This window comes from Cygnus atratus, chromosome 1 (assembly GCF_013377495.2).
Source record: "Cygnus atratus isolate AKBS03 ecotype Queensland, Australia chromosome 1, CAtr_DNAZoo_HiC_assembly, whole genome shotgun sequence".
Classification (NCBI taxonomy): domain Eukaryota; kingdom Metazoa; phylum Chordata; class Aves; order Anseriformes; family Anatidae; genus Cygnus; species Cygnus atratus.
The window spans coordinates 132,773,212-132,845,300 of NC_066362.1; the positions used below are offsets into that span (position 1 = coordinate 132,773,212).

A 72,089-nucleotide genomic window follows, 5' to 3' on the forward strand; every position below is an offset into this window, starting at 1 on the left:
TCTTTCTTATAAAAGCAAGAGATCATAGGTAAGAAGAGGTCTTACCTCTAATAGAGTTGGACCTGCCTAGAAAAAAACATGTGGACCACCCAGGGTGTAACAAGAGACCAGTATGACCCTCTAATATAAGAGAGACTTGTCCTGTTCAGACTAGCTGAACCAGTTGCAATGGTCTCAACTAAAATTGTCCTCTGTGACCAAAAGAGAGACAATGTTATGTCTTGAAGGGCATTCAGACCCCCAAAGCTGTCTCACCATCTAACATTAATACTACTTGTGACTGGATATTGGACCTAACCTCTTCCAGTGACTTCTGACGCACCATGTACTCACTCAAGTACAAATGCCTTTGACATTCTCTAGCAATGGACTGCTAAATTAAGGCCCCAATTCAGTAAATATTTTTCTTTCACTCAATTTCATTGGCATTGAAAGGTATGTATTTTTTAAAGATTAATTTTCAGAACAATTAGTATAACTTTTTTCCCAATCAATTTTATTTATTTATTTATTTATTTATTTATTTTAAGTAGAACATATGTTGCTCAATAGCTGGACTGGAAATGGGAATATGTCTATTATTAATGCATAATATATGCTACTACTACAAACTGACTTACGTTAAGAAATTCCAAAGAATTCATTAAAATCCTTTAGAAATTTGTGTCCATGGTCTTCAGTGTAACTTTAAAGGGCAGCATGACACCCTTACCATTTGAGAAATCATCATCTGAAAAATGCCAGAAAGACAAAGACTTTCACCTTCATTACTAAAGAGCCATGGAAATTATACTTTTTGAGACCGAATGAGTTTTTTTTTTCAACCACTAGGCATCAAACATGGAATTGAGCAATATGTTTGGTTTCCCAAACCATCAAAGGACAGTATTCTCAAGAGTCACATAATCAAAAAATTGGTCCCTTCATGAAGCTAGAACAAAAAGATATTCCCTCTTAATCTGTGGATTCCATTGTCAATAGTCTTAAATTTTAACCTATGTCAAACAAAATTCCTAATTTTAACCTATCCCTAGAGGATTTTGGTGTTCTGTTTACTTGTTTAATTGCATGAAAAAGATCAATCAGAGAAGGAGATGGCAGAAATCCAGGCCTACATTCTTGCTATGAGAAGAATTCATTGTGGCCCCATCCTCTGACTGCAGCTATGATTCTTTTTCAGTCTAAACTTTGAATAACCTTCATTTAAGGATTAGTTAAATCTGATTTTGAATGCTGTTTCTTTTGTTGAAATATAATTTGAAATCACTACATTTTCTGAACAGACTACTGTCTGCCAAACTTCTTCATAAATCTTAATCTTTTAAATCTCTGTAAATGAATTTATTTGTAGAATGATTTATCCATAAAACAACATTCTATACTTACATGTTATAGGATTATGTTTTTTGTACAGTTCATATGCAATAAGTCATTAAATTTACTAAAAACTGTATACCTTGTCCTTATAAACTACTGGGCAAAGTAGCTCTGAAAATGCAGGTCTGTGAAGGAATGTAACATGAAAACTGCCGATGACAGAGTTGCACAATTTATACAGAAGTGCAAAGATTCTTTTTTATCCACGGGTTGAATATCGAAGTCTCTTGGCTTCTTCATCCAGTCTGAATATGTCAACAATCCTCTGCTACTGTTGTCTACATCTATCAAGCGTGTCACTAAATGAAGCCTTCCCAGAGGTTTATAAATATGTGAATGTGTTCCTCTTTATGTGCCTTTGCTGAGGGCTCACCATTTATGAGGACGTGAGTTTGATGGAAGTTGTCCGTTCCCCCCCTCCATGTGTACTCAGATCACATTCAGGATTATTACTGTTTGCTAAACTTGTGCTGAAAAAGCTTCTGAACTCATTGACAACAGATTTAGTGAAAGGAACTGAATTACAATCTTAGAGAATCAGAGATGGGAGAATCAGGCAGACCAGTAATCAAACTACCTCACTGATGTAACAGAATCAGCAGTACACATTTTAATACCACATAACATTTGCTATTCTGTTGTGAAATCCAATAAGTGGCTTTATTTGACGGAAAAAAATAGTACTGTTTAGCTTTGACATTTCTGCTGGAAAATGCAAACAAGTTATTGCCTGTATTTCCTTTGAAGAATCATAGAATCATAGAATCACTAGGGTTGGAAGAGACCTTCAAGATCATCTGGTCCAACCATCACCCTACCACCAATATCACCCACTAAACTATGTCCCTAAGCACCACATTCAACCTTTCCTTGAACACCCCCAGGGACAGGGACTCCACCACCTGTTCCAATGCCTGACTACTCTTTCTGAGAATAAATGTCTGCTAATTTCTAACCTAAACTTCCCCTGGCATAACTTGAGGTCATTCCCTCTGGTCCTATCACTAGTTATTTGTGAGAAGAGGCTGACATCCATCTTCCCACACCTTCCTTTCAGGTAGCTTGTAGAGAGCAAAACCTGAACAATCCTATAAGTAACATGTATCTAGGGATATGTAATATTATTTGTATAGTATTCCTCATCCGCACAGCATTAATTAGATATGCATAATATTAGGTGTGAAAAGTGTGCTTTTATTATGGTAAACAACAATAAGGAAATGAAGGTGAGCAATAACCTATAACAAAAAATACGAAACAAAGCACATTTGGTATGTGATTTCTAGTACAGGGTAGTGAATTATGTTTCTAAAAAGTAAAGATAGTTTTTCTTTTGCTGTTCCTTTATTTTTTTTCCGTGCTGCTTAATTTTTTATTGAAAGATAAATGAACAGATCTGTAAGTAACAATAAATGAACAGAAAACAGTAAACAAATCACAGCATCTATGTCCTTCAAGATTTGTGAGTTATCAAGCCATATGTATTTTCAGAGATTTTTTTTTTCCCTTTCAACATTACTGCACATCAAGTGTACTTTCTGCCTTTTAAATATAAATGCAAAGATGTGATAAATAAAGTTCAGGGGAAAGATAAAACACCACCTCTTAAGTTCACCATGGCTCAAATCTACAATTTGTATTATTGAAGAAAAAAAGAAAAAAAAAGATATGTTAGTTTTAGAATGAAGAAAAAAATCCTCAGAAATTCAATGAAGACCAACGGTAAAACTGTTGAATCATTCAGACCCATGGTATTTTCTCAATGAACCTGGAGGTCCATTTTCTCAGTGGACCTGGCAAAGATCAAATTCAGCAACATGAAGTTTAGAAGAGTGAACTTCCAGCTCTTAAAGAAATTAGTGGTTAAGATCCCATGGGAAACTGTCCTTAGGGACAGAGGAACAGATCAGAGCTGGCAACACTTTAAGGACACTTTCCTTAGAGTACAAGAGCTTTGCATCCCCATGTGTAAGAGTTCAAGCAGGAAATCAACATGGCTGAGCACGGACCTGCTGGTCAAACTGAGGTGTAAGAAGGAAATGCACAGGCAGTGGAAGCAGGGACATGTGGCCTGGGTAGAGTACAGGGACGCTATTTGGATGTGCAGGGATAGGATCAGGAAAGCCAAGGCACAGGTGGAACTGAGCTTGGCAAGAGATGCAAAGAACAACAAGAAGGGAATCTACAAGTACATTTGCCAGAAAAAAAAGGCCAAGGAGAGTGTATCCCCCCTCTGATAGTAGGGAAGGGAGAACTGCTAACAGCAGACATGGAGAAGGCTGAGGTACTCAGCAATTTCTTTGCCTCAGTCTTCACTGCCAGTCAGGCTCCCCACTTCTCTCAAGTCCCTGAACCTGTAGGCAGCGTCTGGGGGAGCAGAGTCCCTCCCACTGTAAGCAAAGAGCAGGTTCAAGACCACCTGCTGAAACTGAACAGCTACAAGCATACAGAGCCTAATGACATGCATCCTAGGGTCCTAAGGGAGTTGGCTGATGCAGTTGCCATGCCTCCCTCCATAATATTTGAAAAGCTCTGGCAGACAGTTGAAGCCCCTGGTGACTGGAAAAAGAGTGACTCCCATCAATCCCATTTTAAAAAGGGTAGAAAAGAAGATCTGGGGAACTAAAGATTAGTGAGCCTCACCTCTGTGCCTGGCAAGATCATGGAACAGATACTCCTGGAAGGAATGTCAAGGCACATGTAAGACGAAGATGAGATCCGAGACAGCCAGCATGGCTTCACCAAGGGCAAATCATGGCTGACCAATCACGTGGCCTTCTACAATAGAATGATGGCATCAGTTGACAAGGGAAGACCAAACAATGTCATTGACCTGGATGTCCGTAAGGCCTTTGACATGGTCCAACATGATACCCTGATCTCTAAATAGGAGAGAGATAAATTTGAAGAGTGGAGTATTAAGAGGATAAGGAATTGGCTGGACGGCCACACCCAGAGAGCTGTGGTCAATGGCTCTAGGTCCAGGTGGAAGTCGGTGATGAGTGGTGTCCCTCAGGGTCCATCCTGGGACCGGTGCTGTTCAATATCTTTAACAGTGATATAGATGATGGGATTGGGTGCACCCTCAGCAAGTTTGTGGACAACACCAAGCTGAGTGGTGCAGATGATACCAAAGAAGGAAGAGATGCCATTCAAAGGGACCTGGACAGGCTGGAGAAGTGGGCTCATGTGAACCACATGAGGTTCAAGAAGTCCAAGTGCAAGGTGCTTCACCTGGGTCGAGGCAATCCCAGACATGAGGACAAACTGGGATAAGAACTCCTTGAGAGCAGCCCTGCGGAGAAGGACTTGGCGGTTCTGTTGGACAAATGGCTCGACATGAGCCAGCAGTGTGTGCTTGCAGCCCATAAGGCCAACTGCATCCTGGGCTGCATCAAAAGAGGTGTGACCAGCAGGTCGAGGAAGGTGATTGTCCCCCTCTACTCTGGCCTCGTGAGTCCCCTCTGAATCCAGGTCTGCGGGCCCAGAACAAGAAAGATGTGGACCTGTTACGGTGGGTTCAGAGGACAGCCGTGAAGATGATCAGAGGACTGGAGCACCTTTCCTACAAAGAGAGACCTAGAGAGCTGAGGATGACCAGCCTGTAGAAGAAAAGGCTCTGAAGGTACCTCTTTGTTATATTAAAGGGGTATTAAAGGGCATTTATAAGAAACATGGAGAACGGCTTTTTACATTGGCAGATATTGATATGACAAGGGGGAATGGTTTTAAACTAGTAGAGGGGAGATTTAGATTAGATGTTAGGAGGAAATTCTTCACTCAGAGCATGGTAAGGCACTGGAAGAGGTTGCCCAGAGAAGCTGTGGATGCCCCATCTCTGGAGGTGTTGAAGGCCAGGTTGAATGGATCTTTGAACAACCTGATCTAGTGAAAGATGTCCCTGCCCATGACAGTGGGGTTTAAGCTAGATGATCTTTAAGGATCCCTTCCAACCCAAGCAATTCTATGATTCTATGACTATGATTCTATGATATTTGGCTCTATATCAAATAATCAGACATTCTGTAGCTAAGGACATTATGATTTTCTAATGTGAGCTTTCAGATTCCTCTTGCATTCAGTAATATAGGAAATAATTCTTAACTGTCTTGAGCCAATCATTTTCCTGATCTGTATGTCTTTTAAAATAGATGTCATCCTAGCTACTAGAATTTGAGGAAACTATTATGTAACTTACATTTGTAAGCAAACACTCTGTTGTTAACAGAATGCATATTTTCTATCTTCATTTTATTGTACTATTTTTGATATGCCTTTGTCAGCTTTCTGTTACAGAAGGGGAAGAGGCCTTCAAAATGATAAAAAATGGCAATGCTTCAGGAAAACATTACTTCAATTTATACTGTTCTATTTCATCACCATTGTCCAGAAAATTCTATGTTATGGTTCTTGTAACTTCTCCATGAACAAAGAAATAATTATCTTAGTCCCATAATACTTGTAAATAACTTCAAATTGTGGTAAATGTGGAAATTTACTTTAAGCCAAAACCTCAAGTATGAGTTCTTGAGATTCAACCTGAATGCCAGAGGCCTGACCTTTAACACTTCCTAGACCAAAAGGGAAACTGTAACAAATATCTGTCAAGAGGTGATGACTCTTCTCTCTGTCATCTTAAGAAACTTAGCAGTATCTGTGCCCTTCCAAGCAAAAGCATTATTACAACAACAACAAGTGATGTCCAGATGAAGCAAGCAAATCTTTAACTAATTAAGAATTAAGCTGTTTCATATTGCTCCTTATTTGGTTAGCTTTCATTTGGTGAATGCTATCAAGATCTTTCTCCTTCCTCAATTTTCTCATTTTGGAAATGGTACCTCAGAAATAGTCATAGAAAGCTACTTTGATCATCATAAAATTTACAAACATGAGACTTACCAGTTGTTCTTTTACGTATATAAAATACATCTGCTTTCAGTCTAGAGGGCTATTAAAGGAATATGGATGACTAAGTGAAGAGGCACTTACACACAGAAGTGCAGCCTTGCCTGAACAAACTGTTGAGGAAATCTGTAAGAAAGCTCCACAATTGGCTTAAAAACGTGGAAACTAAGTGAATTAAGAAATTTGTATGACTTATGTGCACATCTGAAATAGATAATGTCACTATATTAGTATGGATAATCTACTTTCCTTCTTGTGGGGGTTACATGAAGCTAGAGAGTAGTCTGCCACGTCTAACAGCAATGCAACATCAATGCCCGTTTTTTCTTTTCTTTTCTTTTCTTTTCTTTTCTTTTCTTTTCTTTTCTTTTCTTTTCTTTTCTTTTCTTTTCTTTTCTTTTCTTTTCTTTTCTTTTCTTTTCTTTTCTTTTCTTTTCTTTTTTCTTTTCTTTTCTTTTCTTTTCTTTTCTTTTCTTTTCTTTTCTTTTCTTTTCTTTTCTCTTTTCTTTTCTTTTCTTTTCTCTTTTCTTTTTTTCTTTTATCTTCTTTTTTCTTTTCTTTTCTTTTCTTTTCTCTTTTATCTTCTTTTCTTTTCTTTTCTTTTCTTTTCTTTTCTTTTCTTTTCTCTTTTCTTTTCTTTTCTTTTCTTTTCTTTTCTTTTCTTTTCTTTTCTTTTCTTTTTTCTTTTCTTTTCCTTTTCTTTTTTCTTTTCTCTTCTTTTCTTTTCTCTTTTCTCTTCTTTTCTTTTCTCTTTTCTTTTTCTTTTCTTTTCTTTTCTTTTCTTTTCTTTTCTTTTCTTTTCTTTTCTTTTCTTTTCTTCTTTTCTTTTCTTTTCTTTTCTCTTTTCTTTTCTTTTCTTTTCTTTTCTTTTCTTTTCTTTTCTTTTCTTTTCTTTTTTCTTTTCTTTTTCTTTTTTTCGTTTCATTTCTTTCTTTTCTTTTCTTTTCTTTTCTTTTCTTTTCTTTTCTTTTCTTTTCTTTTCTTTTCTTTTCCTTTCCTTTCCTTTCCTTTCCTTTCCTTTCCTTTCCTTTCCTTTCCTTTCCTTTCCTTTCCTTTCCTTTCCTTTCCTTTCCTTTCCTTTCCTTTCCTTTCCTTTCCTTTCCTTTCCTTTCCTTTCCTTTCCTTTCCTTTCTCTTCTCTTCTCTTCTCTTCTCTTCTCTTCTCTTCTCTTCTCTTCTCTTCTCTTCTCTTCTCTTCTCTTCTTGTCTTCTCCTCTTTTCTCTTCTTTTCTCTTCTTTTCTCTTTTCTTTTTTTATTTCCTAGAACAGAGTCAAAGAGAAGTAAAAACTGTTTTTGTTTGTTTGTTTGTTTTTTCTCTCTACAATGCTACACAAAGGGCTACTGAAGGTGCTGAAACACTAATGCAGGAAAAATATAATAAATTCTAATAGCCTTTCATTCAGTTTTGAAAAAGCTAGAGAACACACATGAACACAAAGATTAGTGCAATGTAGAAAATTTATCATAAGATGCAGAATATCAAGAACATGATGTCAAATATTTGCTTTAAGACTACAAAGAAACAGCCAGTAAATCAGTATTGTTTATAAGAAGTTTACTGATAAATCCTGGAAATAAAATGATCTCTCTTCAGCTAAGTCTCTAATCTATGATTATTGTATCTTCAAAGTAAGTCTTCCATTTTTCCTAGGCATAACTAGGTGCAAGCAAATTTGCAAAGAAGACTGACTTGATTTTGAATGAATAACAGTCTGTTATCATAAATCACATTGCATCTAAACAGTAGAAGTCATTATAATTTGACCGCTACTGGGAGAAGGGAATAAAGACCAAAACAAAACAAAAAAAAATTAGGAGTGAAAGTGATTAAAATACCAAAATAAACTGAAATTGCATGGCACTACTGACAGTTACAACTGTAGCTATAGTACTATAGTACTTTTAGAGCTTGGATAGCCTCTTGCTTTTTAGTGGTTAGTGAATCCATCTAATAATCTTTTTCCTCCAAGTGACAGCTTTCAAGTCTGGTCATCTTCCCTTTTTGCTGACAGCTGTAGCTTTTTTTGGCAGCTTCTAAGGAAAAAGATTTTCCATAAGTGAGAAGCAAAGAGAATGGTTCATATAGTATTGACAAACCAATCAAATGTGTAACAGGCCACTTGATCATCATATTCTGCTTGTATACATAATCATATGTACATATTTTGGTATCTCAAGAGCTCAGTTCCATAATTACCAATGTTTTTCCTTATTGGAGTCCATCCTTTATCTGTAATGTAAAAGTTATATCAACTGCTTTGCACTCATAGATTATAAACCTGTAAAATCCTACAACAATGTTTAATGAAATATATATTTAATTAATTATATCAAGAGTGACAAGTTATCCAACAGCACTGTCATATATGTGTATAACCTTACATGTTATATTCAATGGCTGGCCAGCTGAAATGCCATTTCTCATTTCCTCTCACTCTCTAGAAAATAGTAAAACATACAATAATAGCTATAAAAATTATAGTGAGATATTCATAATGTTAACAGACTAATTAGAATCACCAGATTAGTGAAGATGTTTGAAATACTGTTAGTGGATCATTTGCTAACTCTTTTTCTATACTACAGAAACTATGATTTTGTATTTACTTTCCATGTTAACACCATCATCTCAATCCTCTTTATGAATAACAGTAGGTGCCATACTGAAAGGTGTCCTTGAGAATATAATTTAAATCTTCCTTCTAATGTGGCTTCAAAAACAATTGAGAAAAAAAAAACATTAATGTTTTCAAAGCAAATACATTGCCACTTTGTGAAAAAGAAAGAAAGAGTCCATGCTTGACAGTCAAATGTCATAAAATGTTATTGGACAAGTTGATTACAAAAAAAAAAAAAAAAGTCTCTCTCCGGTGTTCATTGCTCCTTTTCTTTGTATTACAGTGCCCCCCGCAGGTGTAAAAGAGCCTCTGTTTCTCCATACCGTTTTCTTTAGCTCTTTGAGTGGAACACTTCATCAGTCAGAGAATGACAGGACTTCTGAAAACCCTGCTAATTGAACAGCTTCGTTTGAATCACAGAAGAGCTAGAAAACAGAAGAAAGAGTAGAAATAAAGTTAATCTATGCTGTAGTGAAAACTTTTGTCCTAGCCTAAATTCTGGAGGTCTTAAGGGTTTTAAACTGGAGGGGAATACGATCTGCATGTTGATATTGTTTTTCTTAAATGAAAAGAAGAGAAAAAGTACATGAAGTGTCTCAGGATAATATGTGTTGTGACCTACCTATCCCCACTCAGTAGAATATCACCAATGGAGTTTGGAGTTTTGTCCAAGTGTTTGGACAATGCTCTCAGACACCTGATCTGACTTATTTATTCATTTATTTAATGTGGTCCTTTGAGGATGCAAGAGCTGGACTTGATGATCCTGTGGGTCCCTTCCATCTCAGATATTCTATGATTCTATAATGTAGGTAAAGCAGGAACCTTGATCACTGACTTTATGTGATTACCATTACATTTCATCACATATTTTGACAAGTAATGTATGTAACCTCTTTGATAGTATTGAGATAGGGAGCTATAAAGCAGATGACTGAAAAGGCTGAGGAGGTGATGTGGACCATGGAAATCCAAATGAGGTCTTGAAGTCATTCAACAGCAGCTGTGCTGCCACGATTAGAGTGATTACTGGTCTATCCTAAATTGCACTGTTCAAAGTAGGTAAACTGTAGGAAAGTAGGCAAATTTGTGGAAATTGTTCACAAACGAGTAGCTTCATTATGGCAGCATGTCAAAAAATGGAGACAAAGCAAGGAGAATTCATGGGTTTTGATAAGTAACATTTGATTGTTAGTTATGTCACGTTTCCTACTTTGTTAAATTCTGGAAGGGTGCTAGGCAGGTGCTTCATAAAATAATTATAACATAATCACTCCAGAAAGGGCACAGCTCAGGCAGGAAGGGGTGGATACAATGATTTTGCTGTTTTTGTGGAATGTAGTCTCAATGTAGAGATACAAGAGAATCCACAGTACAAATTCATGAAGAGGCTTCCATCTCAGTCTGTAGGCATGATTCTTTGTCCACACCACTACCACAAGCTTGAAATACGATGGCTAAAAACTACTAAATTAATGCCTTTATACTGTTGGCTTCACATGAAGATGCTTCTATATAGTCACTAAATAAAATAGGCACTGTTAAGAGAATGGTAATTCAGCTGCAGCTGAAGCTGTCTGTATGTTATAGATTACAACAAAAAATAAGCAATGTTCCAAAATACTTTTGTATTTACAAGTACTCTGTGCTAACTTTAAATTGATTAGGTCTTCAGTGGACTTTGAAAGAGTTGAAGAGTGTATTCTAGCTCTCAGACTTTCATTGAAAACTTTTTCCTTCAATTATATAAATAGCTGTTCCAGTTTACTAATTAGTAGTGGCTGATCAAGATGGCCATTTTTATTTTATTTTTTTTTCCCAATAGACATATATTCCAGGTTTCGGAATTGATAATATGTTCATAAAATTAGGCCACATAAATTTGATTAAGGAAATGTCACTAAGCAGATTTAGCTCAACCTCAAATTTAGAGATCTAACCTTACGAAGTGAGGGTTTACAGTGGAGTAATGGTGGTAAATATATCTTCTGAGATACAGATACACATAAATGTATACATATATACATCTATGCACATATATATGGACCTGTTCTTCAGTTCTGAACTATATAATAACTGCACTAGGCTTTATCTCTATCTTGAAAATTAAAATGTCCATGTGGAATTTGATTCTTCTTAATGCTGCTAACAATGACAGACTCACTCAGGATGTATACTGTGGAAATAGAAGAGTATAGTTAAACTCTTTTAGTTTAAAACCATTCCCACTCATCATATCATCACCTGATTGAGAAAAGAATCACTCTCCATCTTTTTTATAAGTCCCCTTTAAGTACTGAAAAGCTGCAATGAGGTCACCCCGGAGCCTTCTCTTTAGGCTGAACATCCCCAACTCTCTCAGCCTTTCTTCCTGGGAGAGGTGCTCCAGCCCCTTGATCATCTTCATGGCCCTCCTCTGGAACCGCTCTAACAGATCAACATCCTTCTTGTGCTGGGGGCCCCAGACCTGGACACAGTACTTCAGGTGGGGCCTCACGAGGGCAGAGCACAGGGCCTCACTCTGCTGGCCACTCCTCTTTTCATGCAGCCCAGGATGCCGTTAGTCTTCTGGGCTGCAAGTGCGCACTGCTGGCTCATGGCGAGCTTTTCGTCCACCAGCTTCTAGCTTACTTAAGGACTCTTACACAAGAACACAAAACCACATAAAAAAAAAATATATATATATATATTAAAAAGTAAACAAATAAATTAATAGAATGAAAGGTAAAGGCTGGTCTATTATCCTTTCTGTTCAGTGATGAAGAGAGACATGAGATTAGCAAGCAAATATCCTTCCATAATCAGTTAATAAAAATGGACCAGAGGCTATGTTTGAGTTCAGCAACTATGCATTATTAACCACAGCACTAATATTTTGTCATAATACTGGAAGTCTTTGAAATTAAATCCTTTAAGGTACGTGTGGGTGAAAGTGAATCACCTTCCCTGTGCCTCACTGACAATATCCAGCTTAATTGTTGCCTGAGATAATAATCACTTTCAGATCATAAACACTTTCTTAAAATTCATAATGCTATAAATTAAACTCCAGTATAATTTGGTTGTATTTAGTTTTCAGAAGATTGTGACTGTGTTTCTTGAAGAACTGAAGCAAACAAAAGTAGTGACTTTTACTTTCATATGCTTGACTCATGGAGATTTGCTTCTCTGCTGGTGCATATAAAACACAACCCATATTTTCCTTTTCAGAGACAGACAAAAGCTGGGACTATATTCATATCTTAGGCTAACCTCTGCTTCTCATCTGGTAAACACATATGACATCAACGATGACATTTAATGCTCAGAGATGGGAGGGTAAGGTTACTCTGAAACAGCAAAGGTATCTAATACATTATCCAAGACAAGTTCTGTAAAGTTCTAATGCTTTTTCTGAAAATCATTATAAAAAGTTTCATTTGAATAAGGTGTATGTACTGTTTTCTTGCACACAAACAGCTCAAAGGTTGTGTTGTTCCATTAGTTGAGAGAAAAAAAGACACTTACCAACAGTTTTGAATCACAATAAACCTAAGGAAAAAAAAAAAAAGTAGCACTTGGTGTTCTCCTTCTCACAAATCTCCCTGGAGAAAACACCAGTATTTGTCTGAATTCATCCCGAAGGCATCTATCTGTCCTTTCTGACTGAAAGTGCTGAAAATTAATCAAACATTTAAAAAGGTGTTTCATTCTAGCTTTATTAATACTGAACATTGAGATTTGGCAGCTCAAAGATAGTTATTGGAGTAAGCAGGACTCTTGCTCTAGAATACTGGAATTTTGGACTGAGTTACTTTCTTAAGAGCTAGTAATCTAGTTCCATAATATCCTTTGCTTGGTTTAATTTAAATTTTGATCTATTTTTTATTCAAAACACTAAAGGAGAGGAAACTGGAACTTCAATAAAGGTTATATAGAGGTACAGCCTTTCAGAGCACCCAGAAAGATAGCGCTAAGGTCCTATTTTTTAAATAAAACAGCTACTACAGTCTAAGATCTAAGCTAGTACAGTCTTAGAAGTGCACCATACACAGATCACTATCTGACATCAAAAACTGAAATAACTGCTGTTATTTCTGGTGTTGGGTGGCATTCTTACTAAGGGGGTAATTTTTTCTTATTAAATGTTCGGAACTGAATCCAAATTCTGTTTTGCTTCACATATATATATTTATTTATTATTTATTTATTTTTATCTTGCAAAATGTACAGTCTCATGACCGTTTTCCAGTTCTAAATCATAGAAATTAGGCAGGCAGAGATCAGTTGCACAGAAAAGGGAAATATAATGGGAGGTATGCCAATCTGAAGTCAAATGCATTTATCCTGAGAATATTATAACTCAGACTGAACTATTTCAGCAAAAGGCTAAAGTTATAGAAATTTTCCTGGTTTGAGGATATTTGCACTTCACAATCTGAGCCATGCATATGTAAATTTCTTCATCTTGCACAACTCATAATTACAAGGTAATAATTATTTCCCCTTGGATTCATTTTATTTGAAAGCATAAAAATCTAGAAACTGACAAAATATTATCTATCAATCTTAATTTAAAATTCAATAAATCAGACTCTAAAGAATGATATGCAATATTATTTTGTAGTAAAAAGGCCTGAAGCAAAAAGTACTAAAATTATTTTTATTCAAAAAAAAAAAAAGTAATATACAAGAAGATTATTTCTGCTCTACATCACTACAAGAATGTTAGATTTTTGCTGAATTAACGTGAAGCTTTTGTAGCACAAGGTCTATATGGCCACATGGTGGATTTACAGCATTTTACTGTCTGACAGCTTACCCTCCAAAAACTCCCATTCACATGTGTATTATCTGAACATGGGCTGTCATAATTAAAGATTCCCTCATTTAAAAAGCTAATTGAAACAGAAATACTAACCAAGACAACTATGGAATTGTAACCAAACAGCAACTGAAAATTTAATTAGAGTTTCATCTAACTCCTAACAAAACATCAGTCAGTGTATTCACTGATTTGAACAGAGTGCCATCACAGTCTTTGTCCATGAAGTTTCCACCCAGGTTGAAACGGTGCAAGTGTTGCCTTCATTTCTTCTGCAGCATCAGGAGGAATGGGGTTACATCAGTCTGGTGATCAGCTGCTAGTGGGGTTCCACAGGGCTCCATTTTAGGGCCAGTTCTCTTCAATGTTTTCATAAATTACTTGGATGCTAGACTTGAATGCATACTAAGTAAGTTTCCAGATGATACTATATTAGGGGGAGCTGTTGACTCCCTCAAATGTAGAGGGACGCCTTGCAGAGAGATCATGACAAATTAAGAGGGCTGGACTATCACCAACCACATGAAATTTAACATAAGCAAGTGCTAGATTTTGCACCTGGGAAGGGGCAACCCTAGATACCCAGACTGGGGGACAAGAGGCTGGAGAGCAGTCCCAGAGAAAGGGATCTGGGGGTTCTGGTTGAGCAAATTGAACATAAGCCAGCAGCATGCCCTGGCAGCCAAAAGGGCCAACCATACCCTGGGGTGCATGAGACATGGCATTGCTATCTGATCAAGGGAAGGGTTTGTCCTGCTCTGCTCTGGTGCGGTCTCACTTTGAGTAGTGTGTGCAGTTTTGGGTGCCACGATACAAGAAGGACATGAAACTGTTAGAGAGCATCCAAAGTAGGACAACAAAGATGGTGAAGGTCTAGAGGGCAAGGAAGACATACAAGGAGTGGCTGAGGCCCCTTGGTTTGTTCAGCCCAGAGCAGAGCAGACTGAGGGGAGGCCTCATGGTGGCCTGCAGCTCCCTCATGAGGGGAGTGGAAGGGCAGGCACTGACTTCTCTCTGGTGACAATGACAGGACCCGAGGGAACGGCACGGAGCTGTGCCAGGAGAGAGGTGGGTGTTAGGAAAAGGAAAAGGAGGCTGGGTGTTAGGAAAAGGTTCTTCAGTGAGAGGGCGGTCAGGCACTGCAACAGGATCCCCAGGGAAGTGGTTGCAGCACTGAGCCTGGCAGAGCTCAAGAAGTGTTTGGACAATGCTTCTCAGACATAGAGTCTGATTTTTGGGTGGTCCTGCGAGGAGCCAGGAGTTAGACTACATGATCTTTGTGGATCCCTTCTAACTGGGGATACTCTATGATTCTAACCTTGTGCTTCAGTGAGGATGCAAGAGCAAAGAATTATTTTTGCCCTCCCATTCTTTAAAGTCAACTAGCACTCCTGAAAACATTGAACCCAATTAAATGTAACTGAGAATTTTTTGAAGCTTACACATTCGTGCAAAAGTTCAAAGACTGACCAATTATATAATTCCAAAGTTATGGTTTTATTATTTATAAAGAACTTTGGAACTTTAATAGAACTTTAAACTGCTCAAGGAAAAGAATGCCTCAAAAATTCTTCAATATGCATTTAAAGGCTGTGTACCTATTAAAATATCATAAAATGTACTGTTCCCTGACAGCTGTGTTGATTGATCAAGAGAAAATAAAAATAAAACTCCATTCTTCCTTAGATTCTATGAATTCCCATACAGTCAGACAGAAGCAGAAATAGCCTGTCTTCCAAGTTTAGGAGCTATGTATTCATCTATTCTCCAAATGAAAGAGGCATGTAAGCCAAAGTCTCTTTTAAAAACATGTGAAAATACATTCTTTTGGTCACATCCTCTAGCCACCATGTATAAGATGTTCATTAGGGATTCTAACTCTGAGCTGTCATTACTTTTCCTGCATATTCTGTAAGCATCTTTGCCTACAAATTGTATTTCTCACAAGGATCATGATTTCATGTAAATAAAAAATACATGACTTTCATGTATTTTAAAATTAACAGGAATTATTTTTTTCACTATACAATACTTACAGAAGAGATTTTGTGTTTGTTTTGTCACTTGCAGGGAGAAATGTTGTCCAGTAAGGACAAAGAAAAAGTTTGAAATGAAATATTTCTACTACATAAGAGTTAGTCTCATGTTTCTTTAACTATCTGAACTTTTATGAGATGCTTTCAATAGTTTATGCTCAAATTATTCATAAAACACTTGTCATCCATCTCTAATGATTATTCCAAAAACATATTTGCACATTTGACTTGGTATTATTGCTGCAGTTCAACAAGTTCTCAGAGATATCTATTCACTGTCTTGTAAATTACAAGACTGAATTTTAAATGGATTTTTTTACTAATTACTAACTTTACTGAATATTTAGGGATTTTTTGTTATGATCAAAACTAATAGGAAATACCATGAGATACGATTCCTGAAATTCCTGAAAATTCAATTCCAGAAGGCTAATACAAAATATTAATATTTTATATTAATATTATCAGATACAAAAACATAGAAGAAATGAATGAGTGCCAGTAATTCAGAGAAAAATCAAAATATTGTGACATATTCAGACACCATGTTCTGCCAACATTGATGCACTACACATTGATGCCAAAAGTCATCATGGACCATTTTAACAGCATTTAAGACTTCTCATGAAACAGCAAATTATATTGAAGGCACTGTGATATTTTTTAAGTGTATTTTTAAGGAAAGACATATTTTTTTTGTTCAAATGTCACCTGTAAGGTAAGGTACACCTATGAATGAAGGCACTCTGAAATTATTTATTTATTTTTGTTCCAAAAGTGCTCTGGTCTCCCACAGGCTTTCCAGCAGTGACAGCTCCCTGCCAGGGTGGGAGAATGGTTTGGGCTGAGACATGCAGTCTCCTTGCTTGGGGGCAGACCTGCTTACTCATGTTTAGGACTCCTGGGAACCAGGGTCAGGAAATCACTATTTGACATCTGGTTCTGCTGCTTGCTGCCACACATAACAGGGATTGAGAGACACGACACTTCCCCTCCTCTGCAGTGGAAAACCCTGTAAGGTTGCTTATGCAAGAAGTTTCTGCAAAGGTTCTTCCTGAGGCTACACAGCAAGAGAATATAATCAGGCATGATTGCCATACAAAAACACAGTGATTTTTCAACAAATTGTTTTTACCTATAGCAGTAAAACCATCCAAATGAAAATTTATTTAAAAATTCTCAGGTCTGGGATGGCATTTCTGGCAGAAGAGCAAGGCCTATCCTCAGAGTGTCTTCATGGTTTTCCTTCTAAGCCCAGTTCTGCCACATCTGGAACAGATTTCACCTCAGATGAGCTTTTCACCAGTTAGCTACTTCACAATAGGTATATTTCCACACTTTCTACTGGAGCTAAGCCATTTAAATGCCTACGGAATGTAATCCATGTATCAAGAAAAAAAAAATGTCAGATATGCGAAATAAGATGACCAAATGGGAATTTTTATGTCTAGAATTCATACCTTGGAAATAAAAACAGTAGCACTGAAAAGATACGTTAACTGTTGTAAGCAGAGAGGTTTCTTTAACTTTTTTTTTCACAGAAGTCATATTTAGGCTGTTCTAGAGCTAGACTAGTTAGGCTGTTAGATCCTCATGTTCACTATACGCCACAGCAGTAAGCTTTCTACTTGTTTCAGGATATCTTGCGTTATGCAGAAAACAGTATTACCGAAATAAAAAACTATGCTTTGGTAGGACAAAAACTTGATCTCCTGGTAGATGATGTTATCAGAATAACCCCAATTTGTTCACATTTACTTCTCCAGAAAGATTCAGTGGATCTGACAGAAAAAGGTTATTACAGCAGCCAGGTATAGCAAAGATACTCCAGAAAGTTTTGATTCAATTTTCCAGTTTTTTAAGACATCGGATAGTTTAAAGTGAACATTAGTAAACCGTTGATATTTCACAACCCCCCCTTCTGGCTTCAGTTCCTCACGTTGAGGAGCTGGTAACAGTTAGCAGTATTTGTAGTCATGGTGGGAAAATGAAGGGCATACAAAAAACATTCGGGACATGAATTTCATGCAGGTTGCTCTGAAGGACTGAAATGTTACATCCATTTTTGCCTCCTTTTTAACTATTTGCTGCAGTAATCATAGAATCATTTAGGTTGTATAAGACACTGAGGTTCATCAAGTCCAACCAGCAGCCTGACCTACCAAGTCCCATGTCCCTTACTGCCCTGTCCGCATATATCTTATATACCCCGAGGAACTAGGACTCCATCACTTCCCACATTTCACTTGGAACAACATCATACAGCCAATGAATGCACTGATGCTTTTACATCATCCTTATAAACAAATGACTATTACAAGACCTCCAAGTCATTCAAGAGCATACTTACTATAAACATGCAGTCGTACCAGAATGGTGGTAGAATTCTCAGAAAGGAAAGCTCCTGCAAACTAGTCAGATTTACAGCTTTGCTCTATCTCCAATGTAGAGTAGAAGTTAAATGTGACCTTGATATACTACAGTAATGTAGAAAGAGCTTCTTAGCAAGTGTTATGCAAATGTTGTTCAACAGCTTTAATGTACTACTGCAAAGTATCATTTCAATAATGTCTTTTGCTCATTTTACATTGTTGGAGATGATTTTAGCCAGTAAAACATATTGACATAAAATATAAAATGAAAATTAGAGCTGAAGGAGCTGTGAAGCTAAAACAGAACTCAGAAGAGAGAGACATGATATTTTAAAAAATGATCTAATACCAAATGTGCCAAAATAGATCCTATGAATACAAATTAAGATCTCATCTTAAATTTGCCTTGTCATTTCCTGTGTAAGGAATCTCTCCTCCTTGAAGAGTCTCACCAAGCCCTTTACTATTGACCTGCTCAACAAATTTTCCCTTACTTTGCACTGAACTTGCCACAATTCCTTACAAAGAGGTTACTTTTAGATAAAGAAGAATGTTTCATCATAGCAAATCAACAAATTACTTTCTCCTCACAAACTAGTACCGTAGTGGCCAGAAAATGAGACATTTAAGTAAAATGTTAGTGCTGATGCAGTTATAGAGTATCAGTAGACAGTACCATATGCTGTTGAGGTACGTTACCTGGTGAAAGAAAGGACAAGTCACTTCAGTCATTAAATGTCATTTGTGAGCACTTTGGGGCTGTGCTAATCCATCGCATACTGCCTGCATGGAAAGAGAACGCTATATTTTTACAGGAAAGGGAGACAATTGCTCACATGGAGATCAAAAGTGGCCCCCAAGAGCTGAAGTGGTCACTTATGTCTTTACTCAGGGAGTCCATCTTTTTGCTCAATTCCTTTTTGGATTTCTACAATGATCATACTCCTGCTTAAATACAGGAATCAATCTTATCTGTTCTTTTTACCTTTCTATTCATAGAAACAAGCAAACAAGCAACAACAAAACAAACAAAAAAGATAAAAAATGTATTAATATGTTTTGAGAACTTTATTTTAACATCCAAACATTGTTTACTTATACAAACTCACTTATGACCATTTTAATACTGAACCACTAGCTACAAAGAATTAATGTGGCTTAACTAATCCACATCATATTCACACCGTTAGTTTATTTAGGTAAGTTTTCTTTACCATTTCTACATGGACAAAAGTTTAATAAGACTAATATACTGATAGAAAGCATATTACAAAACATACAGTGGTAATTTGCTTAATTAGTCACAGAAAGGCAAATGCTTTTAGAAGTAATGCTATTTCCAGAAATGTCACATGCAAAATGTAGTGGATTCATGGGAAATATTTATAAAGAGGTATGATGTAAGCATACTCAAAGTCCTCCACTTTACATGCCTTCAATTGGTTTAAAGTGAAATATAAAGACAAGATAAAATGATACGAAGGTAAGTTAAAGGGTCAAAAATAGACAGCCGGCAAAAAAAATAATAGAAAAAGCAGATGAAATGGATGACTTTTGGTAACTGCACATGCAATACATTATGCAATACATTATGCAATACAGGGAAAGTATCAAAAGTACAACGATTTTAAAATATTTTCTAATTACATAAATCCACATATTATTTTTCCAAGGGTAGTATGGAACTGGGAAAGAAGATAAATTCAGAAAGAATCAGGCAAAAATTTCATAACTTATCAATCTGGTAGACTTTAAGTATTAGGACCTGTGAAAGATGCCACCTATCTACCTAGCTACCTGGGTATTGAATTGGACCTTGGAGAGGAATGGCAGAAGCCTATACATCAATAGTGATGATTATGAGCTGTTACTGTCTGAAAACACCTCTCTTCTCACTCCTCTAATGATTCTCATATTTAATAGAGAAAACAACAAAACAACATTGACAGAAAGGTTTGCACAGGAAGCAGTATGGAGAAGAACATGGGCATGTCATCTGTGAAGCCGAACATAGTCACCCGTGCAGGCTGTGACAAGAGAAAAAAGATGGAGTGCAAAAGTAGACACTAAATAATGTCTAAGGAAATGAAATGAGACAAATTGTACACAGATGGAGTGATTTAACAGAAATGTGCCATTCCCTTTCTATGGTGTCCATTTTTCTGACTCTTTTTTCTATTTAATGGATGACTTCAGGTTTTGCTGTCTGGCTTTCAGACAGTAATTCATCTCACCTCAGAATTACAAATGATGGCAGACTCAGCATCTGGCAGCCAAGTGAGTGTACACTGTTGCCAGGGCAGAGGTTCATTTTGCCAAACTGAAACCATTTACTTCTGAAGAAGTTTCTTAGACCTTCATCAATATCAATAAAGAATAAATATCAATAAAGAAAAAATAAGCAGTTTTAGAGGGTGATTCATCTAGCATACTTTAAAATTCTAATTTGGGATGAAATAAATCTCTTTCCAAAAATGCCTGTTTCTCCTCTCTGACCAGCGAGGCAGCTCAGAATGACTAGCTCAAATATCCACGTCTAGACTAGCCTACGCCTGCTTTCCTTTGATGAATCCCACCCAAGATGTCAAAAACTGAGAGGCAAAATATAAAAATGTCTGGTTATATAAAAACAAACACACCCAAATTTGCTGTGCCTTTTAGGAAAGGTATGAACATTTACGAAAGATAACTCAGTATCAAACAATATGCATATATTTGGGCTACTTTTATGTGGGAAGTAAATAAATTAAAAAAAATCATTATTTCTGGGAGAATAAAGACCAAGAGCAGTTCTGGATTGCTGAACAAATATCTTTATTGTCACCTAGGTCATTTTTTTTTCAACTATAACAAAAGCTAGCAAAAATAATTAGAAAAAAAAAAAAAAAAGAAAAACCACTACCCCTGTTCTGACTACTCGTTTCAGAAAATATTAGTACAGTTTGTTCTACAGGGCATAAGACTGCCAGGAAAATTTTAAAGACAATTTGCAACATATGACAAAGATCTGTTTTATGCTTGTAGATTTATAACGATTTCTTGTTGGTTTTGTTTTTGTTTTCTGTTCCCTCAAATTAATCACCTGGCAATATTACAGAATCATGGAATGGTTTGGATAGGAAGAGACCTTAAAAGTCATCTAATTCCAACACCCCCTGCCACAGGCAGGAACACTTCCCACCAGACCAGGTTGCTCAAAGCCCCATGGCCTTAAAAACCTCCAGGGATGGGGCATCCACAGCTTCTCTGGGCATCCTGTTGCAGTGCCTCACCACTCTTAGTGTACAGGATTCCTTCCTTATGTCTAATTTAAATTTACTCTTTCTTAGTTTATAACCATTGCCTCTTGTTCTATTCACTATATTCCCTGATAGTCTTTCCTTTAGGCACCATTTAAGTACCAGAAGGCCTCCTCAGATCTTTCTCCTCAAGGACAAATAACCCCAGCGCTTTCAGCTTGTCTTCACAGCAGAGGTGCTCAAGCCCTCTGAACACATTTTTTTTTATTATTTTTATTTAGGAAAGGTTTGCATTTCAGACTTCTGCTTGACTCCTTGGCCAGATCAAAGGTACTGTGAAAATGGGAACTTCAAAAGGCAAATTACATTTATATGGACAATATTGATCTATAAAGACAAGACAAAACCAGCAGTGCCATCTACTGTTCAGACTTTACAGAAACTCCTATGACCTGACGGGGTGGGAGTATTTTTCCAGTTTATAACTAGCTATCCTCCTCTTCTATTACCCAGATAATGAGTAACCTACAGTGTTCTTGCTTTGCATGCTTATTTTCTTAATCCTCAGGTGTGTTACATGTGGAGACACATGTATCCGTGAGTGTATTACAAATTTTTCGTTGAGATCACCACCAGTGAAACAAGCATTAGAGTGAGTCCTGAAGTCACTGCCCTAAAAAGCTGTAAGCATTAGATTCTCCTCTTGTAAAATTATGGCTGTATTCCAACAATATACAACTACCTAAATGTAGGATACATGCAATTGTTTAAGCCATCCGACAGCTGGTCTTCTAAATCAACCAGCTCACGTCTGAAAAAACATCCATTCAGAGGGTGAGACACTTCATCTTAAGATATGGTATGAGCTGATTTAGCTTACTGTGAAGGCAAGTCAATGTTAAAGACATAAATAAATTTTAGGGGGGTCAGAATGAATACAACTTAGACAGAAAACAGGAAGTGCCTCTATTCACTACCACTCTTTTTGAACAGCCTTCTTGACATGTTTGCTATGTGTGACAACAAAAATCAAAGATTAATTTTACAGGCTAACTGCCACTGAAGGAAAATTTTCTCATCTAAAATGGTCAGCTGTATACCACAAAGGACAAGCAAACTCTTATCTTACTTCCTCCATCAGTGACATGATAATAATCAATATTGAAAATGACTTTTTAATCTTGCAACTAGATGATAACGTAAACACATAAAGACCCAAACTAAACTGTCAGAGACTGTTGGGAGATGTAAAATTGCTAAAAGGCTGACCTAGTAGATTGTCTAGGAAGCAGAATCAGATCTAACGCATGATTTACATAACGCTAATCTAGATAGATGAGGTGTTTGGAAACTGAAGAAGAACTATTTTCTCTTTGATATTGAAAAGTAACTCGAACATGTCATCTTAGGACTAGATAGCAGCTGTGAGTCAACCCAGGGGAAATTTTACCCCCAGTCCTTCTGTTAGCTGGTGTTACTCAGCTTTAATTGAAAGAATGTTCTAGATAAAGTAAAGACGGGAATGAAAATGACGTGTACCTTGCCTATTCACCTTCAATAAAGTCAATTTAAGTGGCAACCAAGTGATAAACTGGGGGCAGAACTTTGAACAGGCAGAAATAAAGTTAATTACAAGCTTTAACAGATACAACCACGATAAACTAGTGGTATGTAGTCCTCTTAAATAAGATCTTACCATCTTGTTTAAGGACCCTCAAATCATGCAATGTCGGTTACTCTTCACAATATTTGTTTTATTTAATTAGCTACATCGATCACAGCCTCACTTGCAGCTCACATCAACTACAGACTGGTCAGTGCACAAATTATATTATATAGTAGTAAAAGGTTATGTTGGGTATGACTAAACTCAATCAAAATTATTCAGGCTTGAACTGAACTTCTGGTAAGGTTCAGCATAGGTAACCAGCTATGACATGCTACCTACATACTATATTACGTACTACCTTTTTTTCAGAAAGGCTGAGCCATCAGCATTGAATGATTTTCTTTGCTAAAATGAACTCAGTATGACAACAGCCTCGCATTGTATGTGTGTTCTGTTTGTGCCTGAGGAGGTCAAATTAAAGGGCTGTATCTAGTAAGTCTGTCCTATTTACTGCAATGTATTATGTTCAAATTGCAAGTTAAGATAGGTTTTGATTTCATAGACTATAAAAAAAAATTAAAACATGTTTAAGGACAATTTAAAGGAGGCAGGGTAAGGTTTTTCCCCCATTTACTCAGAATTCTATGATAAAGCCTTATTCACCAGTCAAGGCTTTATATTTAAAGGATAACAGATATTTTAGCTTTCTAGAATTTATGCAAACTAATGATGCAACGTCTGCCCATCTGAGAGTAATGTTTTTCATCTGCTTAAGATACTGCTGAGAAACTTGGGCTCAAATACTGGGAGACACTGCAATTTATTCAGCTTACAGTCAAAACAATAGCTAGAAACTAGTAGTTAGTAATAGTAGTAATTAATAATACAATACCAGAGTAATCCCTATTCTAACCTAAGATAGCAGCTTCTTTAAATCCACTTTCTTCCTCCTTGTCACTTTTTGGTGTTCCAATATTTATATGCCACCTTTTCCTCCTCACACTTTTGGATGATATGTGGTACAGTTTTTAGGAACTTTAAACATCTTTCTTTATTTACTTTCTCTAGAATTAAACTCTCTGTTTGCTATGACAAACCCAACAATTAATGCAAGTTGTACCTGTTCTGTAAAATCCAAGCTCACTCTTAAACATGGACTATTCCCTAACTGTTGACTTTGTTAGAAAATGGTAACATTACTAAAGTTCACTAGCAAAGATGTAGTCCCAGTTTTGTTTCCCACAGACTTGAAAAGACAGGACAGGAACAGGAAAAAAAATAATTAAAAAAAATAATTTCAGTCTCTGCTCTGAGAAATGATCTTCCCATATAATGCCCCAAACTCCCCTTCTCCAGCAAATTTATTTATAGTCACTGTTTTTGTTCTTATCGTTTAATTCTTGCAAGTAGTTACAGAAAATGTATTTTTTTTTTTTTTTGGAAGTACACCTGAGAAGGATTTCAGTCAGCACTCAGTGAAGTACTGGATCTATTTTCACCATGCCTTTTAACAAAGTCAACTTAATTTTAATTTTTTACTTTTTATTAAATATTTTTTTTAAATGTCTGTATCATTGTTAATATTTTTGCTAGAGGTTGCTAATTAAAATGTCATAAAACCAGCTGTTAATATCATAGCTGGTTTCCAAGCCAGATGCTGAACTTTGCTTTCTGAAAGCCTTCTGCTATTGTTCTTCTCTGTCATGAGCCTCAACACGTATCTTCAGCTTCTTTAACACACTTCTCTCACAGTTCCCTTGCAGCTATACATTTCCACCCTAACTCTTCCTCCCTCTGCCATGAAGTCAACAGCCTCCTTTCAAAACAGATTGTTTTTAATCTGGAAATAACTCTGTACTTTTTGAACTCATTTTTTGGGGTACAATTCCTACATTTGCCCTATCTGCAAACTTCTACCTCCTGCAATCATTCCTCTTTGGACAGCTTAAACACACACAGTGATTCTGCAAGCACCCAGGTTAGAAGTGTAAAGAAATTTATTGGTTATAATACACAAATAATAGCTACTAGATGAAGTATTAATATGCTCACCACCTCTTTTAAGAGGCACAAAGAGTCATTGCTAGCCAAACAAACAGTCCTGAGAAGGGACGTGTCTTGTAGCTCCCCAGAGCACAGCTTCTGTTTTGCATAACTGCTATCTTCTGACACCCTGTCTTTTCTTTATGATTTTATACTTGCTCATATCAGCACTTTTCCTCATCTTAAATGTATCAAAATTTAGCTCTTTTATCTCACAAGAATCTACAGACTTTCTGACGGCTTTTTTTTCACCACTTAGCAGTTTCCGTCTGAGATGTGTATGCCATATCAGCAACAGGCCTTATAGCACAGACAACTGAACAGATTTCAAGAGAGGGAGTTACATTCCTTTTCAGCATCTACTGATGACTATTTCAGTGGATATTAGGAAATGGATTAGCTATGGCTGGCTACCATTAAAACCCATAGGTTGCCCAAATGTAATGTCCTATGTGCTCATGCTTAGCCTGTAAAAAACACTTACTCTTTTCCTTATGAGTTCTTCAGATGACATTCCTTCAGATATTAATATGCCATAATAAATCATTGCATTTTCTTGAAGTTTTCAATCCATATATCATCATTCGGATCTAGGACAATTTGAATTAATGTTGCAAAGCACTGTATTAATTCTGTCAATGGCATCCATCCAAAACAAGAATCTTCCACATTCTCCAGGAAAATTTACCATGCAGAGCTCATAGAAAATAGACATTCAATAGAAGACATAGTTTTTAACTACATATATTTCTGAATAATACATGCAATACCTTTGTCAATAATAAGACTTCCAAGTTAAGCTTTACTCTCAATTGATTTTCTCTCTACATCTCCTCTTTTCCACATAGGACTCAATCTGTAAAGCAAGTATTCAGTCTTGCTACCAGAGACACATTATAGTAATCACACCACTAACCAGCTTACTCACGCTGACCAAAAATGTAACAAATATAAAATCATATTACCTAAAGCTCCTTTTGCTGCTTTAGCTCAGCCTGGGAACTGATTTTAGACATACTTCTAAGTAAGTTGCAACTTAGCTGTACTGGTGCTCTAAAATACCTGTTCTGGAAAACACATTTCAAAACCACTGAATTTTTTATATAACTCATGCCTTTGTAGAATTCATGCCTCAAATGCCTTTTTTTTTTTTTTTTTGTACATTTTAGTCTTAAGAAAAGGCCAGAGTATTATAAAGAACAGCAAGCACTAAAGGAACAAAGACAGAAATATACATGTCATGCTATAAAATGCTGAATATGGATAAATTTACCTAAACATCAACACACAGCAGACAAACAAGACTTTGACACTCTAACGGTAAGGATCCGATCTACCTTGGGTACAGGAAATGGAAAGAGAAAGGATGGAGTTTAAATACAGAGCTGAAGAAGTCCTACTTTCTTCTAAAAGGGCAAAAGAGACACAAGTGACAGCTGCTACATTTCAGTCAGACACATCTCCCTAACTGATGTCCTTGACAATTACTTGCTTTTCCTGTACTTGGAACTACCCCTGATTAAAGGTTTAATTCTCACCAACTCAGAAATCTAATAATTTTAATCTTCTTTACTAATCTTCCAGTAAATAAATAGATCAGACTCAGAACAGAAGGAACAAGAGGCTAACAAATGTACTTAACATTAATCTACACACTTCTGGACAGATGACAATGACAAGGGTCCTCCTGCTATTTTAGTGACTTTTGTACTTGCCTAAACTGTCACCCAAAGTATCAATTCAGATGTAAACATTTTCTCCATACTAATGTCTGCTACAAATTAGAACTCTATATTAACGAAAGATTCTTTTTCCACTAGTAGGACTTATCCAGCCTTCTCATCCGCAAGCTTGTCCTGTCAATATGGGGAAAAAGTACAAGATGACAAAAAGAGAAGGCAGTAATTTCACCATAAGATGGTTTGGTTGTGTGCAAGACAAACCCAGGGCCCTCTTTTGCAACTATTTTTCACGTGGATTTGGGCTGCAAGTCAGTTGCTGTTGCTGCCGCTTCCTCTTCCTGTCCATACAAAATATGTGCATCGAATTGTAGTTTAAGTAATTTCCCAAACCACCAAAACCATGCGCAACACCTTTTATAAAGTATTATTAAAGGACTATTCCTCAACACACAGAAAAATTCAAATAAAACAATGTTTTATGCATGAAGATTTCAGTATCTTCTATCAGTCCCATGGAGTTTGTTCATATTTTTATATATGTATTTTTTTACAGATCACCATTCCTGCGAAAATGCCAGATATTCACCTTTTGTCCCTGTGAAAATGGCACACAGACATTTCTGTATTACTGTAATTAGGAGGATAAATAGGATCGTGCCCTTGATTAATTTATCTCCCCCCTTCTTTAAAAGCTGTATTTTAATTTATAAATTGAGAACGTGAGCTATCACAGGAGAATAAATAAATAAATAGGTAAATAAATAAATAAAAATCCAAGGCAACCGATCAGACTCCCACTAAGCAATTTCAAAGCCGTGTTAACCAAAAAGATGCTAACAGCACTTCCAGACACATTTTCTAAACGCTCTCCCGCCGTCAGCACCTGCCGCACTGAATGCCTTTATTCCTTATGCTGAAGAGCAGTGGGCAGATCGGCACCTCCCAACTCAGCGATGTGCATTTGTTCGCATTTGTTGTGGCCTGATGACCTATATACGTAATAAAAGCCATTTTTTTCCTGTGATTTACGTTTTAAATATCACGTTCCTGCCAAAACTCTGCTGATTTATCTTCATTATAGGCTAGCACGTACAATGCCGGGTTATGTTACAGCAGGGTCCCGCCTCTGTATATGCACTTCGCGTGATGATTGCACGTAGATACCATCCTGCAGACTTTTATTTCCTACTCCAGAAAAGCCACTTACACCACAACAACCCTATGCCTGTGGGTGGGGTGCTGAGCTCAGAGCAATTAGTGGAACAGAGGCAGAACTACCACCCGCACGTCCCCCCGGCACTGCAACAGACTCCCTCACATCATGGCGGTTCCCCCAGCCGCGGCCTCCCCTTCCCCCCTTCAACCCCGAAGCCCCGCCGCGGTCTCGCGAGGTTTGGTGCGGGGCGAGGCGGCGCGGCCGGAGCTGGGCGCCGCGGGCGAGATGCGGCTCAGGCTGCCCGCGGCACCCGCCGCCATCTTGGCTCCGCCGCAGGGAGGGGCGGGGAGAAAAGAGGGCGTGTGTGTGTGTGTTTAAGGTTAAAGTTGGAAGGGTGGCGGCCCACTGAAAAATTGGCTTTCTGGCTCGAGTGTAAAAGATTTCGTGGCTTTTCTTAACGTCGCGATTGCTGATATTGTCGGTTGGCTTTCTGTAGATGTTACACGTGAAAAGTGGGTCTCGCAGTTTGGGCTCTGTGTCGCTTGTTGATGGCAGTTGTTTACTGGGCGTGGGGGGAGGGAGGAACGGTCAAATTGCTTTATAAGCCTCAGTTTACGGCCCACGAGGTGAAATAGATAAACTGAAGCTCACCTGAGTGGGATTAAATTTGGAGCTGAGAGCCTGCCCACTAAGAACAGCGCTGTTTGTTTTGCACTGGTAGTCAGGGTAATAGCCTGTTTAAGCAATTGTATTTCTGTGTATTATCCTTCAGAGTCCGGGTCTTGCTGGGTGTAAACCAGATTTACAGCTTGATCTGTGTGTAACTCCTGTGAGACCCTTGCAGCGCAGAAAAGCACGAGGTTTTTCTGGTACTGACAAGCAAGCCTGAGTCTCACCAGGCTCTGGCATCGCCACTTTGGTTTTGCGGGCAGGTGGCTTAAGTAGCTGGAACAGGCCTGTCAAATTTTTCGGCAGGGACAGAAGGAACCACCTGTTCATGTTGTTAATTATAAAGGAGGTTTTGTTCGTTTGGTCTCTGCAGTATCATCAATGGTAGTTTTTCCTGTTTTTGAAATGAATAGCTCAGTTTATGGTTGGTGGTGAATAGCACAGTGCTAGATGGGTGCTGGAGGGAGAGAGAAGTAGGTCTGAAAAAATCTGCCTGAAACTGTTACAGTTTATTACAAATCAACTGTTAACACGTCTATGTTTTGGGTTGTGATCCCTTGGAAGCTAAATGTGAGGGGGCTGTGAAGGGAGCCTTGTTTATAGGGTCAGGGCCTTGGTGTGCAGCTACCTTTCAGCTACTTCATGTTCTGTTTTTGTTTTCTTTCTTCATGTTTTTAAACAGGTTATGTATAGAAGAGAGGAAGTTTCTACTGTGTAATTGTTGTGTCCAAGAGGTCATCTGTTGATATTCCCTGTGTAGCTCCATGGTAAAACAGCTTCTGAGAGTGTCATCATCTTGATCTAGAGGTTACTTTTAAGAAAATGTGGACTGTTAGAAGTCTCTGTACTGCTCAAATAAAGTTATGTCAGTTTAAAGAAGGCAGACTGTGTAGTTGTGTATTTCCACAAACCCAGAAGTTCTGGATTGGATTTCTAAATTATTGTACCATAACAGCACAACGTGAGAGACTTAAATGCCAGGTAAGTATTTATTTTTGTGGTGTTCTAGGTATAAGTGATATGCAGTGATACAGTGATGGTGCATCAGTTCTTTTAGAACTTACAGGCCTAAATTTTTCATCATAGGTATCTTTTGATGCCTATAAAACATTTTTATGAATCGAAGATGCCTTTTATAAATAAAGATTAAGGGCCAGGCAGCAAGAAGTTGCAGGAGAACCAGTGTTGTAGAATGAACTTTTTTTGTATCTTGTAATTCTGAACTGGGGAGAAACACTAACTTGTTTCAAGTTATGCTCCAGACAATCCTGAACCATGGCTGACAGCCTTACTAGTTGTTGAAAAACCCTTTAGTGAAGAATAGGACCAGAGTTCTCCAGAAAACTATCTTTACTAATACAGTATTGCACAGAGGAAAAAAACAAGTCTGTGTTTACTGGATTGATAAAATAAAAATAAGAACTTGATTATTAAATCTATGGATATTAACAAACTTTGTGGGAAAGGACACAAAAATTAAGGCTAATCTCAGAGACTTGACTGTTCTAAGTTGTAATGCTTCTCTTTATCTAGATGTCTAATTAAGTTTATCTTTAAAATAGAAATTGCTGCACATAGTTTATAAATAATAGATTATGGTTTCAACTAGTTAAATGAGGGCTAAGCAATTCTGAGAAATTTTTCCAGATGGTTTTATGACTATTTTAATAGACTTTTAAAATCTATTTGAGCATAATTCTCTTTTTTTCTTATATATAACTGTTCTTTCTGTTTTAAATATTACTATTTTATTATAACATTGTAGGGTTCCGAGGTAAATGTTAAACCATTGGTAATAGATACAACAGTTGCTGTTAGTGCAGAAGGAACTAAAGCAGATGCTGGAAAGAGTCCCAGTGGAGAATGTGATGGAAGACAACGTGCGTTAGAAGGTATTAAAACTTTTCCCACCATCTTAAAAGCAAGCTTTTCCCGTCCTTTCTAGATAACTTGTATTAATGATCAAGATGGTCTAAATTATTAATTTGAAAGTTTGACATCACGTGTTTTATTTATTTTTCTAGTTTTAAGGAGAACATATATGTTTTTTTTATGTCTTGCAAAGACTCATGTAATTTTCCTAATAGTATTAATGTCTGATTGGATCATATACTGATTTTTTTAAATTATTGTAATTTTTTCCTTCAACTTCATCAAACTTGTACAATGCTTCTTCACTGTGACTGGATATATGCAAAACTTAGTTTTATCATTCTAGCAACTGTGGTGATCCTTAATTAGAGTACAGTCTGTTGGATGGGTTATCATTTTGTGTGAGCCTGTTTTTGATGGGAAAATCAATTCCTTGAATATTTACTGAAGGCTATGAATAGTGTGTGGTGCTAGTAAACTTTTTTCCTGCTCTAAACATGAAAAACAGTTAAACATGCCTTTGTGAGTGCTGATTTCTGATTTGGGTAAATTTAAGATATTCTTGTGCCTTTATAGTAACAAACATGGCCTTTATTTTAGCCTTGCTGCTCACCTAACTAGTTTTTCCATACCTTTGTTTGTTTTCTTGTTCCTAGCTAATAACAGATTTTCAAATGTCCTGCTATGTGTCATCCATTATATCTCAAACTACTTCACAGTAGTTTTTAGCTCCTGTGCTTCAGGGTGCTTGGTCATTCATTCTCATTCTGTGTATATTTAATTTTTATTTGTAAAGGGTTCCAGTCAGTTGCTGTAGGCATTTCCAGCTCCTGTTTAGAAACAGGATGTCAGGGAGGTAGTTACGACTGGTTAAGGCATTGAGATCATATACTGTTTATATAATTACATTGCTCGGGGAACATCAATATGAGAATTTGTTGTGCCATTTCTTGCTCATGACAACTAAGAAAAGAGTACCCTGAAAAAGCTGTATTGTAATACAATGTAATTCTGCAGTAGAAGCTTGTCCCTTAATATATACACTTCCTTGTCAATTTGCATTAGAAATGGTTGAGATATGACTGAGTATAATGTATTCCCCTCCAAATACATTTTTAATTGCCAATGAATTTGTTTTGCAGATATGAGAATCTTTTAAAGAGAAGTCCTAGGGTTATGTTTATTCCTGAATGCTTTTGCACTATCTATAAAGTAGGGAGATTGAACAGCTCCAGTGTCCTTCCTTCTAGCTTCTTGTACTTATCTTCTGTTAAATTTTTATTTTTCTCGTAGGCAACAGAACCATACATGTCCCTGTGTCTGGCTGAAATATTTTGAAATCGCCAGTCATGTAAGATGACAGTGTTTTTCAAAAGCAGTGGCAGGCAAATGCATTTGGTATGTCCTGTTTAAGTCAGATCTCTACAGTGTATATACTGTCCAGAGCTCTGCTGAAATGTGTTTGTGCATCTTGTAAAGTGCATTTATTTTTTTTTTTCTGAAGGTATGCCAATATGATCATTTTTGAATTAATAAATAATATCTTTAAGAAGATGATAATATCTTTAAGAACTTCTGTTAAACCCTCAAATAATATTTATTCTGAAGTCTTGTGGAACAGGTGTTTTGTACCGTTTCTAAGATAGCAAGGCTTCTGCTATTTGCTCAGTCAGCTGAAAAAAAAAAAAAAAAGGCCTATGCCCAGAAGTGACAGTGCTCCTCTTTCCAGTGTTCTGTTAGAAACTGGCAGGGAATAATTATACTGTACACTTGATTACATTTCTCTGTATGTCCTCTTGAAAATTGTTAAAACCCTACTATTCTTTCCGATCAAAAGAACACTGATCTACCCGATCATCAAAGCAGAAGAATTTTTTGAATCATACTGTCTGAAATACACCATTCTAACTTGCAAATCAAGTGCTGCTATGGCAAATTTGCAAGAATCAAAAGAAATGAGACAGTTTATATTTTTATAAAAGTGAGTATATTGGTTTCCTTTTTCTGTTTTTACAGGGCACTCACCTAATGCTGTCTCATCTTTTCCTCTTATTCAGGGAATACTTTGCAAGGTCAAACAACATTGCTTAACTGCATCTGTCAGGCAGATAGCCTGTGGTAGAACCATGGTTTTTATTCATCTGGATCATATTTGCAGGTTAACTGCTTTGTTACAGGTTTCTTCTTGCAGTTTGGTTTGTTTGTTCGTACGTATGTGTTCTTTGTTTTTTTTTTAGTAGGATTTTTTTTTAAGAGGCCCTCAATTCAGTGTGCAAACCTCCCTGCAAGTAGATGTCTACTGCTGAATAAGATTTTTCTCTTCTATTTCTTCTCTGTAATTAAGATTATTTGTAATGATTTTTTCCTCGTTGAAAGGTTGAAGGGTTTTCTCAGTCATGCAGCTGGCTTTAACAACTGGATCTGCCTCTTGAACCCAAGTGTAATCTGCCAACTAATGTTTGTTCTGAAGTACTTTTAAATTTCATGTGTATGAAACAAGACATAATGTAGACCTGGGAACTGACCCAAATTAATAAAAATGCAGTGCTGTGATAACGCAGCAATGCTGTTGCTAGCGTTGATTTGAAATCTTCTTGGGGAATTTGTAAAGCATTGTTGTAATGTTAGACATACAAACCCAGTGTATCAGGTACTTCTGTTTTGTTCTTATTTTTCTTTTTGAATTGTTTTTGACTGCTTTTGGGGTTGCATTAGAATAATGCCTTCATTTTGTCATTTTGGACTGGTAATCAACTTATTCTTAACAGAGTATCAGGCTCTGCAGTTGTTTTCAACAGTAGTTCTTTATGTGAAATCTTTTTTTTTTTCTTCTTGCTTGTTCATATCATGCTGAATTCTTTTGTCAGTCAAGAAACTGATGTAAATACTCATCCAGTAATTTCCCTTTCTGCCCATTGGGAGGGGAATGAAGAAAGAGAAGTGTATGGGATCTAAGTGTTAAAAAAATAACTTGTCGTAGAGTAATGCTGTGTCATTCAAGAACGGTGGTTACTCACAATAACTGATAATTCAATAGAACTAAAGCTCATATAGGAAGATGAAGCTTTTGTTAAGAAGCCTTATAAGAGAAGGCAAGGACATTTCACTTCAGTCAGTATTTTTTCAGCAGTTTTTGCTGAAGTCTTGACTTAAGTCACCTGTTGGATTCATGTAACTTCCCTGAGAAGTAATCCCTGGGATTTGTGAACTATTGTGAACTATTTGTGAACTTTCCTTGTTAATGTTATGACTATTCAACTACATAAGTGTGGTCCTTATTTAATGTAATATTTCACATTAGTGTTTTATTGAGCCTGAAATCTTTTTTGAACAAAAATGGGAGTTAACTTTTCCATACTTGGGTTTCTTCCTACCTAATAATACAATTGCTTTAACTCATGTCACATTTTGTCAGAATGGCACTTGATGTAAGCATCTTTGCCCCATACTTGTAGAGGGCATGGAAACAGCTGCAGGACTTAATTAAACTTCCAAGAGTTTAACTAGCCTAAAAGTAAGCACATCATGGCATCATATTTCTATTTTAGTTTTCACTCTGAAGATTGCTTTTAGTATTGCTTCTTGTTTTCCAGTAAAATCTTGACCAAACTTTTTTTTTAACTTCTATGCTGTGATTTTTTTCTTGTAATTTAAAGAGCATTTTTAAAAAGAATTTAGATGGTCTATCATTTGCTTCGTTGCAAATGCCTTTTTCTCATATTCCCAAAGCAAAAATCACCCTGAACTCCATGCTATCAGTACTGGATGTGTTAGATGCAAGCTACAGGTGTTCATACTTGCTAATGCATATGCAAATGTTTCCTGTGTAAAGGGGGATAAAATGCGGTTGATAAATTACCTTATGAGAGTGTGGTGTTTTGCAGAATGACTGTCTTAAAACAGCAAGTGGAATGCCCTGATACTCTCCTTTTTTTTTTTTTTTTTTCTAAAGGGAAATAGTAATCCTTCTGCTTAAACAGAGAGAAGGGCCCATTTGCAGTCTGAATTTAAACATACTGTAGGTAAAGCTGTTAAGTTTAGCATGTCTCCGTATCTGCTGGTTTTAGAAAGTGCTGCTTACCCTCATCTTTCCTACTCCTCCCATCACTGAGCTGAAGAGCAACATAGCCAAAAATCTGTTGCTGTATGTCTCCCTCTCTTCATCAGAACTGACACCAGAGTTGTCTGTAGGTGGTTTCCAAAATAAAAATGTCATCAGCTATCTCATTATTATAACTGAAACAATCAGGTATATTCCTGAGTGTACTGATGTATTTAGGCCCATTCATATAGACGTGTACCCAAATGTACAAGATTTTATTTTTAAATTCAGTACTAAGATAACCTGTACAATGTCTTGTGAATCTGTGCAAATGTAGAATATGTAGAGCTAATAAAATATATAGCCTTACATTTTTTCTTTTTTTAATAAACCACCCCTAACAATCTGAGCTTACGCTTTCTCTTTTTCTGTGCTTGATTCTTTGAGTGTGTTCACACATTCATGAGCAAACTTTTGCTTCATATTTATATTTTACCTCAGTGTTTTTTCTGTCTTCTTTTTAATAGTACCAGTGATATGTTCTGTGTTTTTCCTTTCTAAATAAGAAATGACTTTATAAGAATTACTGAATACTAGTAAGTAAATGAACTCCGAAGATGAAGGACAAAAATCGCTTCTCTGGAGAATTATATTGGGTTCAAGGCTGTACATGTAAGGGGATAATGATGATACTTGAGTGGCCAGCAGTTTTGTAATTAATTTGATTCTGACTCTGGGGGGGGGGGGGCTGTGTTCTCTCTCCAGCATAACTTTTAATACTTTTAAGTTGCTACTTCTATATTTCTTTGACAAATTATATGAAAATGTGCAGTTATGTTATATATAGATGGATTTTTAATGTCCTGATTGAAAAAGGGATTTGTGCTAAGGATTTTAGAATGGTGGTTCTCAGTTTTTGGGGATGATAAACTTGAATGGCTACTTATTTGAGATATTTGGTAATCAAAAGTGCTTACTATTTTAAAATAAACTGCTTTTTATATAGGTATTAAATATTATGTATTCTTTGCCAAAAAATAGGTTTGTGTTGTAAGATAAAAGTAACTGGTCCTTTTCCTGACTGCAAAACTTTATTTCCACAGCAAAAATGAAACATATCAATCTGTCATTTGCAGCTTGTGGGTTTCTGGGTATTTACCACTTGGGGGCAGCAGCTGCTCTTTACAGACATGGTAAGAAGTTACTGAAAGTTGTAAAAGATTATGCTGGAGCTTCTGCGGGATCCCTGGCTGCCACTGTCCTATTAGCAGTACCAGAAAATATAGAGGTAAATTAATAAACTCGTAAGTATAGGACATGATCATTTTCAAAGAATATTTTAAAAATATACTCATCTACCATTAAGTTGCTTAAATGTAAATATTTTGTTTCTTGCTTCTCGTAAAGAAACAGGACTCATTTATGTGTTTTCATTAACAAAATCTGTGAAGCATGGACAAAAATGTTTATGAAGCAAGAATTTATGACAAAAGTTGGTGCTCCGTTTATAGTAGAAAATTGTGTGGACTGTATATTTCAAGCTATGTAAATATAGTGTGTGTCTGAATGCTGAGTTGTATGCAACCAGGTATATTTCAGTTCTAGTATGACAAAATGTATCTGTATTTTATTTAATCATTGTGCATTCTTGGCTAGAGGCAGGCTTTGTTAAGCAAATGTATGGCACCATCCTTTGTGAGAGGAGTTTAAAATGAGAGATGACTATTCTTAAAGTCAAAACACCACACACGGGCTCTCATTTTCATAGGCTCCTTGCAGTTTGTGCTCCATTAGAGAGCTTTAGACAGCACCAGCTTTAGACTCAGGGCTAAGTAGCAATAGCAGCACTGTATGCCAGAGGAGGATTAACCCTCACAAGCTATTGTTCTAGCATGTCACATACGTATTAGGCCTTTGATACGGTCCCACACGTCCTTGCTACTAAATTGGAGGGATATGTTAGATGGGTGGACTGTTAGATGGATAAAGAATTGGATGTGGCTGTTAAGCCAAAGAGCTACAGTCCACAGCTCAGTGTCCATGTGGAAAACAGATACAAGTGGTGTCCCTAAAGGGTCTGTGCAAGGACCAATACTATTTAATATCTTCATCAGTGACATAGATAGTGAGATTAATTGCACACTCAGCAAGTTTGCGGTTGCCATCAAACTGAGTGGTGCAGCTGATACACAAAAGGTAACGGATGGCATCCAGAGAGTCCTTGACAGGCTTAATGAGGCCTATGCAAATCTCATGAAGTTCAGCAAGGCCAGGTGCAACCTGTGTGGGGCAGAGGTGTACAGACCGGGGGATGAATTGACAGAGGACAGCCCCGCAGAAAAGGACCTGGGGATATTAGTGGATGAAAAAGTCGTCATGAGATGGCTGTGTGCATGTGCAGCCCAGAAAGCCAATTGTATTCTGGGCCCATATAAAAAAAAAAGTGTGCCCAGCAAGGCAAGGGAGATGGTTTTTCCGCTCTGCACTCATGAGACTTCATCTGGAGTACTGCACCCAGTTCTGGGGTCCCCAGTATATGAGAGAGAGAGACCTGTTACGGTAGGTTCAGAGGAGGGCCACAAAAATAATCAGAGGGCTTGAACATCCCTCGTATGAAGAAAGGCTCAGAGAGCTGTTTTTGTTTTTTCAGGTTGGAGAAGAGAAAGTTCCAGGGAGACCTTATAGCAACCTTTCAATACATAAAGGGGGCTTATAAGGAAGGTGGAGAAAACTTTACCAAGGCCTGTAGTGACAGGACAAGGGGCAATGGTTTTAAGTCACTCTTTTCTCACCGTGGTTGTGGTGTAATGTAAAGACAGCGAAGTGATATTCAATGACTGCTCTATAACAGGCTTTCTGTGAAAACATTACCTTTTATCCAGTTTTGTTACGTTTGATTGTTTTTCCCCATAGCTTAAGGCTGCTTCACCCTCCTGATGTGCCTGTAGAAACTTTGCTTTAATATATGTAGAGGACCTGCCTTGCTGAAATGTTAATATTTCTTTAATATTCGTCAGTGATCAGAAACAGCATTATTGGAAGGGGTTGGACTGTTAGATAATTTATTTGTTCTGAGTACCCTTAGGTTTCAATCTAGTGAACATCAGATAACTTTTTCCATGCCTCTCTGTTTTGCCACTGAATTCTTTATTTTGTTTCTGCTATGACACAAATTTAGCTTGCAGAGTTAGCTATACTTCTGTTGCTTTCAATAGTGAGTTCTTCCTTGGCTTCTTTCCATCCCTGCCCCCTCAAGTGCATTCTTTGTATAGTTTGATATTAGCCAAGTTCCAATCTGTTATGAAGATAACATTATATATGTTCTATTCATTTTTTTTTCCTTTTCTGTAACCTTTGTTTAGTAGTAGTTCAGTTTCAACTTCACCTAGTATAATACTTACCTCTAACCCAGTTTTCCTATATGATAAGTACTAATTTCCCATATGGTAAGCAGCTAGCCTTTTACTACCCCAAGGAAATGTTTCTACTTTATTCTAGGTTCTGGGCAGGAGAATTTGTTCCCAGCCTGATACAAGTTACAAAGATATTTTTAAGCAAATATATGAGAAGAATTTTTGGTTTTTATGTTTGTGGAAATTGTCTGTTACATTGAGTCTGATGGGTTTTACCTTGAAAATACCATTTTAGCATAAACTGAAAAGTGTGTCTAAACTTTTTAGCCCTTTAATTTTCTTACTGACATTTTAGTTATTCTATTATATTGTTTGAATGGAAAATTGAGAAATATTTGAAGGTGGGTCAGAAATATTTCCTAATTCTCATGACATTTAAGTAAGGGCAGTGTTGTGTGCTGAACAGAAAATACTGCATTTTAATATTATTTATTTATTTTTATTGAAATTTCTACTAACTTTTCATATCAGCATAAATATATTATTACATTTATTATATATTTCTAACTATTGAAATATCTGATATCCACTATTGTAATTCTGACATCTATTAGGTTTTATTTATTTTCAGAGTGATGGCTGTGTTACACAAGCTGTAATTAGAAGTTTTCTCCATTTCATGGTCTGAAAGCTCTAATACAAAGTTTTATGAACTAGGAGACAATGTAACACTGAGGATTTCTTGTTTTGTCTATTGCTGTTCTAATATGACAGCTTGTAAATGCATTTCTGATGTGTCTTAGATTTTTGTCACTATTGAAAAGACAAGGGACTTGAGAATTCTAGGGACAGATTTTCAAATGTATGAAGGCTTACAGTTACAGATAATTACCTATTCCTTTCAGAAGTACTTGATCATGTTAGATGTCAAGTTTGCTTAAATCAATACAAGTAGTTACCATTTCTAAACATGTCCTCAGTCACTATTTAAAATTTAGATGCACTGTTTAAAGTTTCTGGCACTAAAAATTATAAATAATTCATAGCTGCAAGAAGTTGTCCCGTTTGACAGCAAGAATTGAGAGTCTAGGTATGATCACTGCTTAGCATTTGTAGTATGGAAAGAAGTTCTGTCATTCATTTGGAGTTGTCCAGCTCCCTATTACTCCTACTTCCCTGTCACTTTAGTCACTTTCTTAAGACATTTTAGATCTAAAGATAGTATTCCTGAGATGCTTCTATAATCTGTAGAAGTTTGTGGATTTCTTCTGTCCTTGGTGAGTGAAGTTCCACCTAGAGTAAAAGTTCAAATTTAACCTATGTTTAATGAATTAGCATGAGTCTTTACAGGGATCATTGCTTTGAGAGGTATAGAAGTCTTAATCCTGACTAGCATTTTTGATACATTTGTTAGAAGGCCATACAGGAAAAGTGGATGCAAGAACCACATCTCTACCTTTCACTTAGGAAAGTGCTCTATCACAATTGTACTTAGGAGAGTCCAAGTGATGTGAGGGAGTTAAACTGCCCCAGCCAGCTTGCTCCTCATCTTGTGCTGGCCCTCACCCCAACTCTTTTCCTGTTGCTTCTTCCATATACTCCCTCCTGAACACAACACATTCACCTATCATTTTTTGAATTTCACCACTCATGTCAATCATTTATTTTGTTGCTATCAATATATTTGTTCTTCATGCAAGAAGCTAATAAGCCAAGAACCCCAAACTATTTATGGACAGTTTCTACGGTCTTGTAAACACATACGCACAGTATGTTTATTGAGTACCAGTTTCAAAAAGTTGGATAAGATTGTATTTCAGGGTTTTCCTAAATTCAGGGCTTAAGAGTCTCTTTTGCTAAAAAAAAATAAACGTTTCATATTCTTTTACTTCTTTTGGAGTTTGTATAACTCACATTCCAAGCTATCTTTCCACAGTCATTAACACTAGGCATTTCAGCTCATGTAAAAAAGTGTTCTCTGTGCTGTGGAATCTATAACCTGTTTTTCTTCAGCTGGTCTTTTGATCCTTTGTCTTCCATCAGCTTTAGTAAATGTAGTATTTCACTCATAGGGAGGTGTGTTTTTTTTTGTGTTGTGTTTGTTTATTTTCCTTTTATTTATTGTTATTGCTTCATTAAGAATTGTTATATATGCTTTCTTACAAATCAATTCTTATGACAAAATCAACGATTTGTTATACATATCTTGTTACAAACTAAGCACATACAGGAAAATTTCTTAATATGGTGTTATGTTGACTAAAGTCTTAGCTGTTAGTATATTCTAGATACCACAGTTGAATTTACTTTCTGTAATGAAAACGTCCTTAATGGTGAATATTTTAATTTTCAGAAATGTGAACAGTTTACCTATGGATTTGCAGAGGAAATTAGAAAATTGGACTTCGGTGCAGTAACGCCTGGTTATGATTTTATGAAAAGACTTAGGTACTTAGACTTAATGTATCTATTAAATATATTTTTGTGAAGCTTTCTAAATAAAAATGGAGGGTAAGCGTATTTTTTTTCATGCTGTGGGGAGCTCAGCTTTCTTCCTTTATCCCGTAACATATTTGCAAGATCTTTAAATAATGGTGGTGAATAATGTTTACCACTTTCTTTGTTCTAGGGAAGGCATAGAGTCTATTCTTCCTTCTAATGCTCATGAGATAGCTGAAAATCGTCTCTATGTGTCAGTCACTAACGTGAGAAATGGGAAAAATTACTTGTTTTCAAGTTTTGCCTCCAGAGAGGACCTCATTAAGGTAATGAAGTTGTATGTAGTTGCTTTAAATAAAAATGCATGAGATTCTTCAATGCATAGGAGTATGTTATTAGGTATACAATAAATAACTGTTTTAGTCAAGCGCTCACTTACACTATAGTGGTGTGACAACAAGCAGAATTTGATCCCGAAATTTCAGAGATTTTGCTAAAATGTATTTATAATGTGTTTCCTTTCTTTGTTTTAGAAGTACTACCTTGTGCTAGTACCACTTGTACTACTTTAAAGCCTACTAAAAAAAAAAAATAACAGAGTAACTAATGATTAATTACTTAGTAGGTTAGAATAAAATAGAGAATCTTCAAGTTTTGTAACAGTTCTGTTCGTCATTTTGCATCTCTTATTTCACTCGTATCACTTACTATGCTCAATCACAAAAGAAACTGAACAAAAAGAATTCTTGTTTTAAAAAAACTAAAAACAAAAAAGCAGCAGTTTTTGGAGAATAGTCATATTGTCTTAAGCACCTTATAAACTCTATTTTAACTGCAGTTGGAAAGCATATCTTTTAATGCCCATCTCTCTACTTTTGAATACCACTTTAAAAATCTGTATCATGATTGTAAACATAAGCTGATATAAAACAGTAGGAGGAATTCAGGTGCATGTAAAGAAAATGTTCTAATAATTGGTTGCATTTTAATAGAAAACACTGTAAGGTATTGCAGAATAAAGGAGAAAATTGAATAAGCAGGAAGCTTTGAAGAGGAATTCCTTCTTTCCCTGTCCTTCTGGATGCTTAGAGAACTGGGTTTGAGGTACACCTTTTCTTAGGGTTTTGTCATGGGAAGGCTTTTCTGGTAGAGAAATAGCTAATGTTTCACTTCTGAAAAATAGAAGACAAAGCCTTTCTGTGTAAGTTCAGACAAATCTCTGGTGCTTTAGATCACTGGGAAGAGAAATAAGCAAGAAAAAGAGCTGTCAAAGTGAGAGTTAAAGCCTTCATATAGAGCCTTAATCCATATTTGTTTGTGGAGGAGAGATGTTTAATACTGAAAGGTTGGGCATTTTTTCTATAATCTCCATGGGTTGTTTTTTTTTGTTGTTGTTTGCACCTGATTGCCTTTCACATCGTATATACCGCTGTTTGTAACCTGCTTCTGTTCCTCAGATGTGCTTCTCATACCCGCACACAAGCACACGGCATGCATATGGACCGTATTTAGCTATATTAAAATTTCTGACATACACCTCAGCGTCTTTGAGGTGTAGTATACTAATTTTGTAGATTATAGATGGATGGTTGGGTACATGTACATATAAGTAGGTGCATGTCACACACACACACACACATTCTTAGATCCTGTGTGGATCTATGATGGTGGGTAGAAAGTTATGTGTGCGCGCACATCTACACTTAGCAGAAGAGGTGTCCTGGTCTTAAAAAAAAAAAAAAAAATAAAAAAAAAAAAAATTGAGAACTGCAGTAGACAACAGTGTAGAGAACAAGTAGGAATTTGTTAATACTGGAACATACTAAATGTAAAGTATTAAACTCATGAAGGATGTACATACGTGAATTTTCAGGCTGTTTGTAATATTTTGGAAATTTTGATTTACTTCCAAAATCTGATTTATTAGATTATTAAACACTGCATTTACATGCCAGAAGAATGATTGGATTGGCTTCTTTTTTGCCAATACTCTGTACTGCATTTTTTTAGAATATATGCATTTCTGCAAAAGCAAAGATTTACTTGACGTTGTGTGAGATTAAATTCATACTCCTGTATCATATTAATCAATAAGTCAATCAATTTCTGATAACTTTGCTTTGAAAGTTGTCATTGTCATCATTAAACCTACTGAATTATTTTAATCACGTTTTGAGAACCCCGAGTAGCAAGACTTTTTAAGATGATGATAATTATATGTAAAACTAAGGTATTTATTTCCCACTGCTATATTCTTTAATAGAGATAAATAGGTATGAAAATATTTACTGGTTCAGAATTATTTTGTTGCCTTATCTTCACTCTCCTCCTCCATGCCTCCTTCTTTTCTTTTCTCTAGGTCCTGCTAGCAAGTAGTTTTATACCAGTGTATGCAGGAATGAAGCCAGTGGAATATAAAGGAGAGGTAATGTTTCATTATGTTTGAGTTCTGTTTTTATTCTTTTTCTCTTCTTTTTTTTTTTTTTTTCAAGAGCATCCTTCATTTATGGTATAATTGCTTAATCTTAAGGGAAGTTAGGTGGGGATTGCAGTACTGTATTTTGTAGAAGTTATTGTTTCTATGGACACTGGAGGTTAACACCGTGGAAGATGATATGAGTTTGTTCCTATGTTATTTCAAAAATTAGGAGTGCTGAGACTGAAGTGATGTCTTCAATGTGGAGCTGTTCCCTCGATATAATGCTTAACATTTACAATGAGAAGAAGCCTCCCTTAGTAAAGATGCTTCTTATGATAAGCTGTGTTGCCAACTCTAAAATGCTGCAACTAAAAGAATCATCACTCTGCTTTTCTGTGTAATGGAAGGAATGATAAGAGAGGTCCTGGCAGCCTGTACACTCCTGAAGCACCTGTGTCTATGTATGTGTTATAATTCTGTTGAGAACTTGAAAACATGCCTCACCAAGCACTTTCAAAACTCTTTAACTCTGAACAAACATTAAAGAATAATCTTTATATTCTCCCTGTCATGCAAGGCTATGAAGTTTTGAAAGGCATACACTACTATAGGAAAACCTTTTTACCTTTATCCTATAGCTTACTTAGCTCCAAGAACTTTTTTTTTACATAAATATATTTACATTTAAAAAAACTTGATTTAGTCTGGAATCACTAGACACAGAAAAATTTTGTTTTCTTTTTAAGATACACTATACTTTTTCCTTTCTTTTCCTCATTGTGGTGGTTTTACTCAGGCGGGCAGCCGAGTTCCACCGTGGCCACTCTCTTCCTCAAAGAGGGATGGAGAGAAAATACGACACAAAGAGCTCAAGGTTTGAGATAAGGATGATTTAATTAAAGGGAAAAGGGAGAGGGGGGGAAAAAAAAAAGGCCATCCGGAAGCACAGAGAGAGAGGAAAAAAAAAAATTACTCTCTACTTCCCATCAATGAGTGATGTTCAGCCACGTCCTGGGAAGCAATACGCATAATGGTTGTTCAGGAGGACAGAAGCTTCCACCACGAGAGCCCCCTCACTCCTTCCCCTTTTCCACTTTTTATTGCTGAGTGTGACATCGTATTGTATGGAATATCCCTGTGGTTGGTTTAGGTCAGCTGCCCTGGTGATGTCCCCTCCCCATCACTTGCCCACCCCCAGCCTGCTGGCTCTTGGGGGCTTGGAGGGAGTCCTGATGCGGTGCCAGTATTGTGCAGCAATAGACATAACACTGGTGTGATACCACTGCTGTTCTAGCTACAAGTGCAGAGCACAGCATGGTATGGGCTGCTGCAGGGAAAGTTAACTCCATCCCAGCCAGACCCAGCACACTCATATGCATCAAAGTGATGTCTTCAGAGTATCCTTCATCCCCATGACCACCATGCAAAAAAAATCCCAACAAACCATCACTGCTAAACTGTACCCATTTGTCCCTAGAAATTATTTCTGTCTAGGGACTTTGAGTTCATTTTGAATGTCAAAGCTTTTCAGCCTTAGAATTACTTATACAGCAATAGATATCAACTAAAATGCCTCTAGGGTTCAAATCAGTATGCCTGACTGCTTGAGTTAAATGGAGACTGGTTTGCAGCTTGCCAGAGTCTCAAGATTTTGTTGACTGGAGTATTTGTATGTTTCTGAGACATACATGGATGTTTGAGGTTCATTCTGCCACTACTTAAAGAGAAGGGAGTGTATTTGTTAAACCTCTTACGTTGTTGTCAATTAACAAATTGAAAAGTTGGATCAGAGTTTTGTCCAAATTGATTTAAAACCTGTTTTACTGGATGAGCATTGCTATTATGATTTGCCTGGGTTTTGTGGTATTTACTGAAACACCTTCAGCCTTTTCTTAGTAGACAGTTCTCATTCCTGCCTAGCTTTATTTTTTGCATTCAGAAGTTAAATCAATATTTTAGGGCAATTAGTCCTCAAAGCTTCTTACTACTCTCATTAAGTCAGAGTCATCAAAGGTAGTTTCTGGGAAATAGGTTGGTTTCATTTATTTTTATTTGTTGTAATGGATTAGTTCTGTGTATCTGCACTGACTTCTCATACAGTGCATTTGTGGTTTGGGATTCCTTTATTTATCTGAGAAAACTGTTGCCTGTAAATAGAAGTGACTTCTAGTCCAAAACACTTTGAGCAGTGCGAGAGCAAAAAACCTTAGAATCTTTATTGCAATTGCATTTCTGTGGCTCGGAATAGTGGATGATGAGGTTGTGTGGGTAGGGGTCCTAGAGTGTGCAGTGTAGAGCCAGGTATGTGGAATGGCACCTTGTGATCCCGATGCGGTAAGCACTGACGCCTGTACAATGGATTGGATATTGACTAGGCTTTGCAAGCCCACCTATCATGTTAGTATCATATTCCAAGTTTTCTGGAAGTTCTCCTGTAACAGATCAAAATTATGACTGTCTTCATTTACACTAGTTTCAGGGAGCAAATTCCCTAGACCATATGGCCCATGGCAGCATGGAATCAGGCTTGTGCCCTGACAGCTGCTTGTGTCTACTAACTGTATGTGTACTTCAGAACAGTTGGTTGGGATCATTGCAGGGCTACCTATGTCACTTGAATAGATATCAACAAGTTGTCTGAGAGTAATTTTTTAAAACATAGTATGTTTTCTGAGGTATTTATTGTGTGATATGTAAGGGAGTATGTTGATGCACTTTTGCTGGAATACCATCAAAAAGGAGTCAAACCTATTATCTTGTACATACTACCTGTAGAGAGTGAACCCTGGTGGGAATTGTTCCCAGAATTGCACTTCAGTTTTCTTTTTGTCAGGAAGCGTTTGGCTTATGCTAGAATAAGCTGGCATATCTGCACAAAGCATGCCAGGAGACTAGACGTCTGGGGTGAAATGAGTAAATTGCATGGTAGTGTAGCCATTGCAACAATCTGTTCATAGTGTGTTTTGTTTTGGTTTGATAGGCCTAAAAATAACCTGAAGGAAAGGGTGTGTAATACAAAGAGAGCATCTGAGAACTTAAGTCTGTTAATGATCTTAACCACAGTGGGCTAGGTTTTTACCTGGATTGGGTATTTAAGATGCCCATGGACTAAACTTCCAATAACAGCAGAGACGCCCTCTGCTATGCATACTTGTGCATTCTGTCTTTTGTTGAAACAAGCGTTTCCTGGAAGCAGTGGGACTCGTTTCTTGTACGCTTCTACATGGACCAAACGTGCTCCAAGTGTCATAACCTTTATTTGAGTTGGGTTGGTGTCTTCTGAACCTCTGTCAAGGTTAATCTTTGAGCTAAATAAAGATCTTCTTCAGATGACTGAGTTGACTGTTTCTCATGATGAAGCTATAGTGTTGTATCACTGTAGTTAGTTTTTACAGAATGGTTTTGTAAAAGCAATCTACCGGTAAATAAGTAGATTACACTAGTGTCACAGAATTGATTTTACACAACTTTAATGTAGCAGTAATTAAGGATTTATTATATAATTTTATGGTAAAGAACAAGATTATACTGTATGATTTTTAACAGCACTTAGCATTTAAGTATCAGACAATTTAAAACAATGATTTTAGCAGAATTTGCTATAATAGAAACAGCAACTTAGTTTAAGATTTGAAAATGGCAAGGTTCACACTAGAGACTACCGCAGGGTATTAGGAGTTTCTAAACTCAGCCTCATACTTCTAGGATTCTCTCCTAAGGAGAGAATCTCACCATTCTTCCTCATCAGTGTTTGTCCATAGACGAGCTTGATCCTCGAGGAGTCAGCCCTCAGATGCACTTTATCTCAGGTGTCCCAGCTCAGGGGGAGATTGAGCATGCAACCTACTGCTCCTGGAGCAAGAACTCCAGTAGTTCTTGCTTGAGATCGCTGTCTATAGTATCATGAGATAATTGACTTTTAGTTGGTGATTTTCCAGAATTCAGGTCTTTTTCACTTTGTTTATGATTCAAGTAGGGTCAGTGCAAAAACTGAACACTAACAGAATAGTATTTCATGTGCCTAACTACAAACCTATTAGCTAAAAATTACACAACCAACAAAATCAACATGGTGTTCATGCAAATGAGGACTTAGGGGTAAAGTTTGCAGCTGTCCTTGGTTATGTTGGGATGGAATTTGGCTGTGGCCTCTATAAAAATCAGTCTTGTACTTCTGGACTGTCTTCAGAATCAAGAAGTATGTGACGATCTGCAAGAAATTCATTGGTTGCTTTGTTCTTTCTTCATTGTTCTCTCCTATACTCAACTCTTGTAGCAGACACAGACACAGATTTCTAGGTTGGAAGAGACCTCAAGATCATCGAGTCCAACCTCCGACCTAACGCTAAGTACTCCACTAAACCATATCGCTAAGCTCTACATCTAAACGTCTTTTAAAGACCTCCAGGGATGGTGACTCCACCACCTCCCTGGGCAGCCCGTTCCAATGCTTAATAACCCTTTCGGTAAAGAAGTACTTCCTAACATCCAACCTAAAACTCCCCTGTTGCAACTTTCGCCCACTCCCCCTCGTCCTGTCACCAGGCACGTGGGAGAACAGACCAACCCCCACCTCGCTACAGCCTCCTTTAAGGTACCTGTAGAGAGCGATAAGGTCGCCCCTGAGCCTCCTCTTCTCCAGGCTGAACAACCCCAGCTCCCTCAGCCGCTGCTCATAAGACTTGTTCTCCAGACCCCTCACCAGCTTGGTCGCCCTTCTCTGGACTCGCTCAAGCACGTCCATGTCCTTCCTGTAGCGAGGGGCCCAAAACTGAACACAGTACTCAAGGTGCGGCCTCACCAGAGCTGAGTACAGGGGGACAATCACTTCCCTAGACCTGCTGGCCACACTGCTTCTTATACAGGCCAGGATGCTGTTGGCCTTCTTGGCCGCCTGAGCACACTGCTGGCTCATATTCAGCCGACTATCAACCAATACTCCCAGGTCCTTCTCGGCCAGGCAGCTTTCCAGCCACTCATCTCCCAGCCTGTAGCTCTGCTTGGGGTTGTTGCGCCCCAGGTGCAGGACCCGGCACTTGGCCTTGTTGAACTTCATACAGTTGACCTCAGCCCATCGCTCCAGCCTATCCAGATCCTCCTGCAGAGCCTTCCTGCCCTCGAGCAGATCGACACACCTAACTTAGCTTGGTGTCATCTGCAAACTTACTGAGGGTGCACTGGACGCCCTCATCCAGATCATCGATAAAGATATTAAAGAGGACCGGCCCCGGTACCGAGCCCTGGGGGACACCACTTGTGACCAGCCTCCAACCAGATTTGACTCCATTCACCACAACTCTCTGGGCCCGGCTATCCAGCCAGTTTCTAACCCAGCGAAGCGTACGCCAGTCCAAGCCCCAAGCAGCCAGTTTCTTGAGGGGAATGTTGTGGGGAATGGTGTCAAAAGCCTTACTGAGGTCAAGGTAAACCACATCCACAGCCCTTCCCTCATCCACCAAGCGCGTCACTTTGTCATAGAAGGAGATCAGGTTCGTCAAGCAGGACCTGCCTTTCATAAACCCATGCTGACGGGGCCTGATTGCCTGCTTGCCCTGCAAGTGCCGCATGATGACCCTCAAGATAATCTGCTCCATAAGAGCGTAAGTAGACTTGGTGTCTACTCCCTGTTGTTTGCCATGGATGTCTAGCTCCTTCCCACTTTTTTATTCTCTGCTTTCCAGCTACTGCTGTCTTTGTGGTGTGGTGCATGGTAGTTTTTTTGGATGTAAGGAAACAAGAGACTCTAGGAGACAGTAAGAGAAGTCATGTGTGTTTCAGCTCATGCAGTCACTTTACCAGCATATATGTACATTGTCCAGCTTCTACTTTGCAAGGCAGGAGTATACCTTACCTGGAATGGTTCATGTGTCGTAGTAATGATCTTACCTTTTCCTTACCTGTTGACATAAAATTTGTATTTTTAAACTCTGTGGGGCATTTTGTTAATCAACAAAAGAAGCCACCTTAGCTTGATTAAAACATGTAGGTGTCAGGAGAATTTATAAATATATTTACAGATTGTTGAACACTGTGTATGTACATTGTCAGTTCCTTGATTTTTATGCCTCTTATCCTCCAAGTTGCTTACTCATGGTATTCTGAGAAGAAAACTTTCTCATTTTCTTGAAAGTGGTTGTCGAGGAGACTGGAACAGAAAGGATGAAGTATTTGATTATTACCATATTGTACTAAAGCTACTTTGAAAATACTTTTATTTTTCAGTAGAAGTGGGTTGATGGTGGCCTTACCAATGGCCTTCCCATCTTGCCTGCTGGACGAACCGTGACAATTTCTCCTTTCAGCGGTCGATTAGATATCTGTCCACAAGATAAAGGACGCGTGGATCTTTATGTTAAACTTGCAAAACAAGATATAATGGTGAGTTGCTGGTTTATTTAATAACTTCAGAAGAAGAAAAGGTAGTTGAGTAGTTAAGTTTATGCTTATTTTTGATTGTTTGTTTTCTGTATATACATTACTTTTATATAACATTTTTGGCATTTTCTGTTTTGACATGGAGTGTAAATATTCCCTTAAACACAAGGGAGAGAAAAATGTAGAATAAATTTTGTCAGAAAGGTTGAAAAGTATTTATCTAGTACAAAATAGAGCAAGTATGTCACAGGTTATTCAATTTAAATCTAGGCTTGCTTTACATATCATTTGTCTTTGGCTAGGCAGTGTTTACAGAGGAAAAAAAACTTAAGACTTCCCTAAAATACCTCAGGAGAGGGAAACTAGCTCATCCATTCAAACATACTGAAATGAGCTGTTCTAACTGAATTTAAAATATGAGTTTTAAGTTGTACATTTGAAATGATATACACTTGACACTTCATTGCTCGGGAGAGCTTATGTTAAGATTTTGAACCTTGTAACCACTACACTTTTCCAGAATTTTTGTTTGATGTTACAAAAATGTTTGTGTGTAATGACTAAGGCTTAGACTGATTTTTATGACCTCCTTTTCATTGTTGACATTTCTGTCTCTGGAAGCTTTTTCTCACAAACTTTACCACAGTATTGTATCCTTTGTCATGATGAAAGAAAATACTGAAGGCAGTAGACTTATCATTACTATCAACAAAACTTCATTAGAAGGAAAAAAAGTATGTTTAGCAATATTTGCTACACATTTGACAGTTCTTAATGTGTTTTCTGAATTTGAGTAAAAAATAATGTTCTCTGGTGTCCTAGACTGTGACAATTTCTGAATCTTTGTAGTGTTCCACAGAGATTTTAAGCATCATAGTACTTGGTAAATGATCATAAAGCACGAGAATACTTATTTTACTGATAATATGCATAGTTTGTTTCTTGGTTGCGGCTTGTGTCTAGTATCTGATGCATCTAGAGGAAGAAAATGAGTTGATGAGTGGATTAATTTTGAGAATTAATTGCATAGTTGCATTGCTGCTTGGATCCTCCAAATGCAGACTTCTGTAAAATTTTGCACAACGTTTAAAACTATTCTTTTTAAAGCATCCTTGTGTTTTAGAGCTGTAAAAATGTGAACTAAGAAGAATTTTCTTTCAGCAATATCATAATGTGTATAAAATGAAGAGTTGTCTATCTGTCTTTGTATCTGGATTGGAATGTGAACAGTTCTCTCTTCGAACATCGTCCCTCTATTAGTGTCAAAATGTAATTTTTTTTTCAAATGATGATGATGATTTTGGCACTGTGTTGCAATATTTATATAGATAAAGTATATGGCTAAAGTAGATATTAAATTATTCATATAAATGAAGTATTTAAATCTTTATTAAATCTGTTTGTAATTTTCCTGTAAACAACTTAATAATGTCTTTATTTAAAAACAAAGTTCTAAAATCTTCCTAGTTTACCAGGAAGGTCAACAAAGTGACCCTTTAAGATGTTAAGTAATTTTTACTTTGTCAGAAGTAAAAAACTGCATTTGTACTCATATGTAAAACATCGACTGGGAATGTTTTGCCGGGCTGGATGGGGCTTTGAGTAATGTGGTCTAGTGGGAGGTGTCCATTCTCATGGCAGGGGGGTTGGAACTGGGTGGTCTTTAAGGACCTTTCCAACCCAAGCCATTCTGTGATTCTGTTATCACAGCGACAAGTTCTCTGGATATCCAGTACCCTGAGCTGGTGGAAGGGGATGGGGAGCAGAATGTGGCCCTCACAATCCACAAGGAGAGGGTTGGCAACCTGCTACAGCACTTGGATGTACGCAAGTCGATGGGGCTGGATGGGATCCATCCGAGGGTACTGAGAGAACTGGCGGAAGTGCTGGCTAAGCCACTTTCCGTCATTTTTCAGCAGTCCTGGCTATCAGGGGAGGTCCCAGTCGACTGGCGGCTAGCAAATGTGATGCCCATCTACGTGAAGGGCTGGAGGGTAGACCTGGGAAACTATAGGCCTGTTAGTTTGACTTCACCACCAGGGAAACTCATGGAGCAGATTATCTTGTGTCATCACGTGGCACTTGCAGGGCAAGCAGGCGATCAGGCCCAGTCAGCATGGGTTTATGAAAGGCAGGTCCTGCTTCACAAACCTGATCTCCTTCTATGACAAAGTGACGCATTTAGTAGATGAGGGAAAGGCTGTGGATGTGGTCTACCTTGACTTCAGTAAGGCTTTTGACACTTTCTCACAGCATTCTTTTGAAGAAACTGGCTGCTCATGGCTTGGACTGGCATACGCTTCGTTGGGTTAAAAACTGGCTGGATAGCTGGGCCTAAAGAGTCACGGTGAATGGAGTTAAATCCACTAGTGGAGTCCCCAAGGGCTCAGTACTGGGGCCAGTCCTCTTCAATATCTGTATCGATGATCTGGATGAGGGGATCGAGTGCACCCTCAGTAAGTTTGCAGACAACACCAAGTTAGGTGTGTGTGTTGATCTATCTGCTCGAGGGTAGGAAGGCTCTGCAGGAGGATTGGATAGGCTGGACCAGTGGGCTGAGGTCAACTGTATGAAATTCAACAAGGCCAAGTGCTGGGTCCTGCATCCTGGGGCGCAACAACCCCAAGCAGCGCTACAGGCTGGGAGATGAGTGGTTAGAAAGCTGCCTGGCAGAGAAGGACCTGGGAGTATTGGTTGATAGTCAGCTGAATGTGAGCCAGCAGTGTGCTCAGGTGGCCAAGAAGGCCAACAGCATCCTGGCTTGCATAAGGAACAGCGTGGCCAGCAGGGCTAGGGAAGTGATTGTCCCCCTGTACTCGGCTCTGGTGAGGCCGCACCTCGAGTACTGTGTTCAGTTTTGGGCCCCTCGCTACAAGAAGGACATCGAGGTGCTTGAGTGAGCCCAGAGAAGGGCGACCAAGCTGGTGAGGGGTCTGGAGAACAAATCTTAGGAGGAGTGGCTGAGGGAGCTGGGATTGTTCAGTCTGGAGAAGAGGAGGCTCAGGGGTGACCTTATCGCTCTCTACAGGTACCTTAAAGGAGGCTGTAGAGAGGTGGGGGTTGGTCTGTTCTCCTACGTGCCTGGTGACAGGACGAGGGAGAATGGGCTAAAGTTGCTCCAGGGGAGGTTTAGGTTGGGTATTAGGAAGAACGAAGAACTTCTTTACTGAAAGGGTTGTTAGGCACTGGAATGGGCTGCCCAGGGAAGTGGTTGAGTTACCATCCCTGGAGGTCTTTAAGAGATGTTTAGATGTTGAGCTTAGTGATGTGGTTTAGTGGAGGACTTGTTAGCGTTAGGTCAGAGGTTGGACTCGGTCTTGGAGGTCTCTTCCAACCTAGATGATTCTGTAATTCTGTGGGTTGAAAAGGACCTTAAAGATCATCTAGTTTCAACCCCAGTTCTCTGGGCAGGGTTGCCAACCACTAGAGCAGGCTGCCAGAGCCGCATCCAGCCTGGCCTTTAACACCTCCAGGGATGGGGCATCCACATCCTCTCTGGGCAACCTGTTCCAGTGCCTCACCACCCTCTATTATGCCATATTCTGAAGAATGTGATTGTTCGCACTAGGAAGCGGTCAAAATCCATACTTACACAAGTTTAGCTTGTGTCAGCTACCACTCCCCGAGACACTTCCTGGAATGCTTCCGTACTTAAAATGTTTCAGAAACTCTGGGCAGTTTTACAGTCAGATAGCTTGTCTTAGAGGCTGTGAATTTGTGCCATTTTGTGTGGGTTTTCAGCAACGTACCTGAACATGTGCGATTTACTAGTATAGACTTAGCCATGCTGGTGTTTTGTTTTTACATATGCTACATGAAACAGATAACAGAACAGAAACACAGTCAAGTCTAACATAAGTTGCTTTAATATATTAATTTTTAGCACTTCTGTCTGTTGCAGCTGTCTTTGGCCAACCTAGTAAGACTTAATCAAGCTATGTTCCCACCAAACCAAGAGAAAATGGAATCACTGTACCAAAATGGATTTGATGATGCTGTTCATTTTTTACTAAAAGAAAACTGGTTTGAATAGACAGCACATAGAAAATAAAACCTGGTGGCTGTTGAAGCACAGCTATAGGTATCCTTACCTATCCTAGATTGCTGTCACAATTTCTGTTTATCGAAATAAAAATCTCAGCTAGAATTGCTTCAGCTTCTGCCAAGAAAGTATCAATTCCATCCCGAAGAGCTGTATAAACACGTCAGAATGGGAACTGTACTTGCCTGGTAATTGTTTTGTTTTGAGGTAACTCAAATTTAGATCCATTTTGCTGCAGCACTGGACTTTAACTTGGTGAGCTTGTGTTACCATAATTACAGAAACTTGGAAGTCTTATCTGATATTATTTGAGAGACTCATCATGGTTGTATCATGAAAAATTACAGTCTGTATTCTTCAGTTAGTATAATTGTTGTGCATGCTCATCAGGTGTTTACAATGTTGCTAGTCTAATGTATATTCTACAATGCTCTAGAGGATTTGAACTCAGCACTAGCCACAAGAAATAAAATATTTGCACTTTTACTCTGAGTATTTTTTTAAACAATAAAAGCTCTTGCCCTTTTCAGTGAATGCAGTCTTTCTAAATTTAAAATACTATTTAATTTTTTTTAACGGAAGTGTAATGTTTGTGATATTAAAATATCTTGTGCATAGGAATAGTTATTTTTTATTATGTTTTCTTCCTTTGCTAAAATTGAATAAATATATTTTCTTGAAACTTTTGTCGAGCTCATTTATGAATTTCTCAGAATGCTATAATAATCTGATTGTCTACAGAAAATAGTCAGTTGGAAATAAGTTGAAGTAAGTCAGCAGGTAATGAACCCACTAATATCTTGTTCTGTTACTATTCACCTTGTATTGATTTCCTTAAGTGCAAGTTCAAAATTTTCAGTCTTAATGCCTAAAATCCACAGCTGTTTAAAATCAAAGTGTTAGGTTTTTAAATGTGCTTTTTAAGTTGAGCTCTCAATACTTTGAGATATTTATAGAACTCCAAAATGATGGAAAATCTAGGGAGGTAACAAATAATAATTAAAAGCCTCTTCAGCACATAACCACGTATTTCTGTTCATACATAGATTGTATCTAGGATTCATGCGGTAGGGATTGAATTATTCTATTAACTGTTTTTGTTAGAAAAAGAAGTAATTAAAACAGAATGTTTTGCACCAGCATTTTTAGATGCATTAGGTTCTGTATGCAATGAAAATAGGATAGCTGTATGACTTCCAGATCTGTAGGACAGCATTTCTACAGGTAGAAATGAGGTACATTACTTTTGTGCTGTCAAAACACCCGTGGCTGGCTTACTTGCTTACTTGTTTATACAAAGGATAACTTTTAGCATAAGTAGAAATGTGAATAATGCTATTAAAAATTTCTTCTTTAACGCTGATCTGGTGTAGCCTGAGTTTCTAATTCAATGATGTTTTGTCAGTATGGCAGAAACTTATTCACTTAGAATTCTGAGGGTTTGGAGCTACTCACAAGCTTTTGGAAACAGCATACGTGCTCCACTCGGTTACCATCCTAAGCAGTAGTGGAGCCATGCATATTTAGAAAACCTGTAAAAAGCTTGTTTATCTGGATGCAGTTCTGTAAGAGTTGCTTTTAAAGAAGGTTATTATCAGTAAATGAACTTTGCATTTAACGTATGTTGGTTTTGAGCATGGAGTGTCGCAGTTTGCTATGGTCTTTAGTCTAGGAAAATCTGACTTCTTTCTGCATGTATTAATGTCACAGACAGGAACATATGCCATATCCTGTTCACTGAACTCTGAGAGCCACAGGTAATGTTCAGTGCTTTAGAAGCTGACCTTCAGAGGCTTATGATAATTTGACAGAACACTTTTCAGGAAGAATAGAATTACGTTTAAGCAGAGAAAAGCTGCAGAAGTGTTTATAAAGATAAGGTGAAGTTTTGTTGTTTGGGGGGGGGGGGGGATTTTTTTTTTTTTTTTTTAATATCTCGGAGCATAAAAGTTCAATGAGAACAGAAGTCTGTTCAGACATAACACCAATGTTCAGAATGGTACTGAACAGCAAGACTCAGAGATTTTTATTACCACCATTTTATAAATATTTTCTGATTGTGTATGACCTACCAAAAGCAGAAGAACTCAAGCCTATTGTCTTATTGTATTTAAGCTGTTCATCTGGTCCTAAAGAAGCATAGTAAAGCACATTCAGAAATGCATTATCCTCAGCCAACAATGTTTGAACCCATTTTGTGTGGACAAAATTAAATCTTCTTTAAAAAAAAAAAAAAGTTTCTTGATCAAATAGACTTGCAGAGTAGGATTTGCAGAAGGCAGTTTTAAATCATGAGGACAGTTGCAATCTCTTTGTTTTAGGGAAGAAGCAATGTCTCCTTCTGTACGTTCAGATTTTGTGAATACTACCCATTTTATTTCCTCCTTCAAACACACGCAGCTGTATAATCTTAAAAATTTAAGATGTAGAGTTTTAAGTAAATTTATTTTTTCCAAGCTAAGTAGTGCTTTTGCAATAGAGACATACCTTATTAAAGATGAATTTGTTTTCATACTGGTTTGGTCTCCAAAATTGTGTGAATTAGTCACAGTTACCTTCTATTTATCTTCATAAACTTCAAAACTTTAATTTAAAAGTAACTATAATGCAATAGTAATGCTTTTGTTTCTGAAAATAATCCAACATAGGGGAGCCCGTATGGATGCGGGGAATACAGTTTCTGTTTTTGTGGAACGTACATGCCATTTGTCGCTACACAAATGAGGGGTAACCTATAAATGTTTGTAAAAGCTGCCTTTAGGATAGGAAGACTAGTAAGAGTACCTTTAGGTCAGTCTGCTTCATGGCAAAAGACATGATCCCTTTCAGCTAACTTCCTGCTTATCTTCATCTGTAGTAGTACTAATTCTGTCCATACCCTGTCCCAGGTCTCCTAGTTGGAGATGCATATAGCTGTGTATGTTCCTAACCTAAACCTTAGTTCTGTTTTAAATCTCTTCTGTGTATGGTCTTACTGGGCAATTACATGCGTACACTTTTAAATATTTTCTATTTAAACACAAATCTAATGAAGTCAGACTTGTCTTAAGCTTTCTTGTATTATCAGCAGTGATATTCTTCAAGTGAATATTAGCTTTACTGCATTAAGGAAATTTAGTTTAGTTGTTTGTTTTACAACACTGCAGGTTCTTCAGTTTTGTATGGATCTTTCCTGGCTAATTTTGCTGACTAATAGCTGGAATTTTCTGTTAGAGCATCATAACTGTTATACTGAGAAAGGTTCTGACTACCTTCTTTACATTTCTCAAAAGCCTAAGGCAGTGGTGAGTCCTCTTTCAAAAAGTAGCAGATAAATGGATTTGAAAAGCAGTTACCAATCTCCTTTATCAAAACAAACCAAAATCAAATATATTAATTTGTAATTTTAAGAATACTTCTTAAATAGATTCATTTCCTGTAAGGGTTGTTTTAGGTGAAGTCCTTGGAGGGCTGAAAGCATAATCTGCACTTGCTAGAATTTCATCTTCTGATGGACTTGCTACATAAATAGGCTGCATAACCTTTTTTAGAAAATGTTACTAATATCTTAAAAGGTTGAAGGAAATTAGACTTGCTAAATCTCATATCTATTTTCTACCTTGATGCTGCTGATAAGTGGTTGTGATGAAGATAATAGCAAGCAATACTAATTATATATATATACACGCCATTTCTGCTGAAACCTTGTTACCATCTCTGCCGGTCACATTGTCTAGGAAACTTTTTTTCTTCTTTTTAAACTCACATTTCACAAATTCTTTTGAAAATCATTAGTATCAATACGGTCAAATCTAGAAAATCAGATAAAGATAATATTTTATTCTGAAGATTAACACATTTTTGTGATAAAGCACAATGCTAGTATATCTGTTCGGAGGCTATTCAGGTTATGCTAAGGATATGCTAAGGTGTTTTTGTTCATGTTTGTTTGTTCTTTTGTTATTTAAATGCAGAGGTATGTTTAAGCAGGCAAGAAATACAAATCCTAAGAGGTTATTAAGAAATAATTTGTTTCTGTACTGCATCTGTTTCTTTCTCTCTTGGCATATAGATAGTAAAGTGTGTTTTAGGCAGTACAAATTGTTTTATACTGAAATATTTTTACTGGTTTTAGGAAGCTAGTCTGAGATACTGTTGTATTCTGGAGATATGCTTTACGTGATTTTTTTTTTCATATGATTTAGGTATTGTTTTGTCAGTTTTTTTTTTTTCTCAAATCCTTTTTGTATTTCCTAAATGAATAGGCTTGTGTTTGAGAATGTAAGCTGTATGGAGGTATCGTTCCTCCTTCAGGCAGGTCGTTGTGGCATTTTTTGCACATGCCACAAAGCAATGGAAAATTTGAAATGCGAGTTTTTTAATCACTCAGGTAATTACACGGAAGAGAACTTGTGTAGTTGTGATGTACTAATGAAAGACAAGCCCCAGGAAAATTGGTTTCCATATTTGTGAATTGGACAGCTGTGCAGGACTTCATGGCTTCCATTTTAATTTTGCTAGGGATATAAAACATGACACCTACTGAGAAAACCGGAATTTCAGTGTAAAAACAAAAAATGCAGTAACTTTCCATTTTTCCTCATTAAACGAAAAATAAACTCTAGAAAAGCTGCCAACTGTCCTTCTTCTCTACTCAGCACTGGTAAGACCACATCTGAAGTAGTGGCTCCAGTGCTGGATTCCCTGGGATGAGAACGATAGGGACTTACTGGAGAGAATGCACTGCAGGGTCACAAAAAGTGGGGTCTGGGGCATCTGACATATGAGGAGAGACTGAGGGACCTGGATCTGTTTAGCCTTGTGAGGAGAAGGCTAAGGGGGGATCTTATCCATGTGTATAAATAGCCGATGGGAAGGAACGTAAGAGATGGAGCCAGGCATTGGTCAGTGGTGGCCAGTGACAGCACAAGAGGCAATGGGCACAAACTAAAACATGGAAGCTTCCCTTTGAACATAAGGAAAAAGTTTTTCACTGTGTGGGTAGCAGAGCACTGGGACTGGTTGCCCACAAGTGTTGTGGAGTCTTCCTCCTTAGAGATCTTCAAAAACTGCCTGGACAATGGGCCTGGGTACCCTGCTTTAGGTGGTGGGTGGCCCTGCTTAAGCAGGATGATTGGGCTTACATGAGCTCCAGAAGTACACTCTAACCAATGGTTCTGTAATTCTGTGATTTACTGTAGAATTTGTTTGATATTGTGATGGTTTTATCCTGCTCCCCCTCTCCTCAAAAGGAAAGGGGGAGAAAATATGATGGAAAGGTCTCGGGTTGAAATAAGGGAGATCACTCACCAGTTATCATCACTGACGAAACAGATTCAGTAGTGGGGAGATTAATGTAATTTATTGCCTATCACTAGTAGACTAGAGCACCAAAAAACTAAAAGCAAACTAAAAAGGTTCCCCTTCCCATGGGGAATGGCAGCTGCAGTCAGTGCCTAACTCTTTGTCTCTGCTACTCCTTCACCGTCACTGTGCCCCTTCCCCATGTGGGGTCCCTCCCACAGGATGCCGTCCTTCCCGAAATGAGCCTGCGGAGGCTGCCCATAGGCAGCAGCTCTTCTAGAACTGCTCCCACATGGCTCCGTACCACGGGGTCAATCTGACAGGAGCAGGCTGCTCCAGCACAGGTCCCCCACCGGCGGCAGCTGCCCCCAGACCCCCTGCTCCTGCGTGGGCTTCTCTCCACGGGCTGCAGCTCCGGCCTGGGGCCTGCTCCTGCGGGGGCTCTCCATGGGCCGCAGCCTCCTACAGGCCACATCCACCTGCTCCACGGGGGGCTCTTCCAGGGGCTGCAGGGTGGAGATCTGCTCCATGTGGGACCCATGGGCTGCAGGGGGACAGCATGCTCCACCAGGGGCCTCTCCACAGCTCGCAGGGGAACTGCTGCTGCGTGCCTGGAGCACCTTCTGCCCTCCTTCTGTACTGACCTTGGGGGCTGCCAGACTGGTTCTCACTCCTCACTCTCCCAGCTGCTGTTGCACAGCAGGTTTTTTCCTTTTTTCAATCCGCTCTCCCAGAAGCCCACTCAGCGTCGCTCCCTGGCTCAGCTCTGGCCAGCAGCGGGTCCCTTTTGGAGCCTGCTGGAGCTGGCTCTGATCTGACTCTGATCTGACATGGGGCAGCTGCTGGGCTCTGCTCACAGAGGCCACGCCTGCAGGTCCCCCACCAAAACCTAGCCACATAAACCCAATACACATATAAATATTAACATTTCTTATGCTACAACATTGACTTTTTAAAGCGTAAATTGGAAAAAGTAATATTTCATATGTCTAATATTAAGTGCTTGCACTATAAATCATTTTGAATTCACTCCTGATGTGTCATTCTGTTCTAAGCTGCCATAAAATTTCCATGACCTTGCTGACTGCAACATAATTTTTTATTTTTTTTTTACTATTGCTATTGGTGTTAGATAGTGATAATATTACTTATTATTTGTTTTTATTTCCCCTGAACTTTCAAAGTACTTAACCTTTCTCACTGGAAGTTTATGTGTAACTTCTTTGGAGACATTACGTAGAAAATACCTTGGCTGTTTGTGAGAAGCGTGTGAAAAAGTGCCAAAATTGTGTTGACCTTCATTTGAAGGGCCATTGATCCAGAGTGGAGTCAGTGTTATGAAGTGGAAAGAAAACAGCCTCATTCAAGTATATGAGTTATCTGAATGAGATGCCTTTTAAATCTGCCCTCTAGTTATGTCTGCTAGATTAGGTATGAATTCTTGTTATTTTTGCCAAAATGCCAGAGTTGGAAGATTTCACTGAATGCATTGACCTCTTCGTGCTTCTTGTACTTGAAGGTGACTGTGGTTCACTGACTCCTGCCTTCAGTTCTCTTCACAGAACTGAATCTTCCTTTCCGATGGACTTAACACCTTGCACTGTAAAGGATGAATTGACATTTTCTCTCTCTAAAGCTACATGTTGAAATGTATAAACATGCCCTGTATTTAACCTAATTTAAAATTTTAACTTTAAAATTAAGTGTTAGACACGTATTATATACAACAAGGATTTTATTTTTAAAGATGCTTAAAATATGAAATTTGAGGTGCTTCTGAAGAGCTAATTTCTCTGGAAAATAGACACACATATTTACATCCACAATTAGAGTTTGGGTTCCTGAATCTGGAAACTTATATATATCTGTGCCTGTTTGGGTAGAGGAGTGGGGAAGACTGTTATTTATTTCCTGCTGTCTAGCATGGTTTAGTGGTAGACTTTAATACTAGTTTAAAGGTTGGACTATGCTCAAGCATAGTCTGCCTGTCCCTCTGTAAGTCATGTTTAACTTTCTCTAAGTGTATCAAACAGCTTCACCAAAAGGAGTCAAATAGTGAGATGAATTTCTTAAATGAAAATGATTTTAATTGGTATCTTTGGTGATTGAATAGGGAAATATTTTAGAAAAAGACATCAGTTTAAGCTGAACTTCGTTAGCAATGTATATCCACTTCTTAAAATACAGTTTTGAATATCAACTGTGACTTATTGGTCTCCCTCCCCCCCCCCCCCAAGTAAAAAAGAGTTTACTCACGTTTTATAATTACTGCATAATTAATGTGTAAGGCTGTAATCTCTGACATTTTATTCTATGAATCTTTTCTTTTCACATAATGTAGTTTCAGTGGTAAGCAAATTTGAAACACAATATTCAGCTTGCAATATTTAATTGAGGGGAAAAAATCTATTTTCAACAATTTATGTAGTTTGTCAAAATATTAATTTCAAGTCAACACATACATAAGTATTCCATGGCACTGCTTCCTCAAGTACCTAATTACTACACAAATTATGATGCTTAATTCTATGCAGCTTAATTCTATTGTTGTTATTTACATGAATTCCAAAGTATTCTAATTCAAACAAGTTTAAAAGACATTTATGCAAATAGCTTATCTTATAATTTTAGGTATTGCACATGGGCAGCAAAGACAAGCCCTACAACAGAAGCGATTATATTTTTCTTCAGAAATTAAAACTTTCAAAAACACATTCAGTATTTTCATTCTGTTGGGAGATGCATGTACCCAAAGTGCATTATCTGAGTAGCATAGGTGGCTACAAAACTAAGTGTGGAAGACTTTGCAGGGATTTATAAACATGGGGGTTGTATAAGGAGTTAGAAATAAGATCAAAAAGAACATGTGAGAAATTTCTCCATGATAAACTCTTTAAATTCATCACAATCTATCACTACAGTGGACAGATACTATATTACAGAATTTGCCATTGCTATTGTAAAGCAAAGAAACTGTCTTAAGCCAAGGAAAAGCAAAATTCCAAATGTGTCTTTTTGTTTGAAATGGAAAAAAAATTCAGTATGTGTGGTCAGACTTGTTGGCATTAAAAAGAAGTTTGAATATCTTTAACTTTTACAGTATTTTGATGCTAGCTGTGTACAATAAAGCTCACTGTATCTGTAGCTGTATAGACCGTTATTTCATTAGTTTGAAATAAATACATGAACAAATGAAAAAAATCTTGAACAAGGAAGATTCCAAGCTAATGAAGTGACTTGTGTGTATATTTCTTCCGTATTTCAAAGTAGTACATATCACAGATGCTTACACCTTTACAGTTACAACTGTATGGTTTATTTTTCATATCATTTTCCTTTCAGTGTGACTAAAGTTCTTACTAGTGACATATCTTCATATTCTTGGTTAAACCCATTATTAACTGGTCTGGATGGCTTGTCATAAATCCATTCACTTTTCAGGGTAGCGCTGCTATCTGTATTTCTTGACTCATTCTTGCACTTTTTACAGCACTGGTAAATCTGTTTCAATATTCCACAAAACATATTGTTAGGCAATAAAAATGTGTTTCCATCAGATATTCATCTTTTTAGAGATCATATTCCTCACTTTACTGGGATAGCAACCCAGTATTTATTGTGAGTTGTTTGTAAAGTTATAATACTTTTCACACCACAAGTGAACATGGAAATACTAATGTTAAATACAACTTCATGAATTGACATACTATTCATTATTATTCTTAATAAATTTCAGTGGTATGTTAGCTAAGACCCTAAATACCTAAGTAACTAACATGTTGGTATTTCATAGCCTATATGGTTTTAACAAAGTGGTATATGGTCAACTGTAGACAATTATTATACGGTAAAACAATTATGGTATGTTTTAGTTTAAAATAAGAGCAAGAACTAATATTAAACATTATTAAATTGATTGATTAGCTTTTTATGTGCTGAATTCTAAGACTTTACAGTTAGCAGAATAAGGGTAATTCATAAAAGTAGGTAGAAAGTGTGTCCAACTGTATACCAGTGATTTCATTTAATACTTCTCCAATTCCCAATACTATCTCTTAAGGTGCATATATGCTGCTACTTTATAAAAATAGAGCGTAGGGTAGGGGGAGAGAGATTATTATTATTATTATTATTTAATAATTTATTATTTATTCTTATGTAAATTAGTGGGTTTTTTTTTTTTGGAGAGTGGATGAGATGGGTATCTTTTGGGGAAAATAAACAACTGACAGCTGTAATGGTTTCTCCATAAAGTATACACAATTGTTGTGCAAGTTTCACTGGAAAAGTGCATTGCAGTGCCCTATTGTAGACTTTGAAGCACAGAAAAAGTTTGACAGAGGTAAGGGAACAGCTAAGAGAATTTTAGGCTAAGAAAAGGTGAGTCATACCTCTTCCTGAGATAGCAGCTCCTTCCAGAAGCTACCTGAAGGGTTCAGCCAACCATGACATACCAGATTTAACCAGTGGCCTAGAAGGGCTCAAGGGCCTTTGAGTGATTCAGTCCCTCTTTCATTATTGCATGCTCTGATTTTGACATGATACACATTTTCATGATTTGTCATTTAGTGAAAATTTTTAGTGAACATTTGTCATTTAGTGAAAAATAAAAAAGACCCATAAGAAGTTCTAAATTCCCTGACTTTGTAAATCTCAGTGTCTTTCTCTTTAGCTGGTGCAGTGGGTTGACCCTGGCCAGCAGCCAAGCAACCACAGAGCTGCTTGCTCACAACCCGGTCCCCAGCAGAAGAGGGGAGAGGACAGGAAGAACAAAAGTGAAAAATCTCCAGGGTCAAGATAAAGACAGTTTAATAGGTGAAGGAAAGAGAAAGAGAAAAAAAAAAAAGGTGAAGCAAAGGAAATCAGGAAATCACTCACCAGCTCCCTCCAGCAGACCAATGCCAAGCCATTCTCTGAGCAATGGTTACCTTGGTAGTGCAAAGTGCTATTGTATCTCAGCAAGTTTTTTTTTTTTTTTTTCTTTTTTTGTTGTTGTTGCTGCTTACCACTTCTCTCTCTGGCTTGAGTTGACTCTGTCTAACCACACATCCTTTGCCTCCAACTGCCTGAACTGTGTGAACATTTCTGGTTTTGATGTGGCTTTGAGGTAACAGAACTTAACAACTGGGTTTCTAACGAAAATAAAACCCAAGCCTTATTTGACCCAGAAGGGCAACCAGATACCGTAAATATCTTTGTAGGTCTTGTAATTTATGTCACTGGTGTCAAGTCTTTTCATAATGAAATTCTCCACTGTGCAGTAGCATCAGCAGAGAGAGCTGTTGCCGTAATGCTAGGTTCACTAATGCTTAAATAGCCCTTTTAAATTTCACATGCTGAGAAAGCCTGCTAAGTTTGTTGTCTGTTCCCTCCTAGTCCAATTTAAACTGCATTTGTTAACTTCTAAGGGACTGTACAATATAGTTTTTTGAGAGGGGAGATTGTTGATGAAGCACAAGGAACTTTCTATGTCTCATAAATGATAATCTTTGAACTACATTTGGAAGTAAGGACCTTGTAAATATAACTAGAGCACGTTGTAGCACTGTCCCTGCCTTCAAAGACTGTGTAATGCTCATTTGCATCAAGTTATGACATAGCTCAGATTTCTTCAGCTCAGATTTATTTCCTTATGCAAAGTTTCCTTCACATAAAAGATATTTCCAAATATGATCAAAATAAAACTATTAGTTGAGAGCTGCCTTTTAGTTTTTTGTTCCGTAAAAAGTGATTGATTAAAATGATTATAAGTAGGGGAACAGAGCCACGATTAGGGAAGACGGAAGGATTTGTAGAATATATAGGAAGCATAAGAAATCACTCTCATCTTAGATAGTTTTGTATCAAAAAAACAGTATTTTCTCCTTCTCTTGAAAATATTTTCAAGTTTTCAAGTTGTCAGTGTGCTTCACTGCTGGCCAGGAAAATGTCAGGCAGGGACCCATATCAGCTGGGGGCTCAGGGTGGACATAAAACCCTGGTTTGACTGGTTGACTGACTGAAACATGAGTAAAACAAAAGATGAGCAGACATTCATGTATGCCCAGTTGAGCTCATTAGGAGCTGGAGCCCAGAAATATGGAGGAAGCAGGATGTGTTTTAAAATGCTGATTGTGTGTTTTTTTATTATTATTATTTATTTTGTTTTGTTTTCTAATTTTGTTTCCTTTCCAGGTAAAAGTAATAACTCCAGATCAACCACCAGCATAGACAATAGCTTCCCAGTTGTCAGCAAGCTCAGAAAACAGATTTAATTTCTCTGTGCATCTCCACTGCCACAGCTTTCTGTTTCTTTTATGGTCATGCTCTCAAAACATCCAAAGGCAGGGAGGTCTACCTCTAACTCTTTAGTTAACAGAAAACAGACTGAGTTTTTACTTTGCTGCAGCTGCACAGTCTATTTATCATTTCTTTCCATCAAAAGATGTCACCCTTCTTTAGATCTGTAGTATTTATTTCTGAAGTTATTACTTACACCAAAAGCCATGATAACTGTGGTGACAAAGATGGTGTATCCAAGAAGGAACCACCACCACCCGGTCATTTCTGATCTTGTACAGTCTTTACATTTGAAATCTGAAATGAAGAGAACAAAAAATAAGTACCTGGAAAAAAAAAAAGTTGCTTTTCTGATATAATTTAAATTGAAGGATTAGTGAGGATTAGTCAGCACAGTTGTCTTCATTTTTATCACATTTTCTTTCACTCTTTTTTTTCAGGCTAAAAGGTTAAGCCTCTCATGTGAGAACTGTTGTCTTCTTTGTTATTCAGACGAAATTTTTGAAACTGTTCTTAGCAATTTATAAAATGAAAAGTAAACAAAATTCTCAGTGGTGTCAAAGTGGGGTATACAAAAACATCTTTGTTATAGAGCATACACTTATGCAATGATAAAAAAGCCTGTGGTGGTTTTTGTTGTTGTTGTTTTTTTTTTTTTTTTTTTTTGCTTGCTTGTTTGCTTTTTAAAACTAAACCAAACATGATTATGGTGTGTAAGTCAAAAGAATTTCATTGACAACTGTTTTTCTTTAGGGACTTAAAAGTACTGCATTGGACAATTGTTATACATAAAGTGAAATCTAGAAACAGAGAAATTCTTTGCAGTACTTAGCATATGGCTAGTTAGATTTGCCTGGAAAGTCTACATGCACAAAACTTGGCTCCGCTACAATAGTGTACCTTAGTCACTGAGTTCACAGTCCCCATCAGGATTACAGAAATTATTTAGATAATTTGAGGACTGGGGAAGAGTTATAAGGTGATGCAAATGCTTTTATAATTACACAGAAAGAAACTCCCACTCCTACGTATCCCTACTTTCCCAAACCTTCTTTCTAAAAATACCCACGGTACTTAATTTACTATTCATTTTTCAGTGACTGGAAGGGGAAGCACGAACTGCATATTTCGAAAAAGACAGTTGGCATACAAGGACTGAGGGAAATGATGAAAAATGGTACAAAATATTGTCATGGATTTCTGTTTTTTGTATGAAGCAAAGTAAAGATCCATCAGATGTGTGTGCAGAATAGTAAGAAAAAAATATTTAAAATGTGTAATGTATATATTAATGTAGAATATGAATTAAAATAATAAAATAATATGCAAAATATCAAAAATTTATCAAATATATTAAATGTTGATTCAGTGTTCTGCTGCCCAATTTCAGATGCAAAGAAAAGTCCCTGTCCCTGAGAAGTCTGTCTGTATAAACTGTTCATACCTTCTCTCCCCTACTCATGACTGTAGACTGTTTTTTCCCCAACCTTCTTCTGGTAGCAGTGAGTGGTGGGAGAGAAGACAGTAAAAGTTATGGAAGACTTAATTCTCCTTGGATATATCAAGTCGGTTTCTGTGTATTAGACAGTTCTTACCTTGTACTGTCAGCTTGGTGCCACTTCCACATTTGCCCTGGGTTTTCTGGGTTAGCGTCACATCACAGAAATAAAAGTTGCTGGCATTTTGGTCAACATTGCTCAGTTTTAAGATGGAGTATCCCCTGAACACATCCTTTGTAATGTGTATATGTGGTCTGTCGGTGCCTGAGCTTGACCGAAGACTCTGCTGGTTCTTGCAGCTGGGGCCCTTCCTCCAGTACACAACTGGCTCCTCGTTCTCGTCATTGGGGTATTCAAAGACACACAGCATCCAGGTTGTGGAGTTAATGAGCACACTGGCATCTTCAGGGTATTGCACAACTGAGAGCTCTGGCCTACTGCTAGCTGTAATTATCAATTAATTAATAATCACCTTTATTAAAAGCAATGTTAATGTTCTGTTAATATTATCCTATTAGTCCAATACATCATTATTTAAATATTGACATGCAATTTGTTTTGTGCAGGAATCCTGGAAAACAAGGAAACACAATATATCTAAATGGAGTAAAAAAAAACAAAATGAAACAAAAAAAACACAAGTAACAAAAACTTTAACAAAAATGAAATTCTATTCTTGTTTTAAATATAAGGATTATTTAAGTTTACTCACTTTCTGATATTTTCTTTGCAACGTCAAAATCTTTTTTCTATGTCAATACGAGTCTTCAATTTCTATATTTTTCATATTTTTTATTAAAAAATAATATTTTTTGATAATTCTTAACATCACATTCCAGGGCCCTTTTTAAAAATATATATTTTTTAATTTTTTATTTTATTTTTAATTCTTCAAGTCTATATGCAGTAAAGATTTATACAGATACTGTGTGAATGTAAACTATCTATAGAGTTAATGCAGAAGGATGGTGAGACCATAGATGGATAATATGGGATAATTTTTTTGCATATATGCAGGCAACAATGAGATAAAGGACTGGGAATATGTCTGAAATAAATCTGTTGCTGTGCCTTGAACTAAAATAATAATAATAATAAAACTGTGAATTAAAATAAGATTGCAATGAACAAGAGAATACACCACAAGAGACCAATCTTTCATTAAATGTAAAGAATTCCAGAATGTTAATACTTAGTCAATACCAAACTAGCAAGTAAGTCTTTACTAGTTTGGAAATAAGTGAAGAGGCTTTTCCAAGACGCATAGTTGTAGAATCATACAATAATTAGGGTACCTCTAAAACCCATCTTGTTCCAGCCCCTCTGCCATGGGCAGGGATGCCACCCACTAGACTAGGTTGCCCAAAGTCCCATCCAACTGGCCTTAAACAACTCCAGGGATGGGGTATCCAAAGCTTCTCTCAGCAATCTGTTCTGGTGTTCTGCCACCCTTATTGTGAAAAATTTCTTCCTTACACTCACTTTAAATGTAACTTCTTTAAATCCACCTTCTTTAAATCTACCTTTACCGGGCCCTGGTTAAAAGCCTTTCTCCACCTTTCTTATAAACCCCCTTTATATCTTGAAACTCTGCAGTAAATTCTTCCCAGAGCCTTCCCTTCTCCAGGCTGAACAACCCCAATGTTCTCAGCCTTTCTTCATAGGAGAGGTGTTCCAGCTCTCTGATAACCCTCATGGTCCTCCTCTGGACCCATAATGATGAACTCTGAGAATTTTTTTTTCTGAATAACAAAAAAATCCCTACTTGACACCCATCTCAGATCAGCTGGCAGTGACATCTCACTGTTTCTAGCACTTTATATGACTAAACTTTACCTGCATTTGCGTCTCATCCCAAGCGTTTTGAGATTGTAACTAATAAATCACACGAGATTAATTTGCTTTCAAGTCAGTTATTTAAACTTTAAATAACCACATTGAAACTCCAACACTTAACCTTACTCTCCCTTTTTAGTCAATAAACTGAAATAATAATTTAAAGGCAAGATTGATTTAATGCCACAATAAAGGTTTAAACAGATTGAATGATTTATTTATTTACTTACTTTACTATAAGAACATCTATTTCTCATGTAGAGTAATAAATTCATGAAAGAGACATTCAGAATTCTGTGAAATGAATCTTTTCCGTCTGAGGAACTGCAACTAGACTTTAACCATTAACAATCCTGTATTTATTGAATTGCTTTGAAATGAAACATTTGTCTTACGTGTTACATATGCATTTTTATACTAAGTATAAAAAATTGGAAAGTCATTACTAAGCACAGACAACACATGCTTTTAAAAATATTAGAACAAATTAATATGATGCTTCAAAGTAGTTGGTTACCTCTAATTTTTTATGTTATTCTTTTTAGACTTCTTGTCATCTGAGCACACATACTAAGAAATGTATGCTCAGAAATGACTGTTCTGTACTTGAAAGAGGTTTGATTTGCTGAAATATAACATGGAACAGATTTTTAAATGGACATAATCCAGAGGAGTGAAGGAAGTTTCTGGACTGTATCCTTCATTTACTTGAAAAAATAACTATCTTAAAAAAAAATAAAATCAATACATCACATTGATAGCAATATTTCAAAACCCATGTAAAACCAGTTTCAGTATACTCAATGAAGGAAAACAACTTAGTGTAAAGAAAAAGATGTGTCATATCTGAAATAGCTTTTGCATTTTCATCATACTATACAATAAAAAAAAAAAGTTCCAAATACAATTCATATTTCTTTCCTTTTAAATTTGTTAGTATAAGTGAATAGTTTTAAAAGTACTCCAAGACCCACTTATACTAAAATCCTGAAATAAAGTTATTGACCTAAATATTAAAATATCAGTACAGATTTCTAATATGCAAAAGTGAACCCGCTCTAGTTTCTTTTTGTTATTACGTGTCAGTCAGATTTATTTATTTTTTGACACTTTCATCCTTGATTAAAAATTAGCATTGATTTTCTCAAAAGTTAGATTTTTAAGAATTTTGAGGTTAAAAAACAAAACAAAACAAAAAACCAACCAACCAAACAAACAAAAAAACACGACTACTTACCTGCAAAGTGAACGAAGTAAGATATTGTAATTAATATACCAATCAGCATCATTTTCTTGGAATTGCCAATGAAAAGTTTTAAAAGGTCAACTGAGACTGCTAAAACCACAGTTATCAGCAACTAGCTGAAAAATAAATTAAAGTTCTCCTAAAAACATGTTTTTAACCTTGTTTCTAAGGGGAGGTTCCTGTGGTTTTACTCACTGTAACTATTTCCCTTTCTGCCATCACACATCCTGGACATTGCAACAAATTAACTTCTGGTATTGTAGTTTCAAGTTGAACTCTGCCGTGACTGTTTTTACATTCTGAGTATTTTCTTCAGACAACTAGGAGGAGGATTGGTTTTCTGTGGTGAATTTACTCAAAGCTGACAAAAACAGAAATAAATCATTGGTAGCAACAGTGACAATATAACACAACCAACATGTCAACAGACACCTCTCTCTGATGTTCTTGCTGAAAGACCTGTTTATGCCTTCAGTACCAGAAGGACGAAGATGACTTTGCTCTATCTAGCTTTGGTCCGATTAGACAAATAAAACATACCACAAGAATGTTTCAGAAATAAATAAAAAATAAAATAAAATAATAATTTCTTTTTTTTTTTCTGAAGTGATACTGAATGTCTAGTTATCATCATGCAATCCAACATACATGAACATTAGCTGCCAAGAACCATAATGTGGCAAAGAAAGCAATGTAGTTACCACCCTAACACATACCTTTGGAATTCACAGAAGCCCATTAGATCAGCTAACCTCCTTGTAGCTCCTTGTATAAACTATTAAATTTCATCCTGCACACTTACCCCTGGGTTTTACTAAAGCTTGATTTTATCACACTGCACTGCCCACAGATTTGAATGTCTGCGTTTGACTAGAAATAACTTCTATGGAAATATCTAGTTTTGATTTGAAGACATTGAGATGCATCTACAAACTCAATGGCTTGTTGCTGAAATGACTAATGATTCTCACTGTGAAAGGCTGTGTCTTCACCTTACATGTAATGAGTCCTTTATTATCTCCATTTTTTGCCACCTGCTCCCCCCTCCCGCCCTTTTAAAGATGTTATATGGGATAACATCCTGATATTTGTTTTCAAATTAAAAAAAAAAAGCGTTCAAGGCTCCTGATATAAGACATTTTCTCCGGTCCTTGAATAAGATATATATGATTCTATATAGACACCTTAAAACCATTTTTCTATAGAGCTAAAATCAAATTTCTACTCTTCTGCTCCTTTGTCTTTTTTACAGATACAAGGATACTCCTCCGCAGGGTCCTGCTGGGAGGTCACTATCAGTTGTTTGTCTACTCGAAATGTTGAATGTCTTTGCAGAATCACTGCCTTCTAAGGCAGTACAAGTATATTCCATTTTCATTAAATAGCACTAAGACTAGAACCAAAACCTCTAACTTTCCAGTAGGCATAATATATTTCGTCTCCTCAACAACAACTTTTAGAAATGTTTGCTAAGCTGATCTTAAAACACTAATTGTATACTCTAATCATTTTATTATTTTCACCTATTTCTTAAAGAACTCCATCCCCCTAATCCACATTCATTCAAATGTATGTCTCAGGAAAATAAATAAATAAAAAAAAAATGTAGACTATTTAAACTTCATTTGTGGACACATTATTTACTGTTGTTATCAATGGATTAACTAAAATTAAAATAGAGCAAAAATTGTGTTCTAGAGACACCAAATAGCTAACTAATCATACAAAGGAAATAATCTCAACAAGAAGATAAAAAATAACTTATTCCCGAAAAAAAAAAAAAAAAGCATAGAAAAATAATTTTAAAGAGTTTTTAAAGAGAATGTACTATTAAACCTATGCCAACCTTTACCTCATTTTTTATCAGCAGATTAACATATGTATTTAATTACCAATATTAATTGGTAATTAAATAGTAGGTGTAAATATAACAGCTAAATTGGATATTATTCTTATAAATCATATCTGATATTAATCGGGTTAAAGAGAGAAATAAAATAAATGTAAAATTCTTTGAATTTCCTGCTTCTAGGAAATAACTCCCCATATAACACTATTTTTAGCTATAACATTTTGAACAACAGTGATAAAAGCCCTTAAGATACTGATTTGAATAAGCAATAAATGATTCAGAGAAAACTGATCAAAGGCAAGCATAAGGAATTTAATGCAGCTGGTCCAGGATTCACACACACATTTGAGTAGTTATCCAGTATCAGAAGGTTGTTGTTTTGTTTTATTTTGTTTTCCATAAAATTAATGTATTTAATTTGATAGTAATAGAGTTAGTCTATATTTTAACACAGTGTTTATCTCAGTATCTTGTTCTAATGACTTGGACTCAGCTAAAGTTTAACCTGGTTTTAATCACAGAATCACAGAATGGACAAGGTTGGAAGGGACTCCTGAAGATCCTCTAGTCCAGGATCACCTAGAGCACATTGTGCAGGATGGCATCCAGGTGGGTTTTGAATATCTACAGAGAAGGAGACTCCACAATCATATGTAATTACAATAATGTTGAACTATACTACAAAGTAGAACTTCGGGATGTAAATAAGCATTAGTTTACTGGCTAAGTGAGTGTTCAGCAAACAAAAAGGCTTGCCTACAGTTGTAACTAACTAATCCATTAAGAAATTATTATTTTAATTGCCTTAAGTTTATGTATTAATGTTATACAATGCAAAAAAGTATACAGCTCTTTCAAATGATAGACAAAATTCCTAGTGAAATGAAGTCCTGCCAGAGCTCTGAGTTTCAGCTAACCAAAATATTTATGCTCATATATAACAATAAGCTTGAATCTATTGCTATTCAGTAATATTTTTTTGAAAAGAAACTGTGTCTCATAGGAATGATGTGTATGTGACATAAACACTTCCATGAAAAAT

General features: G+C 37.1%; 1 protein-coding gene across 5 annotated transcripts; it reads left to right on the forward strand.

The window, feature by feature from the left end:
- The first annotated feature begins 28,100 nt into the window (after window positions 1–28,100).
- On the forward strand, window positions 28,101–53,731 carry PNPLA4 (patatin like phospholipase domain containing 4). Of its 5 annotated transcripts, none has more exons than XM_035542268.2 (9): window positions 28,101–28,353; window positions 29,193–29,491; window positions 30,276–30,402; window positions 35,528–35,712; window positions 40,131–40,225; window positions 40,407–40,542; window positions 42,576–42,641; window positions 48,861–49,013; window positions 52,912–53,731. In XM_035542268.2, the coding sequence occupies exons 2-9, from the start codon at window positions 29,333–29,335 to the stop codon at window positions 53,041–53,043; spliced, it is 1,053 nt and encodes a 350-aa protein (XP_035398161.1). In that variant the 5' UTR covers window positions 28,101–28,353; window positions 29,193–29,332; the 3' UTR covers window positions 53,044–53,731. The 5 variants fall into 5 exon arrangements, with proteins under 5 accessions (XP_035398161.1, XP_035398163.1, XP_035398162.1 ...); XM_035542270.2 differs by having other exon boundaries at window positions 28,115–28,353; window positions 35,561–35,712; XM_035542269.2 differs by having other exon boundaries at window positions 28,116–28,318.
- Window positions 53,732–72,089: the final 18,358 nt, after the last annotated feature.

Coding starts and splice junctions, on each gene's coding strand:
- PNPLA4 (XM_035542268.2), top strand. CDS start 29,333: ATGTGGACTGTTAGAAGTCTCTGTACTGCTCAAATAAAGTTATGTCAG. Junction 29,492..30,275: donor GTGAGAGACTTAAATGCCAG/GTAAGTATTTAT, acceptor ATAACATTGTAG/GGTTCCGAGGTAAATGTTAA. Junction 40,543..42,575: donor CCAGAGAGGACCTCATTAAG/GTAATGAAGTTG, acceptor TCTTTTCTCTAG/GTCCTGCTAGCAAGTAGTTT.